Source organism: Barbus barbus, assembly GCF_936440315.1.
Source record: "Barbus barbus genome assembly, chromosome: 37".
Classification (NCBI taxonomy): Eukaryota; Metazoa; Chordata; class Actinopteri; order Cypriniformes; family Cyprinidae; genus Barbus; species Barbus barbus.
Window position 1 is genome coordinate 2,563,045 of NC_136715.1, and position 72,089 is coordinate 2,635,133.

At 37.6% G+C, this 72,089-nt stretch overlaps 2 protein-coding genes across 3 annotated transcripts; one reads left to right on the forward strand and one right to left on the reverse strand.

The window, feature by feature from the left end:
- Positions 1 to 15,396: 15,396 nt before the first annotated feature.
- Positions 15,397 to 36,002, reverse strand: tdrd3 (tudor domain containing 3). 2 transcript variants are annotated; one of them, XM_079396715.1, is made up of 13 exons: positions 35,818 to 35,992; positions 34,175 to 34,265; positions 33,943 to 34,008; positions 33,402 to 33,562; positions 27,910 to 28,051; positions 26,846 to 26,917; positions 26,606 to 26,752; positions 25,313 to 25,462; positions 23,740 to 23,911; positions 23,361 to 23,483; positions 20,372 to 21,222; positions 19,348 to 19,473; positions 15,397 to 15,635 (listed from the first exon to the last, which is right to left on the reverse strand). In XM_079396715.1, exons 1-13 carry the CDS (start codon positions 35,853 to 35,855, stop codon positions 15,519 to 15,521), a joined length of 2,256 nt encoding a protein of 751 aa, XP_079252841.1. In that variant the 5' UTR covers positions 35,856 to 35,992; the 3' UTR covers positions 15,397 to 15,518. The 2 variants fall into 2 exon arrangements, with proteins under 2 accessions (XP_079252841.1, XP_079252842.1); XM_079396716.1 differs by lacking the exon at positions 15,397 to 15,635 and adding an exon at positions 17,423 to 18,884 and having other exon boundaries at positions 35,818 to 36,002.
- Positions 36,003 to 39,727: 3,725 nt separating this feature from the next.
- Positions 39,728 to 43,321, forward strand: LOC306856724 (uncharacterized protein). The gene is made up of 3 exons (XM_079396141.1): positions 39,728 to 39,830; positions 39,916 to 39,972; positions 41,470 to 43,321. The coding sequence occupies exons 1-3, from the start codon at positions 39,785 to 39,787 to the stop codon at positions 42,087 to 42,089; spliced, it is 723 nt and encodes a 240-aa protein (XP_079252267.1). The 5' UTR covers positions 39,728 to 39,784; the 3' UTR covers positions 42,090 to 43,321.
- Positions 43,322 to 72,089: the final 28,768 nt, after the last annotated feature.

Here is a 72,089-nt window from a genome sequence, read left to right on the forward strand (position 1 = left end):
GACATTTCACTCTGCAACATTTCATTTATATGACATTTCCAAGTTTGGCAGGGAAGCACTGTCTCATGAATAACAGAAAATTCTGTGTTTGGCATGAAAAGTGTTAAATGGAAAGTGTGAAATTTGTCAACATGTACTGTTTGCCCACGTTAGGGAGGGCTGTGTAAATAATCGAATGCGAATCATCTGCGATTATGAACGCAATATTGCGTAGCTTGTCAGTGAACTACGGCCCTGTGTAGTAAATGCCGCTCCATCTGAAAGCAGGTGATGGACATTTACTACTAATCACAGAACTGGCTTTATTGATGAGATGTGCATGATAATCACATAGAGCCCTAACGTTAGGGTGACAACACATGTACACTGGTATGCACATATCAGGTGTTATAACTTCATGAGGGATGATGCATCGGTATATTGTGTGTAATGTCATTATTTGTCATTTCTTTTTTTAGTTGTTTAGTTCAACTTTCTATCTCAGGCAGAAAAGTCTTATTTTTACATTAATTAATTTCCTCTAGAACCATAGATATGTGAGCTAAAGTAATGCCTTGGTGAACTAAAGAAAGGATTAAAATGTGGGTAAATGTAGGGGGGAAATCTACTTTATTTTTACATTACAACAGATTACACATTTGAACACGTCCAGAAAGTGCGCACTTAGGTAAACATGTTCAAATTCATCGTCTTAACATGGTAAAACTGCGTCTTTACACATACTAAAGAAACACGGTGAAAACTGATGCCTTAACTGTGCTTGTCTACACATATAAAAGTAGCGTGTTCAAAATCGCTATGTTAACGCAAACGAACAGACATGGTCAAAATTCACAAATTCTGTTTAAAGACTTTTGGCCCCATCTGCCTTCCATACACTACAAACATGCTTATCTTAGGTGAACAAGCCTCATGTAACCTCATCCCGGACGGCTTCATTTACACATCACAGGCCGTCCTCATCCTTCATCTGTACCTGACCCTGGAACAGTCACGCCACTCGTTTCTCTCCATACAAAAGCAGTTAATGAGCGACTGCATTTCAGGGACAGAAAACATTATTTTACAGTGACCTCGGAGGCCGCACAAGGACTTTCCTCTAATAAAAATGAAAAAAGTACTGAGGAATTGGTTAAAGGTGAAGTGTGTGATGTGTTTGATGTTAAAACACTTTAATCTTTACTTCTTGTTTGATGAGAAAGTCTGACCAGCCTGACAAAGCAACTCTGGCTCAAGCAACGCTGTGGTTTATCTGAAAAATTATTCTGTTTGGTGATGTTAGTTGCACATACATTACACACTTCACCTTTAACGCATGAGAACGGTGCAACAATATTACAAAATTAAATAAAACTAGCCAGTTTTTACATTTAATCAAATTTAGTAGAAAAAGATTTTTAGTTGAAAACCTGGGTCATCTTTTGTGTTTTATTTTGTGTTCTAATTGGTTTCCATGCAATATGCCAAAAAATGACAATACTAAAAAAAATAAAAGAGAGAGAGAGAGAGAGAGAGAGAGAGAGAGAGAGAGAGACCTCTATGGTAGCTTGTCAGAAAAAAAGAAAGAATAAACTAAAGTAACAAATAAAATATGTATTAGCACAAAAAAATGTTTTTGTTATTTAAAATAAACTTTAAATTTAGTTGAACTAAAACTTACACATATATATATATGTATCTACAGTATATATAAAAATACTACTAAAAATGATGAAATTTGTAAAACTCAAAATGAAAATGGAAAATAAAAAAATAAAAACTTATTTTATTATATTAAATAAAAAATATTTTACTGATTTTATTTTATTACAATTATAAAAACTAATAGTATCTCAATAATACTAAATTAACGACTATTTGCAAACTGAAGTAAAAATAAACACAGTAGCCCTAAGTATAAATATTATCTCACATCATTTGTATTTATAGCGTAAAAAGTATTTATTGCTATTTGTATTTAGTGTAAATAGTTTTTATTATGTTAAATTGGTTATTACACTTATTTTCACACTTGTAGCAACTGAGATGCAAAAAAAAAAAAAAAAAAAAAAATATATATATATATATTTTCACAGATTTTTTTTTACTGTGAAACTGTAGATGAAGAAACTGAATTCTCCCTGGACGATTCAGAAGACAGTCTTTCATTTTGAATAAACTTTGAGTCTTAAATTTCATGTTTTCTCGTCTTTAATTATTTAATTTTTGACAAGCTACAATAAAAAAAAAAAAAAAATTCAAAGTGTTGATTTCTCGTGAATTGCATGGAAACCAGTGAGGGTCAATAACATCATCGACGTAATCAAAATCTGTACAGCCTCTCCTAAACACGTGTGTTGAAACTCTGTATGTTTCTCAATGCTGAATCTAGTATAATGAAACCTGTTGCTTGAAATGACTGAACTTCATCAGCAAGCTGTTGACAGACTGAACATCCATTAGAGTCGAGTTTCATGATAAAATGCCGTCAAAGACTGAGTTGAGTGAAGAATGAGACTTTAACAAAGACAAACGATCATCGCATTTTACACTTACATTACATTTCACTGCCGACAAAAGTGAAGTAATGAGTGGAAGCGTAAAAAAGTGTTTATCCTGAAAGTGTAAATGGCATTCAAAACACGTTATTTCCATCAACATGCAATAGAGTGAATGTACAAGCATTCAGTTTGAATAACACACAAATATATTTTAGTAATGAAGCACATCATTAATTCAGAAGCTTGGCAGCTCGTGTGGTTTCAACACACCTCGGATTCTGCAAATGCCATTTTTAATCCAATGTCATTGTTGTGGGTCGATGTGCAAAACTGGTTTTCCCGGCTCTCGCCAACATTCCTCGTCCACCGGCCAACATGTAAATCCTGCGTTAGCAGAGAAACAACAACATGAGCGTTTGGTTGTTCTGCTTTTAAAGGCAAAACACTCTGGTAAGGCAAACCACCATCTGCCAAAATACTGCCTTTCCTTCATCTCAAACCAGATCCTTAAATAATTCTCACATACAGACACAGAATCACATTACTAAAGCATAAGCCTGCAAGTCCATACTTTCGATTTTCAGAATAAAATATGGATCACTTTGCAGATCGTTCTGGCCAAAATCTATGTGAAGCGACATACTGCCAAGTATGGTGACCCATACTCGGAATTTGTGCTCTGCATTTAACCCATCCAACGTGCACACACACAGCAGTGAACACACACACACACACACAGCAGTGAACACACACACACACTGTGAACACACACCCGGAGCAGTGGGCAGCCATTTATGCTGCGGCGCCCGGGGAGCAGTTGGGGGTTCGGTGCCTTGCTCAAGGGCACCTCAGTCGTGGTATTGAGGGTGGAGAGAGCGCTGGACATTCACTCCCCCCACCTACAATCCCTGCCGGCCCGAGACTCAAACCCGCAACCTTTGGATTACGAGTCCGACTCTCTAACCATTAGGCCACGACTTCCCCTGTACATCAAGAGAAGGTTTAAGCTTAACTGTCGATAAGTGCCAGCTCAAGTAACCTTGTAAACTCGTACAAGATGTGCAGTGAGTTCAGAAGATCTCGTCAGGTCATCAAGGTCTGACAAAAACAGACGCCAGACATTAACCTTCCTCATATCATTTTTCACAAATTGACCAGGGATAACATGGTATTACTGTGTAAACTCATTTTTAAACAGTTGCCTTTGCCCTAAAATGATGAATCTTACAAGATCATGAAAATAAAATAAACAAAATTAAATTAAAATGAAACAAAAATTTAAAATTTAAAAATATTAACAATTAAAAAATTTAATAATAACAAAATTACATTTAATTAAATTAACAATAATATTTAGCTTTTTTTAAAAAGACCATTAAACTTTAGTTCTTTAAGACATTTTGTACACATGCACACACTTTTATCTCAAATTCTTATTACTGCAATGCGTAAGAAATAAACATTTCACATTTTATCACTATAACACACAGAATTTCATTATTGTTTTACTTTAGTTTGTAATTCCAGTTATGTAATTCTGTCATTTCCAATTATTTTTGATCTGCATAAAGCCAGTACAACAAATACTATCATGTTTAATAAATTAATTAATTTAAAAATTATAGAGAAATAAATATAAAAATAAATAAAATAACACAATATATTTTTGGGACCATTATGTTTTCTTTATGCATTATGACATTATTTTGTGTACATTGTCCCATCAAATTTTTATCAATGCAATGCATAATAATAAAGAACACAATTTTATTTACATTTAAAAAAAAAAAATGTTACAATTTCATTACTACAATGTGCACAGATCTTTTTTGTTCCAATTATTTAAGAATGCAAAATAGGTAAAAATAAACAATAGAACATAAATAAAAATTACATTTAATTACTGGCATACATTCTTTAATAATTTGTTTGATCAACATAAAGCCAGCACAACATATACTATTATATTTAATAAATATAATCAATAATTTTTTCACCTTGTTTATTTGTAAAGAAAAAAAATGTAAAAAGTTTTAATGCTCCCAAAATCAACCTTGATTTTATCTTTATATCTTTTTTCCTTTAAATTTTTTAGATAAATACAACTTTTACAGCATATGCAACATATTCTTCCCAAGTTTTACCTCCAAAGTTTTGTTTGTCAAGATCGTAATTCACACTTAACGACACTAAAACTCGCTGCAGATTAGAAGCTGCTACATTAATTTCATTCTAAGGACCACAGTGAAGCACAAACATTCTGGCACTTTCTTCAGCTCGCTAAATTAACGCATTAGGAGCCACAATGGTGGCGTAAAAGTCTTCGTGGGAGGCCGCTGTTTTAAGATGAATTAGGAAAGCGATATCCCACCATAAACCGCTGGAACAGCCCCTCCTCTGTCTGCATCTATACATCTCCGCTCAACTGGACCAAACTCTCCCAGCGCCTCACAAACTCAACCTGAGACTCACAAATCTATTCTGTCTGTGGCCTTTGCTCTTACGTCTGCCCTGACTGCCTCCTGTCCCACAATGCTCCTCTGTTCTGGGGCCGTCCCGCAAGAACCGCACAGAAAGGACGCTGAAGCCTATATCACAAGGTTCATATAACACTGTGACCGAAGCTCAGGGTCTCCAGAAAGAGCAACGTGGAGAAAGAGGTTTCCTCACTCATTCCTCTTTCTGTTCATGCCGCTTATCGGGTTCCAGACTGGAGCTATGAAAGAGAAAACCACATGAGAACAACGCTGGGGGAGGAAAAAAAGAGAAGGAATTGTTAGGTTAAAAGAGGAGAGGAAAATCACTAGAGAAACAATGTTATTGGCCAGATGTTGCTTGTTAATGGTTCAGGAGAGGTTTAAATGAGGTACCAACCTTGTTTCAGAAGCAGCTTCTTCTTCAACAATCAAATCAAATAGATTAAAATAAAATAAAAACTGGAGCTTATTTTTGGGACAATTTCTTTTTTTTTTAAATAATAATAAATTCATTACTGCAATATTCATGATTGTTTAAATTTTTTTTTTGAAGATTGGACTTTTTTGTAATTACAATTTTTTGCAAAAAGTGAAGAAAATAAAAATAAAATAGCATAAAAAAACAAATTTCATACACATTTAAGTTTTTTTCCTACTGCAATGCAATGCAATAATAAAATGAATAAATTAATGTTTTTAAATGTGTTTTAATGCAAATTGCTTTTAATTAAAATTTTTGGAATTATGGAATTGTTTTGTAATTCTGCCATACAATGTCAATGTTTCAGTATAAAGCTATTAATACTAAATACTAATAATCAAAAGATGTTGCATGTTTAAATAAACCTTTAAAACAAACAGTTTTTTTCCTGAAATGCCCTTGAAAAAAATAACAATAACAGACGTTGATGAGAAATATTTATAGTGAGATCTGGACACAGTGTAATGAGTGTTGATGTTGAGATGTAGAGGAGAATGAGTCGGGAGAAACTGCACGTACCTCATGAGTTATTTCCAGGACAAACGTGGAGTAATTAGATAAGACGTCTCCTGAGAGACTCAATATTATTTTTACAAAGTTTTTACAAAACTTGTTTTTACAGAAAGCTGCAAAGAGATTATCATGATTGAATGTTCAAATGATGACGTGTTTAACACAAAATCCAAAACATACATTGATAATCAGAGGGAAAAGAAGGTCAGGCTGTTCAGATTATTACACTGCGAAAATAATTGTTTTTTTGAAGTTGCATATAAAACAAGGATTACTGGTATTTTTTTACGAGTATATTTTACAAGATAACTACTCCTAAGTCTGTTCATTTCAAAACTTTGTTTAATTTGATTTTATTTGGTGTTTATTTGAATTATTTGTGACGTAGCAATTATTTAGCAAATTATTTTTTACTGCAATGCAAAAAAATAAAAATGAATAAACTTTCATTACTGTAATATACATAAGTGTTTTACTAGACAATTTTGGAATATTAGAATTGTTTGTAACTCCAATTATTCTCAATGAAAAATTTTAGTTTTAATTTTAAGTTTTAGTTTTTCATACAAATGTAACTTAAATTCAACTTGTTTTCTCCTCAAATCCTCTCTATTGCAATGCAATGAAACAAACAAACACACATTTTCATTTCTGTGATATGCATGCACGTTTTGCTGGATTTATTTATACATTTTTTATCCAAATGTAAAGCTTCAGTTAAATGTTATGCATTTTTAATCAAATTTTGTGCACAAAAAGGTCTCAACTTTTGACAGTCTGACCAAAATAATAAGTCAAGAAAGAGATTGTGATTAAAATTCAGTTCATTCAGTCGAGCTGCACTGTGTGACACAGTATTCAACACTATACTCTGTTGCATAATGCACACAACTGTAACGTCATCCAGGAACTTTATGCATCCAGAAAAACCATATACTGTGCACAATATTCATGCCGCAAAAATCAAAACAGTACGGTAGGATGACATCCCAAACATTACGCTTTTCAGTGAGTGTCACCCGAGTTCACCTTTCACTTTAACATCTGTTTCCTCTGACATGGTCTTTTGTGATCAGAATGCAAGACAATATAAAATCATTCACAATCCAACCACTTCATTAGACCTCAGACCTGAGCTTTATAAACACATCTTCATCCATGTCTTATAAAGATTCAAGTTCAGTGAGTTTGAACTGATTTGCTGGTAAATTGGGTCACTGTCACTGCATGAATCGCACTGATTTCACATCCTTCAATACAGTCTGAGGTCCACCACAGCTCTATTTATTATTCATACATGGGTTTGATGAGGACAAAGAGAGCGCGGTCAGTCGATTTAAACTCTGACTGATGGTGCTGTGACTAAACTCTAATCCCATTAACAAACTAATGTTTTAATGCTTTTGAGGAGCTGGGTCTGAGAAAAAGCAAGAACCAGTAGCCTACTTAATGTCTGACAGTCGGCCGAACGGCTCGCTCAGATTTAACCAGCTACACCGCTTATTACACGCAGCCACGTCCGGCTGAATTAGAGCTCCTATACTTTGACTTTTCACATCATTAAAATAGGTTCTGTCTCTTTCTAGTGCTTTAAGTTACTCGAGCGCAGAGTCGCTCATCCCGAGAGCACCAGCGTGCAGAAATTCACAGGATTTGTGTCAGTGGCTTATTAGCTGGAGTAATACTTTCAGTTTAATATCTGCCAGCCTCAGCGGTGACCAGAAACATCACCGTTCAACTGCAAGTCCAAATTAAAAGAAAAAAGTGTTTCTGAAAGTTTACACAGATGCAAATGTTGATTTTACGAAATTTCACAGAGGTTCTTTAGCTTTAATTTCACACTAAATCATATAAAATATCAAATGGCTAGTGCTGACTGGTTTATACACAATTTTTGGGTTTGTTTTTTGAAAGATGTCTCTTCTGCTCACCAAGGCTGCATTTATTTGACTAAAAATATAGTAAAAACAGCAATATTGTGAAACTTTTACAATTGCTGTTTTCTATTTGAATCAATTTCTAAATGTAATTTATTTCTGTGATCAAAGCTGTATTTTAGGCATCATTACTCCAGTCTTCAGTGTCACATGATCCTTCAGAAATCGATTGATTATTCAATGTTTATAAGGGGAGTTATTTATTTTTATTTATTTATTTAGTCATTTAGCAGACGCTTTTATCCAAAGCGACTTACAAATGAGGACATAAGAAGCAATCAAAACCAACAAAAGAGCAACAACGTGCAAGTGCTATTACAAGTCTTGGTTAGCCTAACGCAGTACAGATAATTATTATTATTATTGTTATTTTTTAATAAAAAGACATAGATAAAATACAATTAGAATAGATAGTGCTAGAGTTAGAGGGTCAAGTAAAGATGGAACAGATGAGTTTTTAGCCGTTTCTTGAAGATGGGTAAGGATTCGGCTGTTCGGATCGAGTTGGGCAGGTCATTCCACCAGATGGGAACAGTTAATGAAAAAGTCCTTGAAAGTGTTTTTCTGTGTCTTTGGGATGGTACAATAATTCGTTGTTCACTTGAAGAACGCAAGCTTCTAGAGGGCACATAAGTCTGAAGTAAAGAATTTAGGTAAAGGGGAGCAGAGCCAGTGGTGGTTCTGTAGGCAAACATTAATGCCTTGAATTTAATGCGAGCAGCTATTGGTAGCCAGTGCAAATTGATGAACAGAGGCGTGACGTGACGGGAGTTGACGAACAGGAAATACTCGACATTGTTAACAACTGTAAGAATAAATATTCCACTGATTGTAATGATACTGACGTCGTATTATAGAACATATAGTAAAACCATTTACACACATTTGTAATCAGTCCTTTTTAACAGGAATATTCCCTAGTAATATGAAAACAGCTAAAGTTATTCCTATTTTTTTAAAATGGAGATCGTCACTGTTTTTCCAACTAAAGACCAATTTCTCTTCTTTCCCAGTTCTCAAAAATATTAGAGCAAATATTTGTCCGTAGGCTTGATAATTTTATAAACACAAATTATTGAGTGATCATCAGTATGGTTTTAGAAGAAACAGGTCGACCTCAATGGCTGTGATGAAACTGGTGGAAGAGATTTCTTCTTCAATGCATAATAATGAATATACTGTGGGGGTGTTCCTAGATTTAAAAAAAGCTTTTGACACTATCGATTATGGATTATTAATAATGAAACTGGAGAGATATGGTATAAGAGGGAAAGCTTTTGCTTGGATGAAAAGTTACCTCGATAACAGACATCAATTTGTACAAATTAATAATGTTAAATCAGATTTAATGAAAGTTCCTTGTGGTGTGCAGCAAGGTTCGGTGCTAGGCCTTAAGTTCTTTGTACTGTACATAAATGATATTTATAAAGTATTAAAAATGGTTTTGTTTGCTGATGATACTAATTTATATTGTCCTGGGAAAAGTTTGGAACAGCTTCTGAATACAGTGGAAATAAAATTGAGGGTTTTCAAAAAATGGTTTGATGATAACAGACATTCAATGAATTTAAGTAAAACAAAGTTTATAATATTCAGTCATCGATAAAGTAACAATAAAGTGAAACTAACGATTAATAATGAGGAAATAGAAAGTGTACGAAATTTAATTTTTGGATGTTATAATTGATCATAAATTATGTTGGAAATCACATATTAATCATGTAAAAACAGAAATGTCTAAATCCATTGCAATATTAAACAGAATAAAACATATTTTGAATGAAAAATCTATATATATATTGTATTGTGCGCTCATAGATCCATACATTACTTATTGTATGGCGGTGTGGGTTCACACATATAAAACCAACTTAAATTCAATATATAAGTTTATAAAAGAAAGCTATTAGGATTGTTAAAAGGTTGATTATTACGAACCAACAAATAAATTATTAATTTACATGCATTAAAATTTCTCGATTTAGTTGATCTATATACTTTACAGTTAATGTACAAAGTTTATAATAATTTACTTCCAAATTGTATTCAGAGGCTGCTCAAAATAAGAGAAAGTCAGTATAATTTAAGAGGATTGTATATGTTCAAAAAAGTAAGGGCAAGAACTAATGCAAAAAGTAGGTGTTTATCTGTTAAAGGGGTAAAGCTATGGAATAAATGTGATAAGGAACTAAAAGTATGTCATTCACTTTGCCTATTTAAGAAAATGTATAAAAACAAGGTGAAAAATAATTATATGACTCCGTATAAATAAATTGTGGTTGTATTGTTTAAAAAAAGTGTTTATTTTTATATTTGTTTTGAATTATGTTTGTACATTTTGGGAAATATTTGTGTTATATTTTTTTTTGTATGTTATATAATATTTTGTTATATTGTATATATATTTTGTGTTATTTAACTAAGTGAAAAGTGTCGCCCATTCAGTTAATTATGCATAAAGGGTAGACATAATAAGCAAGGCACAAATTCCGAGTATGGGTCACCATACTTGGCCGTATGTCACTTGACTTCACTTCAAAGAAGTCTTTTAGTAACCAAACTGCAGAGTTTAAACAATGATAAATTACTGTGTTTTACACCCCTGACACTACAAATGTTTGCTAAAGTGGTTTTAACTGACTCATTAATGCAGTTTGTTTGCTAAAAACTTTGTTTATCATTAACTGTGTACAGTTCCCAGTTTATCCATAATGCAACAAAACTAGTTTTATATATACAAACCCGATTCCAAAAAAGTTGGGACACTGTACAAATTGTGAATAAAAACAGAATGCAATGATGTGGAAGTTTCAAATTTCAATATTTTATTCAGAATACAACATAGATGACATATCAAATGTTTAAACTGAGAAAATTTATAATTTTAAGGGAAAAATACGTTTATTTTAAATTTCATGGCATCAACACATCTCAAAAAAGTTGGGACAAGGCCATGTTTACCACTGTGTGGCATCCCCTCTTCTTTTTATAACAGTCTGCAAACGTCTGGGGACTGAGGAGACAAGTTGCTCAAGTTTAGGAATAGGAATGTTGTCCCATTCTTGTCTAATACAGGCTTCTAGTTGCTCAACTGTCTTAGGTCTTCTTTGTCGCATCTTCCTCTTTATGATGCGCCAACTGTTTTCTATGGGTGAAAGATCTGGACTGCAGGCTGGCCATTTCAGTACCGGATCCTCCTCCTACGCAGCCATGATGTTGTAATTGATGCAGTATGTGGTCTGGCATTGTCATGTTGGAAAATGCAAGGTCTTCCCTGAAAGAGACAACGTCTGGATGGGAGCATATGTTGTTCTAGAACTTGGATAGCATTGATGGTGCCTTTCCAGATGTGTAAGCTGCCCATGCCACACGCACTCATGCAACCCCATACCATCAGAGATGCAGGCTTCTGAACTGAGTGCTGATAATAACTTGGGTTGTCCTTGTCCTCTTTAGTCCGGATGACATGGCGTCTCATTTTTCCAAAAAGAACTTCAAATTTGGATTTGTCTGACCACAGAACAGTTTTCCACTTTGCCACAGTCCATTTTAAATAAGCCTTGGCCCAGAGAAAACGCCTGCGCTTCTGGATCATGTTTAGATATGGCTTCGTTTTTGACCTATAGAGTTTTAGCCGGCAACGGCGAATGGCACGGTGGATTGTGTTCACCGACAATGTTTTCTGGAAGTATTCCTGAGCCCATGTTGTGATTTCCATTACAGTAGCATTCCTGTATGTGATGCAGTGCCGTCTAAGGGCCCGAAGATCACGGGCATCCAGTATGGTTTTCCGGCCTTGACCCTTACGCACAGAGATTGTTCCAGATTCTCTGAATCTTTGGATGATATTATGCACTGTAGATGATGATAACTTCAAACTCTTTGCCATTTTTCTCTGAGAAACTCCTTTCTGATATTGCTCCACTATTTTTCGCCGCAGCATTGGGGGAATTGGGGATCCTCTTGCCATCTTGATTTCTAAGAGACACTGCCACTCTGAGAGGCTCTTTTTATACCCAATCATGTTGCCAATTGACCTAATAAGTTGCAAATTGGTCCTCCAGCTGTTCCTTATATATACATTTAACTTTTCCGGCCTCTTATTGCTACCTGTCCCAACTTTTTTGGAATGTGTAGCTCTCATGAAATCCAAAATGAGCCAATATTTGGCATGACATTTCAAAATGTCTCACTTTCAACATTTGATATGTTATCTATATTCTATTGTGAATAAAATATAAGTTAATGAGATTTGTAAATTATTGCATTCCTTTTTTATTCGCAATTTGTACAGTGTCCCAACTTTTTTGGAATCGGATTTGTATATTCTATAAGATTGCACTGAATTAATAAGATAGCACTGAATTTGTTTAAGAAAAGAAATAAGATGTCTAACAGCAACTTTTAGAGGATTTCACGTCTGCAGGGTGTGTCAGTAACTTGGCATCTGATGCCATAATGCTAACCTGTCATCTTTTCGTCATATTACAAAGCAGATCAATCCATTAACAGCTTTAACATTTCCATTCTGACCATTTAACTTATAATTACATATGCGATGCATTTTGTGCTAGTTCTTTAGTTTGTGTTTTCTAGGCCAGTTTTCATCACACGTCTAACCTAATTTGTCTGCACTAATCAGTAAAAGAGTAGAAGAACAAGCGTTCTGTGAGGCCGAGACTTCCAGCACTCAACTTTCAGCTATTCAGAGATGGTCTCCATATCACACACTATGAATTATTTATATATGCAAATGCCAAGCTTCAACATGCATACACTAAAGCCCTCCCAACCTCACCGCCGTTTACAATAACAAACAAACATCAGTTTTCTTATGCACTGACATTTCCGACTCTCTTTTTCATGATAAGATCCAAATGTTTTGACGTTGGTTCTGAGTCTTTGGCTTCGGATGAAATGTTGGTCATTGTGCGTTTTGTAATGTGAAAAATGATAGCGCCCCACCGCCGAGATCTCCGTTTCAGGCGGATGCTATTGACTTACTGTGTGTGTTTGCTTCACTGGCTACAACAAATGAAGCTGGAGGGATGCAGAGCAGTCTGATGTTTCCTGATAAGGGAAGACACGAGACTCTGGCTCGGGGTTCATTCAATATCTCTGACTTCTGTTTTCAACTCTGAGCTACTCCTGTCCTGTCTGCTAATAAATACAAAAAAACACTTCAAAATATGCGAGTGACAGATGGCAGACGGCACTTTTAAACCCTGCTAAATATTAACTAGTAGCTGTTGTTCTGTGTCCGACTTTGACTTTGTATGCAAACAGCAGCATGTCAGACCTAATGTTTGATTAAGTATCAGGTGTTTGCAGTTTGAAATGCTTAAAGGAATAGTTTGCCAAAAACGGATCCTCTGCAGTGAATGGGTGCCGTCAGAATGAGAGTCCAAACAGCTGATAAAAACATCACAAGTAATCCACACCACTCCAGTCCATCAATTAATGTCTTGTGAAGTGAAAAGCTGCATGTTGGTAAGAAACAAATCCATCAAGACATTTTTAACCATTGCTTCCGGCCAAAACACTTCCTCCAGTGAAAAAGTGCACCTCCACCTACATATTTGTTCAGAGCTGTTTTGTCTTGTAATCTGTGCAGATTTCTTTCCTGATTCACACAAGAATCATGACTTTTTCACTCGAGAAAGCAATATAATGAATAGAGGACTCGCATTTTAGCCAAAAGCAACTGTTTGTAGTTAAAAACATCTTGATGGATTTGTTTCTTAACTGATGGGACTGGAGTGGTGTGGATTACTTGTGGATTATTGTGATGTTTTTATCAGCTGTTTGAACTCTCATTCTGACGGCACCCATTCACTGCAGAGGATCCATTGCTGAGCAAGTGATGCAGTGCTACATTTCTCCAAATCTGATGAAGCAGCAAACTCATCTACATCTTGGATGACCTGAGAGTGACTAAATTGTCAGCAAATGTTTTCTTTTTCGGTGAAATATTTCTTTAAAGTATAGATAGATTTGTGGCAAAGTGGCAATTTCTGTACAAAATCTTTTAGGAACGATTCACACAACAGACATTTGTTCTATTTGTGTTTCAACACTAAAGGCACGTTCACACCAAGGACAACAATTATAAAGTTTTAAAACTGAAGAGCAATAAAAACTTTGACAACCAATCAGAATCTACTCTATTCCAAAGAGCTCGAGGCAACAAAACTGCATGCTTATAATAAAGTGATATTGTGCGTTGGTGTGAACGCTAATAACTGATATATTTGTCGTTCTTGGTGTGAACAGGATTTAAAGGGACAGTTCATCCCAAAATTTTAATTCTGTAATCATTTACTCACCTTCAAGTTGTTCCAAACCTGTATAAGTTTCTTTCTTCTGTTGAACTCAAAAGAAAATATTTTGAAGAATGCTGGTAACCAAACAGCTGATAGTAGTTATTGACTTCCATAGTATGGAAAAAGAAAAAAAATGGCTACCGTCAAATATTTGGTGAAATAATTTTCATTTTTGGATGAACTGTCCCTTTAAGAAACATTATTTTGCAGGATTTTGCTTTAAATACTGCCAACAAATTCAAAGAAACAAGAGAGCAAAAACAAATGACGCATTGAGTTTTGAACAAAAGAGCGTAGTGCTTTTATAATTATTAATATCAAGTCCTTTACAAATAGTCACCGTGTACAGCAGCTGTTTGCATGGCAAGTTTCACAGAGTCCAGAAACATCAATGCAACGTGCTGCAAGCCCTTACGGATCCGTCTGCCATGCCGAGACAGGGATCAGATATGTTCTTTCATCTCCTCAGCTAGAGATCAAATCATCAGTCTTTGAATTGAAAAAAACATCTTTGAGATCAAAAAAATGCATCAGATACGGTATTGTTGCTGCTGTTTTAACTCTCATGAAACGGTGCATATGGAGCGCAGCGAGAAAAAAAAATTGCATAAAGATTTTTTTTGGCATTGTGACATTTTCATTTGCATATTTTTTCCACAAATTCTCATTAACAAAATGCTTCCAGACGCTTTACTTTTGAGCTCTGTGTAACTGAATCTATTGCAATATTGTTTTTTACTGTATTCCATTAGAAAAATACAGTAATACATTATTTTATTTAAATAAAAAAAATACTGTTATGTTATTTTACTTTTTTATAACAGTAATAAGAATTATTAATAATTTATAAATTATTAATAATTCCCCTTCCTAATTATTAATGAAGCCCTAATAAAAAATAAACATGTCACAATGCAAAATATTATTTCCTATTCGTTTATTTTGGAGTGAAATATTCTGATATTCACTCTATTAGCATGTTCTATATATTTAGCTGCTAATGATGCTTCTGAAAAGGTACAACAAACTGCATGTAATGTTCTCCAATTAGTCGTTTACTTGTGGATAACGAGATGATAATTACCTGTATGGGCAGAGAACATCATGTTGCATTTATACTGTTCTACAGAAACTACACAATGCTTGAAGAGTAACAGCCGTAAACCTGATCTAGTCCTGACCTAAGCGTGTAGGTTTACCAAAAGAGCACTAATTGTTATTTCCAGGAGTAATGAGCAAATCAAATGAGTTTCCTTGCTAGTGAAAGGTTGTGAGCATGGATTTGTGACTGTGTGTGTGTGAGTGTGTCAGTCTCTTGCACGGGGCGGTTGGTAATATTGTTGTGTCGGTCGAGCGCGGCGAGGTTGTCCATCTCCTCCTCTTCGAAATTCAAGTGAATTCTCATAGTAAAGGTCTTCGTCATCCTGTGAAAAAGTTACCGGGAATGAGTGACCAATGTTACTGATAAATGCAAGTCTATTGCATCAGTCATGGGAAACAGAAGACAAGCTGGTCTTTAAATAAATATAACATTCTTACCCACAGACTCAGACAGTAACAAAGTACATTTACTTGATTACTGTACTTAAGTACACTGAGTATCAAACTCAAACTTTACTTGAGTATTATATTTTTGGGAAACTTATGACTTTAACTTCACTACAGTTGAAAGTCAAATATCATATAGTGGTCGACCGATATTGTTTTTTTGACAGCCGACATCTAAGAGAGCAGGTTGGCCGATGGAGGTGATATCATTTTTTATTTACTCTAATATTTAAGAAATTTGAAATTGTTTATTTTGCACATTTATCATTTTCAAACTCACTTATACTTTAGATGACAACTACTTGATTCTGTAATCCTATTACACTATTTTTCACAAATAAAGAAATATTAAAAAAATATATATCAATAAAAAGGAAGCTAACACTGTAACCAACAGGGCTCTCAGTAATCTGGGACGTTTGTGTGCATTGGAAATAATATATATATATTTTTTCAAATGTCAAGGTAACACTCATTTTACGTACTGCACACAGTGAAAATGACATGAACATGGCAGTGGGCAAATTAATAAATCGCTGCGTAGTTTGAAATCATGAGTTTAAAGTTTCTCAATCACGTGTCTGAAGTGAAGCTGAACTCTCCTCCTGTCAGCATTCAATTCGCACGGACCGACCGTCACGCTTACAACACGCGATCATACAGGATACTAGGGCCCTCGACTAAAGATTTTTCTGGTCGACTAGTCGTCGTTCATTTGATGGATTAGTTGACTAATCACACGTTTATTACTAAACCGTTTAAATTATAGATATGAGGCTTTAACTGCCTACGTAGCCTAATAAGCGCTCAAGCGCACATAAAGCTTGCCACAGCACACCAGCAGAAGTAATGATTATGAATGTGTCAGGGAAAAACAGTAAGGAGGCTGCATTATCATTAATAATGTCTTGATAAACTAGTGCTTTCTTTGATTTCGGCTTAAGACATGAAGTCGGGACAAACTCGTGATCTCCACAGTAGTGATGCTCCTGTATGCATGTTTCATATGGATTACATAATCTGAGAATATTGTTTTTAATTTGAAAGTAGACATTTCACACTCTATAGATATATTTTAACGGCCAAATGACTAAATTGTAATGTTTATAAGTGCATAACTAATAAAATTTTGGTCAACCAAGCCTCTTCTGGTTGACTAATAGTTAGTCGACTATTAGGGGCAGCCCTACAGGATACAAACACACACTTTATAAGATCTCACAGCTGGATCTGGATCTGGATCTGGATCTAAGTCTGCAAGGTTTGTGACTTTTTTCTATACCTTTTAATTCCTTTAACACTGATTATTAGACAGACTTCTATCCCTTAGAAAGAACTGTTAAACTATGACAGCAAACAATGAAGAGGGAGAATGTGAGCACTGTGCTCAGGTGCTGCCGTTCTCAGCGCTGTCAAAATAAAAGTCCCACCTCAAACACATCGGCCAAAGAGAAAACTTATCAGCCGATACCGATAATTGAAAAATGTCAAATATCAGCCGATATATCGGCCTCGGCAATATATCGGTCGACCACTAATATTGTACTTTTCACTCCACTATATTTATATCAAGGTCCTCGAAGTAGAAAGTTGTTACTATGTAGCAGCTTTGGAAAGTCAGTGGGTGAATTTTTATTTTGTAAAAAGTTTTTTTTTTTTTTTTAGACAGCCTATCAGTAATCAGTCTTGTAGGGCTACGTGAAATCATTTCCCAGCATTTTTTGGACACTGACCAGTTGCAAATGTGATATTTACTTACAACAATAATAATGTTAATATTGTGGTATATATTCAACACAATATTGGTTGATTTTGACAAAATTTTGCAAACGAAAATATTACCTATAAAGCCACAGAAGAACTGTTGTGTGTCTCCTAACAAAACACAATAAGTGTTTGACTTGAAACAGCACTGCAGGCCGTTCTGTGTATGATATCAAAGTACTGCGAGAGCAATTAGAAAGCATTTTTGTTTTTACGTTTACTAAATCTTGCGGTTGCTGTTGTCAAGTTAAACAGTTGTGTTGCTGGGTTTTCACTGTGCACTCGGTTCAAATGTGGATGAATGGCTTCATGTAGATGTGTGCACTGTGTGAGATCACTACCATGCTGCTTTTGTGGGGTTGGGTACCGTTTAAATTTGATCAATTCCGATTCCGCTTATCGATTCCGATTCCCAGTTTCGATTCCAATGTGATTAAAAAAATGAAGTCAAACATTTAGATATCAAACATATTTATTCTGTCTCCTTTTGCAAAACAAATTGTTGCAGCTTTATACAATGAACAAAAGTCAGCAGGCTACATAAAAACTGGACTCGTTTAAGAGCGGTTTGTATGAAAAATAAAGCTGCATGAATCTGGATAAAGAGGTTTTTTGTTCGTTTTTTTTTAATGAAGATTGCTGCTCTCTCACGATTCTGAAGAGAAAACATTAGACAACTAAACAAAAAAATCACATGTAATTTATGAATGAATGATTCAAGGACTCACTCAAGATTTACTTGTTTTTATTACTGGATGAATCAGTGTTTTTGAACGAATCTCTTGTATGATTCAAAGACAAATACATTTTAACAGCCCCCTTTCGCCACCTACTGGCACAACAATGTAATCATCTTTATTTGAAGTGTCCAATTACTTTCAAAAGGTGATTTACTCTATTTTGATAGCTACTGTACACATCAGTGTTTATATCTGAACTATAGTTTTATCCCAGTACTTCTGATTATGTGAATGTTTCTAACACAGAAATGATGATACTGTGTGGCTGAAAATACTGTGAAGTTGTTTTATTCATATACATGACAGCTGCTCTTTTTAGGTCAGCGGCAGACAAACCAAGAGAGATGACAACGTTGTGTTCGCACACGTCAAAGTTTGAGGAATGAAACAGATGAATCATTGTAATTTAAAAAAACGTTGTTGTTTGAATCGTCTTCGGGATCGTTAACGATCTGTTGAATTAAAGTGTTTTATCATGTTGGTGGTGACCCCTCTCTTGCAACATGTTTAGCTTTTCACAAATATTATACTTAACTTTTTCAGCTTCTGATCGCAAGTGTAGCCAAACTTTGGAGCACTTATGTTAGCAAGGAAGGTCCTAGCAGATCACCAGGTTGGATCCTCACAGATGGAGAAAAAAAAAGCGCACACAGGAATCGATAGGCGGAATCAATTTTTATTTTACAAGTATCTGATTCCTAGCCTTAAGTATCCAAATCTGCTATTGGAATAGATTTTCGACTCCTAACCCTAGCTAGGGGTGTTAAAATAAAATAGTTGTTTTGCTTTTGTTTCTATAGGTTTATAACATTCTAAAAGTTCTTTATTTCAAAGCTAGTCAGTTTATTCAAGTTGCTTCAGAGGCATAAGGTAATGCAAGTATTACAACAATAAAACAGTGCATTGAAATAAAAGATATTTACTTTTGGTACTTAAGTACTTTTAAAAGCAAGAACCTCTGTACTTTTACTTAATTACAAGTGAAAGTTGTAAAGACAGATTTTTACTTGAGTAATATTTGACTAGCAGTATCTGTACTTTCACTCAACTAATGGAATTGTGTACTTTGTCCACCTCTGCTTACCCACACATCCATGTGCAGAGGTTTGATATTGTGAAGCAGAACTTCTTCACAGTTGCCGTAATCGCTGAACACAACCACAGCCGTGGAGCCCGACGGGTGGATGGCGTCGATTCTCGCCCGATAAAACTGTCACAGATATGCAAACATGTTTTACAAGAACACAAAAGGGGAAAATGCAACAAAAGTGTACACAGTCAGGTTCTGGAAGTAAAAGCTCCATTCATTTTCCCCACAGGGAAATTGATTTTCAATAATAAACACTTAAAGACTACTTCAGCTACAGTGCAGCACTGCAACTTTTGATTCAATGGGAGTAGATCTAAATATAACACTTTTCACCAATAGTTTGAAACACTTTTTACTAGAACATCTTGTTGGATGTTATAGTAAAAAGATTTCTACATGTAATGCTCATTTCATATGCAAAGATGCTAGCCAATCACTGCAGTGTGCATTTGCATTACAACAGACACGCCCCTTCCAACAGAGAGTTCAAATCAGAGGCTAAATTCAGAGTAGAAAATGACCATTTATAACTGCATTTTCACATTTTTGATGAACAAACTAAACCAAGATTATATGTATACCTCAGGATGATTTAAAAATGCATGTCATGATCCCTTTAAAATAATAATTTTTAAAAGCTTAGGCTAATTCCTGATGAAAAACTACATTATCCATGATGCTACACAGAAAATTCAGTCACCAAACTACTTAAATATTTGGATATATATGCATATTTTGCAATAAACTCAATATACTGTTTCTATAGATAGATCACCAATTTTAAAAGAGTAGTTTCATATGTTTCCATCGTTTTTAATTTGACTGTCACTCACAAAGAATTATGGGATTGTAGTTCTTTTCTTCAATAAAGCCGTTAAATACACACTCTTGTACCGTTGTTAAATTTTTTAATGTTTTTTTTTGTAACGCTTTAACAAAGACTTTCCCTATGGAAAAAACGAATGGAAAAAAACACTTCCGGAACGGACACCACTTAAAAATAATGCAAATGACTCACCTTATTGTCTTCCCAGTAGAGCGCTAGACACTGGTCACCAGCTCTCCAGTTGATGTGATTATTTGTGTCCGTCTGCTCTCTCGGACCTTTGATTGGTCCAGATCGTTTCTTGGGGGCGGAGTTATGCGTGTTGGTTTGTTTTTGAGGCGGGGCTGAAGAATGCAGCTTGACTGGACCGGTCCGTCTGTGTTCTAAATCACCGTTAGGGAACTGCGTATTTGAAACCCCACCCACTTTGATCACCTGACCCGATCCGGTGTCCTGCAAAAAGTCTTTTTTCGTTGCATCTTGGGAGCGCTCAAAGTAGCCTGAATTGGGTCTTTCTGGCTTGCCTTTCCTTCTGTTGTTGGGCTCGTTTCTAGATTTAGGATCTGAGCCTGACGCAGCAGGATTTGAGGATTTGGGAGCCGCGGCTCCGTTTGATTGGTTTTTCCTAAACAAAGCAGGTCCTGTCCCATCCTGCTCTGTCAATCCGCCGTTATGTGGTTCCTGCGGGAAGCTTTTAGACCCACTATGCTCTTTTCCAGCGGGACCCTGCTGCTCCCTGGACTTCCCCGTCGAACTGTACATATTTCTAGCATCTTGAGTGTCGTTCTTCCATCGCTCAGATCCTCCTCTTCCCGTTCGCTCTCCGTCCCTCCATTTCTGAGGCTGGGAGACGCTGGAGGAGGCTGCGCTGGGTTTAGGAAAGTCTCCGTCCTTCAGGAAGCGTGGAGGCCTGTCGTTTCTCTGTGAGCGTCCCTCGTTTCGGGGAGGGTGTTTGAACTGGGCGGCATCTCTGGACATTTGATCGGTGTTGGGGAAAGTCATCTTAAACTGGTGGTCTTGTAGTGAAGGCTGGTTCTTTGACTCTAGAGTGTGAATTATGAGAAAAACTGATTAAAAATGGTAAATGTTGTAAGGGCCTATGATGAAAAACGTCTGTGAATGAGTGGTGCAGTTTCATTTATAATCCAAGTGACAGTAAGAACACTTAAAACTAAAATTAAAACTATTTTTAAAGAATCTCACAATATTTTGTTTACGTTTTTAACAGTAAACCTTTTTTGTGAAGCATTTTGTTGCCAAAAACCAAAAAGATTTATACATTTTCACTTGACTACATTTTAAAAGATTAATTATATTGATTATTTTTTGCCTTCACTTGATTACCACCATTTTTGATAGTAAATCTGCATTAAATAATAACAATAAATAATAAATCTAACAGACACTTTTGTAAAAATGTTAATAAACGATTCAGGTTTTAAGAGTTCAATTGATTAGAAATGCTTTTTGATCATTAAAATTTAATTACACCATTAAAATAGAATCCAGAAAAAAAAAAAAATGAATTTGGGAAAAATAAATGGATTTCATAAAAATAATTTACGTTTCATGATTTATTAATTAATAAATCAATTGATCAGATTTGCTGTTTGATTACGAAACTTTTAAATGTAACTATTAAAAAGAGATTCCAGAAAAATCTAATTCTAAATTCTAATGGATTTTTTTTTTTTTTTTAAATCAGTTGCGCTGAACTTTTAATAAATTGTTGTTAAATTTAAAGTTGAACTATTCTAATTAGTCAGACTTTAATGTAATCGTCAAAAAAGGAGCCTAGACGAATGAAAACTGGGGAGAAAAAAACTGAATTTAAAACGAGAGAAAAAAGTAATAAAGTTATTACCTGCTATGCCAATCAATTAAATGACACATTTCTGTATTTGTGAAGAAAAGCTCAGAAAGGACAATTCAAACTCACTAAAAAGCCTGTTACTTGTTGTTTTGCACATTTTTAGTGTCTTGCACCATGAGCGTCACGGCATGCATTTAAATGACCTTTTATGATGTCGAGAAATGCGTCAAAAGAACAAGTGGTAATAAAGTTCAATCATGAAAGCTGACAGGCTCGTCACAGAAATAACAACTTAAATACAGGACACAGTGAGGATGCAGGGCACTTCAAAAGCGCAATTACAGTGTGTTTCAGGTCATTCAAACTCAAAGCAAGAGCTTGAATGTTAAAACAACAGCACTGAAAGAAACCGTTTCTCCACATATTAGCCCTGTCTGTTTTCTCCTAAAGCCATATGTTAGGCAGAGCTTACCAGCCGCATAGACTTATCTAAAGCTGACTAATAGAGCACCTTCATTTGGGACTGGCCATCTGTTTGACGCCACAGAGTTCTGCAGCCCTCTGGGACTTTAACATAAGAGGAGATTAAAAACCCTGATACAATGTTCTCATTATTAAGATTGGTTCCTCTGCAAATGCATTAGGAATGAAGCAAACGATACAATAGTTTTAAAGCGATCATTTATGGTTTATTAATTCTGCAAAATAAACTCTGATCACAACCTCAAAATGAAAAAGGGACTTCTATCATGCCGAAGGGTTTATTCTGGAAGCTAACTGTACATTATCCCACTTTTAATACAGATGTTTGCTAAATAAATCAATCTACATGAGTTGGAAAATCTGTGAAATTATAAAAATATTATAATGTGTAGTAGGAATCATGCAGATATACAAGTGTTTAATACTTTAAGTTGGTACAGAAAAAAATGTTATTAAAAATTATTTTCTTTCATCGAGCTGAAATAAAATAAAATAGTAGAAGAAAACCTTAAACTTAAAAAAAACTTAGAAATGTTGTCCTGGCAACTAAAATAAGCTGAAGATGAAGTACTAAAATTACTTAAGATACAACCAAGACAAAAATAAATGAAAGCTAAACAATAATAAGAAGAAAATTACTAAAATTTAAAAACAAAATATAAATTAATAAAATGTAAAACTTAATACAAAAAAATTAACTAATTTAAAATACAGATAAATACTAAAATAGTAAATAAATAATACTAAAATATCACAGTTACTATCTGAAAGGACAAAATAGCCCTGATATTAGTCCAAAATTGATATCAAATTAAAAAGAAGCACTAATATTGTCAGCATTTTTCAATGCTCCATAAAAACAAAGGCAAAACAAATTCGGTGTACCGTCAATGGAAAACGTCCCAATTTTTGACTCCAGGAAGTCAAACAGTGTGCTGGGCCCAGATGGCCTTCCTCCTGCTTCCTCATCCTCATCTTGTCTGGAGCGTCCCCTTCCACGACCCTTTCCTGTCAGAACAAATGAACCGTCAAATTAAAACAAGCAAGCAAGCAAAGTTGCAATGAAAATACTAAATCAATTTGAGATGCTAGATTCTCATCAATGGGTTTTATTGTACGAAATAAACCTAAATAAATGAGAAAACAAAAATCCAACTTTATGTTAAAACTTGTGTATAAATGAACATCTACAGTCTGCTTTCCTGAGCAGTTGCATATCTGGCAACGATCTGAAGGTTTCTGCTTCCTTTCTCTTCCTTTTTACCTCGAGGTGGTGGGCGGCTCTGCTCCGTCTGGGCCACTTTGGGCTGGTTTGTTCCGGTGAGCAGGAAGTTGAGGGCCACCTCCAGGTTATTGTTGTTATCCAGCAGGGCCTGTCTGGCCGCCTCTCTGTTAAAGCCCATCTCCATGATGTCCCTCAAAGCGTGCTCATCAACCTTGAGACGACAGCAGCAGCAACATGAAACAGCAGAAAGGAATTTGATGAACTTGAGGGTCATCAGAAAATGCATTAAAATCAGTGACAAAAGAACAGATGTAGCAAACAGAGCACAAAAACATTCTGACTTGCAATCAAAAACAAAACAGATAAAGAGGGGTCACATCAGTGCTTACGTCAGACATCGATTCATCTTTTACCAGAGAAGGCATGAACTCTTACAGAGAAATAATGGAATTTAATTATAACAAAGTCCATCATACAATTTTGGGGCACTTGCCGCACTTTCACGGATAGTTATTTAAGAAACACGAAAGTGAAAACCGCATAATTTGAAGCCATTAGCACAAAAAACCCTTATACAGAAATGTTCACCCCCTATTTTCAAAGTCTAAATGAAGCACTTTCCATGATGACTTTCTCCTTGTTTATGGTTCAAAAGTTTGAGGTCAGCATGATTTTGTACTTTTTGAGAATTAGGAAATTAATTTAAAAAATAGTTAATTAATACATCTAACAGCAAAGGCGCATTCAAATGTATTAAAATGACAGTAATGTTACAAAAAATGTAAATAAATGCTGTTCTTTTGAACTTTCTATTCAGAGTATCCTGAAAAAATAATGCGTCACAGTTTCCACAAAAATATGAAGCAGCACAACTGTTTTCAACATAATAATATTAATCAGAAATGTTTTTTGAGCAGCAAATCAGTATATTAGAATGATTTCTGAAGGATCATGTGACACTAAAGACTGGAGTAATGATGCTGAAAATACAGCTTTGAACACAAATAAATTACATTTTACAATATATTCACATAGAAAACACTAGTTTTAAAATGTAATGATATTGCACAATATTACTGTTTCTAATCAAATAAATACTGCCTTGGTGAGTATAAAAGTCTTGTCAAAAATAATTAAAAATTTGAGATGAATAAAATCTCTCCCAGACGGTTAGTTCTTGTCTGTGCGACACAACCCCATTTTGACATTTCATGAAGAAAATACAGTATGAGTGATACGTGTGTGTGTAGAGCTCACCGTTATGATGCATTAAAGTGTTTTGGCCTGTTTTATCATCCACTAAAGTGTTTGCTTAGTAGAGTAACAACACTAAATCTAGTAATGATGCATTTTTAACAGACCCATTGGTTTCGGAAAGTCAGTAGATAACTAACAGGTGATCAAACAACAGCTGTTTTGTTCTCAGCGAGGACTGCAGAAAAACAGCTGCATATTTCACTAAACTAGATGTTGGACCTGAAGTTATGATAATTACGTTCAGCCTATTTGTATATTCTCCCCTGTTTTACAGGATTAATTCAGTTCATTTCATGAGGAAGAACTTAAAACAGCTGACAAAGCACTAATCTTTATGATGATCTTTGGATCTCACCAAATCTCTGTAAACTCCTTCTGACTTGTTCTCCGTCCACGGCTTTTCTCTCTCTTCTCGTCTTCTTTGATAGGTGTCTCGGTTCTTGTAGGTGGATCCTGGATTGGCGAGGTTTCCACCTGCATTGCCTCCACCGCCGAACGTACGTGTCTAACACAAACCAAAGGAGAAGACCACAGATGCACAATGAAAAACACCAGACATTGATGCATCCCCAGCAATATAAGAGCTGATTTTACAAGGGCACAACAAACAATGTTTCTGGACATCATAAATGTGTTTTGAAGAGTTCAAATCGAACTGAGTTTTGAAACACAGCCCAGGTGCTGCTGAGATAAAGTGTTTAATCATTTACGTGGTGTTCACTTATCGCGTTACATTTGGAATTACACACTCAAAATCAAACATTTCTTAATTAAATATCGGAGAATATTAAGTTCACCCATGGCCTAAGGACGCAGTCATGAGAACGAACAAATTCAATTACACATTGCTTTAATATATCAATATTTCATTATCAAAAGGTGCTACTTTGTTGCAGGGGATGAAAATCATATTTATTCTGAATTGAAATGCCAATATCTTTCCACAATGCAAAACACTGAAATCTGGGGGTTATATATGTTCATTACGGGTAAAATATTTGGAATAATTAGGATTTTAACATGTTTTTGAAAGAAGTCTTTTCTGCTCACCAAGGCTGCATTTATTTGATCAAAAATACAGTTAAACAGCAATAATGTGAATTATTATTGCAATTTTAAAGTTGCACATTTGAATATATTTTAAAATATATAAATGTATAAAATTCTTTGATGAACTGAAAGATTAATGGATTTAATGGGCCCTTGCTGAATAAAAGTATTCATTTTAATAGCTTTTTGTTTTAATTACTTAACCTAAACCTTTAAATAATAATGTATCATGGTTGCTACAAAAATATTAAGCAACACAAATGTTTTCAACATTGATAATAATCAGAAATGCAGCAAATCAGCATATTAGAATGATTTCTGAAGGATCACATGGCAATGAAGATGCTGAAAATTCAGCTTTGCAATACAGGAAGAAATTACATTTTAAACATAGAAAACAACTTTTAAATTGTATTTTAAATTAAATTTTATAATTTTTTAATCAAATAAATGCAGCAAAGAAGAGACTTCTTTAAAAATCAAACAGTAGAGTACATTAATTTCACAAGTACTGCATCTTTAAACATATAGTCATAGGGTGGGCTAACTGTTCATGTTATTAAATGTCTCATGATAATCATTAAGGACGACAGCATACCTCTTTACTCTTGGCGACCTCTGCGATAGCAGCGGTTCTTTGTTTCTCAAACTCGTCGTTGTCGTCAGCAGATTTGACAGCGCTAGTGCTCTGCAGGGTCTTCCTCTGATCCAGAGCTGTGCTGTCCACCTGCTCATGAGCACATTTCTACAGAGAGATGACACACCATCCAGCCATTCAGAGTCAAGTCAACCTCATAAATAACCAGAAGGTCAAAGGTCACAATGAAGGAGTTCTGACCTGTCCAAAGGGAACGAATGGAGGAGGTCCGCCTTCTGCACCAATGTTTCTTCGGCTGTGTTTGGCCAGGCTCTTTTGAGGGAAAAAGTTGAACATTAGATGTAATGTAACATTCAAGTGAATCCAGACTAGGGTTACTTTAGCATTGAGATACTATTATCGTTTTTATCCGTCTTAACATCTTTTAAACTGTTTTTCCATTTTCATTGTAGTTAAAGTTTTATATATGTATTAGGTTTATTTCATTAAATTTAAAATAAAATGAGAAATGATGCCTTGGCAATTAGCTGAAATAAAATAAGTATTTTTCTTCCCAGTTAATGTTAATTTTATTTCAAATAATGCATTTTTTTATGGTTTTCAGTTTTAGTTCATTATAATAACCCTGATCCATCAGAGAGAATAATCTTTGGACTGAAGTTATTTACTGAATAAAGCAATGCGTCTTCATGCTATCTGGCTTTGATTGATAATTAAAATCAATCATCTGTTGCCAATATGTCATCCATCACGGAGCTAAAACATGATGAATATTAACAGATGGTTACAGACACTGGAACTGTGGCTCCTGTTTCTTAAGTTTTAATGAATAGAACCTTTAAAGGTGTCACATTTTACACTTTTGCATCTCTTAATTTTTTCCTTAGATCCCACTTATAATGTCAGTGAAGGTTTCCTGCGGTAAAAACAGTCATAAATTAGAGTAGTTTCATGTTTTACACCAACTCCCTGAAAATTCAACAGCTTGTGCCACACGGCATATTTAAGAAGTCTGTATGCAAATGGCCTCTGTTGTGATTGGCTAAGTTCATGTGACGCTGGTCAAATTGGTTCATTCTAAAGTGTTTATTTATAAATGTGGGTGGTTGTATGTTAACTCAAATTTATTCTTTTTGGACTAGTTAAGGAGATATTAAATATGAAGATACATGGTAGATTGAATCTCTGTTTCATAAAAGCAATAAAAACAAATCCAGCTTGCTACTATATGTCAAATACAACTACATCATATATATTAGCTGAAAATATTCATAACGAAGCTTGAGAGAAAACATGCACCTCACCCTCTGAAACTCCCACTTCTCGATCATGTGATCCACTTCGCCTCCGAGAACCGTGATCTTGGAATCGTCCAATAGCAGGAGGCCGTTTTTAACCTGAACGGCCCCCAGGAGCTTCACTTTGGTTCCAGGAGGAGTGTTCAGACTGAAAGTGGAGAAATCAAATTAAAGTGTTAAAATTAATTGCTTTCTTTTAAATAAACTGAGTGAAACACTGAAAAGTTTGGATTCAGAAAGGTTTTTTTTTTTTTTTTTACATTATTCTCTTCTGCTCACCAAGGCAAAATCTCAAAAATAGAGTAAAATCAGTAATATTCTGAAATATTATTACGATATGGTTTTCTACTTGAATATATTTTAAAATGGAATTTATTCCTGTGATGTAAAGCTGAATTTTCAGCATCATTACTCCAGTCTTCAGGGTCACATGATCCTTCAGAAATCATTCTAATATGCTGATTTTGTTTGTTCAACAAATTTGGAGTTTAATAGTAATAATGTCAAAGTCTTAATATTCTTAAAATAGGCATAATTTCCTTTATGAAATCATAATTTCAGAATTTGTGGTATAACGTGACCCAGGGATTTCTTGAGAGAGTTTTCCAGAGATTCGCCCCCAAAATAGGTCAGTTTTTCTTATTTGGTGTCTACAAAAAAAAAAAAAGGGAGGAGAGATAATTTAAAATTCATAATTGCACTTCTCTGCTTTACTTGCTTCTATTTCCTGGTTGTCAATCAGGTTTTTTCTCCGATGTGTTTCAGCTTTAGTTAGTGTGGGGCATTTGCTGTAAGTTGGGATTAAAACTGGCAGTTTGACTTTAATTAAAGATTAAAGGGGGGGAGAAGGGATGGATTGAGAGAGAGGAAGAGGAAGAAACTCTATTTTCCCCTCACAAACACTCTAATACCCCGAGGAGAGAAGTGGAGCAGTGAATTTTCCAAAACGCAGGCTTATTTCCTCAAATGTGTCCCCTCGCCTGCACCCTGATCAAATGTTAATGCACCGCTCTGCACTGCAGAAGAAGCTCCTGCTAAAAATACATCACACGCACACCTACACGCCAAATAAACTCGCCCTCAAGAATACAAGTCCAACTTTCCCTGGTCCTCTCATTAGAAGAGCCCGGGGAGTTTGACAGGACTTTCCTGACCGGTTCATCGGCATGAAGCTCAAAGGGATGTAGGATCCGATACCAACTCTCTGGAGATGTCAGAAAATACACTGTTTGTTCCAGTACAATGCTTCTGTTCTTTCAAACAATCTCACTATCGTTTGAAGGTGAAATAATTATTTGAAATGAGTGACACTAAACTGAATTGTAAAAATAGTCTTTTTACTCATGTAAATAATTAAAGTCAAACTGCTGTTTATATACATGTTGAAATAATGCATGTCCTTTCTGTTCTTGTAATTCTCCGAATGAATGAAGAAAGCTTTGGTTTCATTTGCATGCGCTTCTTTTTAAATAAACTGAATGAAACACTGAAAAGTTTAGGGTCGATAAAGTTTTAAAATGTTTTTGAGTCTCTTAAGCTCACCAGAGCTGTATTTATTTGATCAAAAAATTTTTAATATTACAGCAATTTAAAATAACTGTTTTCTATTTAATATATATAATTAATTCCTGTGATGCAAAGCTGAATTTTCAGCATCATTACTCCAGTCTTAAGTGTCACATGATCTTCAGAAATCATTACAATATGCTGATTTGCTGCTCAAGAAACTATGGCTTTGCTTAGTATTTTTGTGGAAACTGTGATGCATTTTGTTTTTCAGGATTATTTGATGAACAGAAAGTTCAAAAGAACAGCATTTATTTGAAATTGGAATCTTGTTTTGTGAAATAATTACAGGCGAAAATTTTAAAAGGAGACCAAACCGAATTGTAAAAAAATAACCAAAGACAAACTACAATTTATACGTGTGCAAAGCCTTCATACGCACTTTAAAATAATGCATGTCCGTTCAGTGGTTGAATAAAGGAAGCTTTGGGTTGAAACGAACAGTGGATAGTTTCATTCTGCATGTTAGCGACAGGGATGGATGTAGGGAGAGAGTGAGCCGAGGAACAGATGAATAAAGAGAGCTCTGTTCTTCAAACTGCTCGGCAACACAGTCTCCACCTGTAGCTGCTGGCTGATGGCCACCACAACGGCTGATGCCCAGCCAGAGCGGTAATGGAGACATGGGATTGGTGAGGTTTGAGCCAATCAGAAGGTCCGAAACTGGGGTTAAAGGAAGGGGAGTACATGAAAAGGGCAGAAAAGGTTGTCTGAGTTTGAAGCGACTTTACAAGATTACACAGTGTCAGATTTCCTGGAGTGAAAGTGTTTTGGGTATAAACAAGACTGTAAAGTATTACTGGAGTATGTTTTACAAGAAAATACTATTTCAGTTTTTTCTAAATGTCAGGTTTAACTCAATGTGTTACTTGCAGTTTCTTTGCAACTGTTTCAAAGTAAAGCTTACACCATAGGAATAGTTCACCTAAAAGTAAAAATTTGCTGAAAATGTGCTCACCCTCTATCCATCCAAGATGTAGATGAGTTTATTTCTTCATCAGGTTTGGAGAAATACAGCATTGCATCACGTGCTCAGCAATGGATGCTCTGCAGTGAATGGGTGCCGTCAGAATGAGAGTCCAAACAGCTGATAAAAACATCACAATAATCCACACCACTCCAGTCCTTCAGTTAACATCTTGAGAAGACAAAAGCTGAAACAAAGCCATCATTAAGATGTTTTTAATTCAAACCATTGCTTCCAGCTAAAATACTGGAAATCCATAGTAACGCTTTAACTGGAGGAAGCTTTATTATGGACTCTATATATGGATATTTTAGCTGGAAGCAATAGTTTGAAGTTAAAATGTCTTAACAATGGCTTCATTTTTTTATTGTTTGTTTGTTTTAACAAACAATAGCGTGAAGCTTTTGTCTTCTCCAGATGTTAACTGATGGACTGGAGTAGTGTGTATTATTGTGATGTTTTTATCAGACTCTCATTCTGACGGCACCCATTCACTGCAGAGCATCCATTGCTGAGACACTGATGCAATGCTACATTTCTCCAAATCTGATGAACAACCAACTCATCTACATCTAGGATTGTTCTAGGGTGAATAAATATTTAGCAAATATCCATTGTGTGAACTATTCCTTTAAGCATCATGGTAATTATTGCTCATATTAGGGTTAATGATCTGAACAAACCCTTCAAATTATGTATAAAAATTAAGGGTGTAACTCATTATGCATTTGTACCTTTACAATTCAAAGCTTTGTATACACTATTAAAACATAAAATGACAAGCTGTTTTAAGCAGTTGACACATCCAAAAACACTATAGTGACACATAAATCAGTGCAACAAGAGAGACACATTCTTGGCATGCAACCTGAATCTGACTTCCAAGACACGCATTTCAAAATGACACTGATGAGCCTGAAGTAAACTCAAAAGCAGTGCATACCACGACCCTGAATGACTCTGTAGTGCTGTGAACATCACATTCGTGGTGAAAAACCATTTTAGGCAGCTCCCCACTACATCAAAACGTCTTTAGTCTGGCTCAAGGCAATTACAGCACCTCTTTATCATATTAAGAGCTGCGTTTAATCAAATGCCGGGTTTTTGGCCTCATTATAGGCCACTTCACAGAGTCTGACGGGCCGAGACGTTATTTCATTAAATCATACGGCGCAATTAGACGTGCTTCAATTAAACGTTTGAGGTACTAGATTTTACAGCCACTCGTTCACAAAAAGTGAGTGAGGGAAGTCTAAAATTGCAGTCACTTGCCAAATCTTTGCGTTAATGCTTTATTGTAATGTTTGACAGCAATAAACCTGAACAAATTCACCAAAATATCTAATAAACAAACAGGTAAGGTGGAGGGAACTTTCTACAGAACTCCACAGGCACAGATTCCACATCACTCATACTGTTTCTGAAGTATGTAGCGTGCATAGTAAACAAACTTCTTCAATACATGGAAAAACCCACATGCATTTGCCAAAATGTGTACTATAACCACATGAAATACCGTATCCCACAATGCAATGCTCTTGAGCTTGAGACGAATGAAACTTAAGGAACATCATTTTGAACGGCTTTCTCCACTGCCAAGAGACACTTTTACACATCATTAGATTAAAAATGCTAAATTACTGTATATGCGAGATAACTGGATGCCACTTGTTAAATTAAACATGCAACATAATAAGGTCATGCAATACTGCTGTTTGATTCTTTAACGTTGCATGCACACTATTTCACATACATTTATGCATTTAGCAGACGCTTTTATCCAAAGCGACTTACACTGCATTCAAGTTACAGTTTTTACATTTCATCAGCTCTAAATAATAACAGGCGCTAAGTTTGGAGTCAATCATTTTAAAGAAATTAATACTTTTAATCAGCAAAGGTGCATAAAATAAAGCAAAAACCCCAGTAAAGACATTTATAATTTTACAAAAGGTTTCTATTTCAAATAAATGCTGGGTTTTTTAACTCTATTTATAAAAGAATCGTGAAAAAAAACTAAATGTATCACTGTTTCCACAAACATATGAAGCAGCACAAATGTTTTCACAACTGATAATAATAATAAATGTTTCTTGAGCAGCAAATTATTATATTAGAATGATATCTGAAGGATCGTGTGGCACTGAAGACTGGAGTAATTATGCTGAAAATACAGCTGCGCATCACAGAAATAAATGATATTTTACAATATATTCACACAAAAAAACTGCCATTTCACAATTTCTACTGTATTTTTGATTGAGTAAAAGAGATGATTTTCAACAACAATTAAAAACTTTTGAATTGAAGTGTACATTTAGTATGAAGCATTTCAATATTGCCAATGAAATGTCATTCCCACCCTTGTTAATTCAACTACAACCCTGACTACATTACATTACATTTACTCATTTAGCTGACGCTTTTATCCAAAGCGACTTACAATTGCTATATATGTCAGAGGTTGCACGCCTCTGGAGCAACTAGGGGTTAAGTGTCTTGCTCAGGGACACATTGGTGTCTCACAGTGGATTCGAACCCGGGTCTATCACACCAAAGGCATGTGTCTTATCCACTGCGCCATCACCACCCGTGTGACTACTCATCCACTAGTTAGTGAACTAATTAGACATTTAACACATTTTTAACACAGCTTTAATATTTTTAATGCAAGAGAATAAATGAATGTTAAATGGAAGAGAACTTCTCAGACTTTGGCACACCAGACATCAGCATGATTCACTCCCTTTATTAAAGCAGCACCATCTTGCTGCATTTAGCATCCCACACCAAGAACGTGAACTGTGTGAACCTGGACCTGACCTTCAATTAGTCCAACTATACAAGGCTTCCTTAGGACACAAGTTCCCACTCACCAGTCGATGCAGATTCACAAATCCCTACTTGCAGGTAGTGCATGTGTAATGAAAAGGTGGAAAGATGCCAATATCTACACGAGCTGTACCTGATTTTGGACAGATGTTTGAACTCGAGGCCGGTGCACGATGTGTGTCCGTCCGTCATCTGCAGACGCAGCATCCTGGGTGCCGCCTGCGACTCCTCGTGATCTTTAGAAGCGGCGACATTACGAATCTTCTGCACCTGAAGGACACAAGGGCCCTCCAACTGCAGGAGAACGAGAGTGATGTTGCATCAAACAGATAAAACACTAAGCTAAAAACCCATGTAATGCATCACGCTCATAAACGTGGGTTTAAATTAGTTACAGAGGAAAGCAGCTCTCACTATTCTGCAGTAATGTCACATCCTTTTGACCAAACAAATGTTCTTTTACCTCTTCACCTCTGCTCTGACTCAATCTTCATTTATGCTCTGCTAATGTTCTCTTTAATAACGCCATCTTGTGGACAGCATTAGCAAGTGCATGAAGTCTATTTATATTGTAATTGTGCATTATGTTAGATTTCAGCTTAAACTGGCAAACTCCCATCCAGTTTCTAATGATCAACACAAGTCAAGCTAGTCATTTTAATAAACAAATGTACCTTTTCTATTCGTCCACTGTTGATGTCAGTCGGCAGGAAGCTCTTTCCGATGGGTCTCAGATCACTCTGTGAATTAGATAATAGTATTATTTCTGTTCGCTTTCTCATGGTGGCTTCTATAGAGAGCCGAAACCCAAATATACATGATCACAAATGGACAAAGATATATTACATGAGCAAAAAGGAAAGGGTAAATATAAATGGAAACGAGGTCATTTCTTAAAGCACTTACGTTTAGAGCTACTTGGATGATATCCGTTGATGATGTTTTCTCCTTCTCCGATGAACTTTTACACTCCTCTATTCCTTCATCTGTAAGGTACCTGTGAAGATGAGTGTGAATTTAGAGGAGATGTGTGTGTGATTTCAGCCAGGGTTCTTTCAAATATGAGCGGGATTTACAAAAACATCTATATAGTTTCTTTGGAGTGAAAAATTCAAAATATGTCCACGTATTCTTTGGAAAATATTTTGTTTCTATAAGTTACATTATTAGTTTTTTCCCTATTCATTACAGTATTATACTATTAGATGTATTGTTTGTTTACTTATTTCAATCTAATTTTATTTACTTAATTTTACAATTTTCTGATTTCATTTTATTTACTTAAACTTTTCCATGGCTCTGAATTTATCACTATTTTACAAAGCATCTATCTTTAATACCTGAACATACTTCTAGTTCTCCTACTCTCACTTTTACTATAATAAGCACATCATCATATTAACCTAGTACATAAAAAGTCACTAACAATAAATACCACAACAATACCATATATTTTAAGGCAAAAACATTTTTTGTTGCTTTTTTCCATGCACCTGTCCATTTCGAGAAAATGTGGGCTATTTTTTTTTTTTTTTTGGACCCGTGGCAAGAAAACAGAAAAAAATGCCCATTCAAATGCTTTATTAAATTGTATCTGTAGATTTAAATAACAATACATATCTTTAAAGTCAGTGATTTTTTTCTCCTACATTTCAGCAGTTCTCTATATTCTTAGTGAAGGGTTTGTTGATGCATCACTCACCTTATCTATATAACATTTTATTTCTAAAAACGTACAGATTTTTATTATTATTATTATTTTTTCTGATTTATGGAGTGACAAAAAGAGATCCAAAATCTCCTTTGTGGAAAAAACCCTGATATGTCAACAAAATCAAACAAGAAATTTGAACCTGGCTTTAATGCAATGTTTAGATTTATGTTCTTAAAAAGCATGCAAATTAGTGCATATTTGATTAAATGACACCACAGCTGCATATTTAAAGACTTGTACCATACAACAATTGCCTTAGTGCACTGAGATTAATCAACTACGGAAATATGGTGACATATATGCTTTGAAGCACTTTGGAGTACCATTGCATCAAAGTACCATGGTATTAGCACTGGATACCTCGACTGTAACATGGTACTTCAATATAACAACACATGTCCAGCTCTGAACACATACTCTTACTGTGTAGAAAGATGCTGATGATTGTTGTTAAGAACTTGTCAAACTTGTCATGACAGTCCAGACTGATTAAAGCGAATCAATGAGAAACTTCAGAAGCCGATTATTAAACTATCATATATGACACACACACACATATATATAATAATATTTATGAATAATTTAGTATTACCGATAAAAGACTAACGTTAGCAGGTAATACATGTTGATTATCGTGCTAATGATTTAGCCGCTAACAGCACTAACTTAAACACCCCAACAGACCTAGAAATAAACTAATAAAGTGATATAAACCGTACGTTGTTAGAGAAACTTATACGCAATTATAAATAAAAGAGAAAAGTAAAAGTCGCTTTCAAATAAACGAGTGTAAACATGAGTTAGCATTAGCCGTTAGCACTCAGTAGTGACTCACCAGCCCTCTTTAATGAGCGCTGAGCTCAGATCGCACATCTTCACATAAACTGATGACTCTGGACGGAATCACTGTCTGAAATATCACGGAAATCCCATAGTTTTGCTATTCGGGATTCATTTCTACAGCGTTAGCGCGTGCAGCAGCTGGACAAAGACGGATGACGTCACAGGTCAAAGTGCAGCGCCGCTGATGACGTAGACCGAGAATACAAGTCACGTGGCAGAAAAGTCATTTTGAACAAAACCTTTAAATAAAAAAAAAAATTGAAAAGCCTGTATGCAGTCAAAAGTTTAAGATTTTTTAATGATATTGAATGTCTTCTCTGCTCACCAATACTGCATTTATTTGATCAAAAATACAGAAAGGCGTTGAAATATTAGTATAATTTAAAATACTAATTTTAAAAAAAGAGCATTTATTTTTGTGATCTGCAGCTGAATTTTCAGCATCATAACTCCAGTTTTCAGTGTCACATGATCTTCAGAAATCATTCTAATATACTGATTTGCTGCTCGAGAAACATTTATTATTGTTATCCATGTTAAAAAATAGTGCTGCTTCACATTTTTGTGAAAACTGCAATTTAAATAGTTGAAGTAAGATTTAGGCTAAAAAAATAATAATTATTCAAGGATGCATTAAATAATTTTTTTAAAGGGACAGTAGAGACATATATATAGCCTAATGTTAAAAAAATATTTCTATTTCAAATAAATGTCGTTCTTTTGAACTTTCTATTCTTGAAATATTAAACGTACACCGTTTCCACAAAAATATGAAGCCGTTTTCAATGGCTGAACTGGATAATAATATTTTATATAGTAGTCCATTTTATATATATTAATGACAGTGTCGGTTCATCACTGGAAGTAATTAGTCAATATTCATTTATCAGCAAGTGTAGTAAAGTATATGAAGTGTAATTTTTCCTGACGATCACTGGGGGAAGTCATGGCCTAATGGATAGAGTGTTGGACTCGTGATCCAAAGGTTGCGGGTTCGAGTCCCCGGCCGGCAGGGATTGTAGGTGGGGGGAATTAGTCCAGCGCTCTCTCCACCCTCAATACCACGACTGAGGTGCCCTTGAGCAAACCCCCAACTGCTCCCCGGGTGCCGCAGCATAAATGGCTGCCCACTGCTCCGGGTGTGTGTTCACGGTGTGTGTGTGTGTGTGTGTGTGTGTGTGTGTGTGTGTGTGCACTGCTGTGTGTGTGTTCACTGCTGTGTGTGTGTTCACTGCTGTGTGTGCGCACGTTGGATGGGTTAAATGCAGAGCACGAATTCCGAGTATGGGTCACCATACTTGGCAGTATGTCACTTCACTTCACCTCAGGGTGTTGCAGAAAGTCCCTATACATTTCTTAAGTCTAAATGTCATAGAATGCCCACTGACATTTAGAAATGCAAATACAAGCAGAAAATGACTTCCTCTTTTTTGTTTCTTTTTCTTTTAACCAAGTTTTTTCTTTGCCTTTTTTTGGCATCTGACATGGAAAATTACCCTAAAATCGACAAACAGACTTTAAAACATGAAAAGTGTTTCATGCTCCCCCATTATACAGCTCTGGGAAAAAATAAAATAAGAATTAAGAGACAATTCCAATTTTTTCTTAAATCAGCTTCTCTATGTGCAGCAGCCATCACATTGTCTGTTGAATTCCAACACAACAAAGACGTGGGTTTGATTTTGGCATTGGGGACGTAACAGCAGACAGACATTCAATTCTTTGATCAAAATTATTTTAGGGACAATTTAGTAGTGGCTGATATTGGTGGGATCATGTTATAGCATCTCTACTAAATTCTACGCCCATGAAAATCATAACAAGCGATGATCGATATATATATATATAGGATATATACACACACATACAGTGCACAGCATAAATGAGTACACCTCCTCTGATTAACTAGAAAATATGTGTTTTCTTAATGATCACTAATATAATTCATAGAAAGATGACAAAATTTAAATGTATTCAACATATTCTTAATAAAACCAGAGAATGCCATTAATATCTGTAAAATGATAACTTAGTCAATTTTGTTTAAATGAAGGATTGCGTACACCCTATACCTAATTCAACAAAGTGTAATATTCTAGTACTTAATTCGGCTCTGACCCTTCTGTGGTGTACAAGTTCATGACAAACTGTCACGTCTGTCCTGTTTAACTCCTGGAGGACGAGCTCCTTAAATTCCCTGGTCTTTAACGGGGAGTGTTGCTCAGCTCGTCTCCACAGAATCCCCCACAGCTGCTCAAGAGCGTTAAGATTGAGTGAAATACATGTCCACCGAAGGATTTTCACCTTGGGAGAATGAATATCTGCATTGTCATGCTGAAATAAATGGTCAATATTGCAGGGAATGAGGAGAGGGTAGCATCTTCTGTTTCAGGATTTTGTATTCCATCACACAGTGGTGTGTGTACTGATGACAGCGTTGATAAAGCACAACTCCCTGCCACCTTCAGCTCTCATTTATCCCTATAGAAGAGCTTTAATACCACTGATCGCCACTGTGAGAACCAAGCACTTATCACTGTAGGTGATGTTCTTTCATCCATGCCGAGATGTCCGCCAGGCAGCCTGAGATCCGTGCAGCTACCGTTGGGTCATCTGGTTGAAAAGAGAGATAGAGCTGTGTGTCATCGGCGTAGCAGTGATAGGAGAAGCCATGTGCATGTATGATGGGACCCAGTGATGTAGTGTATGTGGAGAAGAGGAGGGGTCCAAGAACCGATCCCTGAGGAACTCCAGTGACCAGTTGATGTGGTTTGGATACCTCCCCTCCCCAGGCCCCCATTAAACTAATTTTTAAATCATTCAAAGCAAACATTTAAGAAACACACTAATAAAAGTCCTCTGTAGTACACTTTGAATGCACTAAAATCAATTTAAATACCAGTGGTATTCAGTACACTTTTGCAATTGAACTGAAGTACTACTGAAGTAGAAGTGTATTTTAATTAGTGTATTTATAGTGTATAACTTTTAAGCAGCACAAAAAACTAAGAATGTACTACAAATGTACTTGCTTGTATTTCAATATTTTTTAGTGCATTCAACACACAACACTGTTTTCAACTAAAAAACTTACATTTGCATGACAACAGTGTTTTGGGGGTCTGGAAACATAAACTTTTGAAAACTGGTTTCAATACCGCTATCATCTGTTTAAACTACAAAAACGTGAACGGAGATGCCATGCGCATCATATGTATTACATGTTCAGTCTATAGGCATGAGCGAGTTCCTGACAACCAAAACATCAAACTGCTAATTTATTGGTAATTACAACTTCTCATCCCAGAAAATTGCAAGGACTGATTAAAACTGTAGTTTACTGGTAATATTCCAGAAATCCCCTAGTGACGCAGAGAGACACCCACACCTTGAGTCTGGGAAGCAAAGCAAACGCTAGTTTCGAGATGAACTGACCTTTTCAAGATTTTGCAGGAGATCCTCTTTCAAGTAAAGAAGAGCGTGTGACTTCTGCAAACACTTTTTAAGATTGCATGGAAAGGTTTTATGGATGTTGGAATACTTTTTTTCATGGAACCATTGATGCAAATAAAGAATCTTAATTTTTAAGAGTGTGTGTTGGATTTATTGTCAGGGTCTGAAGGGATGAACACATTAGACTAGTATTTTTCAGACAGGATATGATGTGATCCTCTAGGGCTTCAGTTTTAATAAATAACAGGAACAAATAATACTAGTCATAGTTTAGCTGTTCATCATACAACACTTTTGTTTGTACATTTCTTTTAAGTGACAATGGGCTCCATATGGGATGGAAAGTGATCAAGAACTTGGGCTTCAATTAAACCTACTGCAGGACTTCTCGTTTTTTACTTTCACTTTCGGTCGATGGTATATATATAGAGAGCAGCGGTACACACCGAGACACAACGACACTCCACCAAAGACTTACTGAGACTGAAAACTTGTGAGACACTGAAATGTCCAAAGAACTAAAGTCAAGCCACCATTGGGATGGTGAAAGTGGTAAGTGCATTTTAATGCAGAGCTTGTTTTTCTTCTCATTTATGTCTATTTGCACTGCATTAAAGCTCATTCGCTTTATTTGCAGATGAAGACTCTGATGGACCAGATACCAGACATTTTAACCATGAACAAGAAGAAACTAGTAAGTGTATTGTAATATTGACTAACACTGACTTTTTTATAGAGTCTACATTTCAGTGTTATTTGTTAATTTTTGTATTTTATTTATGCATTTATTTCCTTAATTTACTCAATTTAGTTTGTTATGTGTTTCTCAATATTCCCAAACACTGAATGATATAGGTCAAAGAAATCGGTCATTGCTGTCATATTCGAAAAAATCTTAAATATGTGTCTTTATTAAATTAAAAAATTATATATTATGTAAAAATATATAATTAATACTAACACACTATGAAGATGTAGGCAAATCAAATCTCAGATTGAATCACACCAAATACATAAATATTAGGTTGAGTAATACCAACTCGTCACATTTACTGTCTTCTAATGTTCAGTGCAAAACCATGTGCATTTCTATAAAGCTTGTTTTTCTAAACATCTGTGTCTGTTTGCACTGCATTAAAGCTCATCTGTTTATTTTACAGATGAATATATTTTATAATTTTTATATATATTTTTTTAACTAGTGGGTGCAGGACACAATAGTTCATTTATGTAAGTGAGGAGAGCAAAATAAAGTAAACTGTGACATTCCCAAAATTTCTTCATACAGTGGACTACCAGTTAATTTGGGACCAAAAGTATTCAGACACTTTGACCTGACCACGTTTTACTTAAGTGTTTATTCTTTAATTGCTAATGTGACCTTTTTACTCCACAGACTGAACAAAATTAAGCATTGCTTGGTAACTGGTCAACAAAGTATTGATAGTTATGTAAATATTTCCATACTAACAGTTGTCTGAATTTTTGGTTGATTGTACATAATACATACCTTTCTATCAAAGTTATCTGACAATATCAAGATGAATCTGTTCTGACAAAGTTACTGTCATATTTTATTACCATTTTCTACACTATAGCGAATAAACTGTTATAATGTGAGAAATGTTGAAGGTGTCTGAATACATTTTGGTTTGACTGTATGTGTCTTTAATCAAAAATATATAATATGTAAAAATATATTACTACCACATTATAAAGACGTGAAAAGAGGCAAACCAACCTCAACCTGAGACAGACCAAATAAAGAAATTGTAGCATGCAAGGAGGAGTAAAAGCAGCTCGTCACATTTACAGTGTTCTAATGTTCTGAATACAGAGACATGAAGTCTATTGACTTTCTGCTTCCTGTAGTGCACTGAAAAAAATGATACATTGAATTTACTCATTTTTTTTAAGGTAAGTGGTTGCAATCAATTTATTTTAGCTACATTTAAATAATCAAATTTAGTTGACTAACGTTCAGTAAAATTAGTTTATTTAAATGTGGCTAAAATAAATTAATTGCACCCACTTACCTTAAAAAAAATTAGTAAATTCAATGTATAATTTTTTTTAATTGTATTCAGTGTAAAATGGCAGCTATGACGACGTAAATTCATACAAACTTGCTAAATTTCTAAATGTCTGCCTATATTTGCACTGCATTAAAACAAATGTGTTTTATTTTCAGATGAAGGATGTGACACACTTTATACCAAATGTCTGCGACAAGAAAACCCCAGAGTCGATTTCACTGTTTCAAGTGATATTAATAAGAAATTACTCAAAAAGAAAACATGGAAATGTAAAAGGATTACTTCAAAAAAGCCAAGTGTGCAACTTGTATCAGCTACTGCTTCTGAAAGCGGTCTCATAGGCATGATTGACACGTTTGACCGACCTGCAGATGCTAATGCAGAAAGCACCTATGCTCAAGCTGGAACATATGCGGAAGCTTTTGAAAACAAAACAGGAAAGAGGATTCCGAAGGCTGGAGTCTATGCGGAAGCAGGAGTTGGACGAGCTAGTGCTGAATGCAGCGTATTTAAGGTAGAAGCCAAAGGCCCAAACGCCTCAGCTGGAGCTGAAGCCACTGTGGCTATACTCGGGGCCGGAGCAATGGCTCAGGCTGAAATTGCCAGTGCGTCAGCTAGTGCCGGTCCATTTGATGTGAAAGTGGGACTTGGAGTCGACACGGGTGCATATATTGGTTTGGGTGGGGTGGAGGTCAAAATACTGGGATTTGGATTCTCAATTGGTCGAAAAAACGGTATATCTTTACTGGGTTCAGAAGTGTCATTTTCATTCTAGTCACACAGGTATCAATTACCTTTGAATATTTACGTGTAACATTTTACTATAAATTTATCCTAAAAATCTCTTTCTCAGTTTTGACTGCTCCCATTAGGGGTCGCCACAGCGGATCGTCTGGACATCTATTTGGCGCAGGTTTTCCTGACACAACCTTGCACCGACATCCTGAAAAACTAATATTTAACCCACTTATATCATTCAAATTGTTCTCTATATTTAAAAATGATTGTTTTTCTTTCATATAACATTTTATAATTCATTTATATCTCTAATGTATAAAATGATCACATTGTAAGCCTATTTTTCTATATTCCTGTCCCCATTTAGGAACATGTATCTTGTTATCTGTTAAATTGTCAACTATTAAACTCACACTTGTGTGTCTAATTTGGCCATATATCTTATTACATTTGTTTCTCTAAGTACTGATATTCTTTAATTCGAGCTGATTTGTCAACCTCTTTATTATTACAATATGCTTATTGCTGTGTGTGTGTTATTATTATTTTTTTTTTAAGAGTGGCCTGGTTGGTGTACAATAGTAAGGTCAGGAACTTGTAATATTTCCTGAATTTTCTTAGTGAAATCAGCATGTTTAGTTTAATTGTTTTCATTTTAAAATCAATCAAAACCTGTTAGTGTCTGTTATTGGGATGTCCTGTGAAACGTCCAGTTCCTTTTTCCCCGAGTGCTCTTGAAACTCCCATGAGCTCTGTGTACTGGGCTGTGCCTGGAAATGACTTCTTATCTGTGACCTGCTTGTTTCAAGACGAGTCTCTGGTTTCAGCAACCCATGTGTGTGTGTTCAGGAGAGCAAACATACATTCGTGTTGTGTTTTATTTTCTTTTATATTCGTTTATTCTTCATTTAATTATTTTTTCATTTAATCATTTATAATCATTATCCATTTATGTAAGTTATCATTTGATTATTCATATCATTTGTATAACCATCTATAATCATTTTAATACTAATCATTTGATTATTTGTCATTTATATTATGTTTTTAACTATTTTATTATTATTACCATTTTTCTTCCTTATCGTTCTAATCTTATGATTGGAGATATTTGTTTTCATGAGTAATAGACAAGAGAATGTCTCTTTTTCAAGGTTTTAACATCACAGGAAGATGTTGTGAAGCAGTAAATCTGTGCTGGTCAGATGAAGACTGAGCATTGAAACATACACAACTAAGATTATTCAATAAACTCTGCTCATTTTTATCATTATTACTTTATGTCCTGTTTCTGTTCTTCTTTGGCTTTATTCAGTCAACTTCTTGGCTGATAGAAGACTGTTAATACAGTGTTGGGAACCAGACAAGACTTGCTGTTAACAAGTTGTTTGAAAACCAGACAAAACTGATATTTTCTGACAGGATCTGGCATCCGGCTGGATCTGATTTACAGATCTGATCTAACAAAACCCTATCCAAAAATAAAAAAATCACAATACATTACACTCTAAAAAAAAAAAGGTTCTTCAGCGGTTCTTTTGAGGAGATTGAGGTACTATATAGCACCGCTACCATATAAAGAACCTGTTAAGCCCCTGTATGGTTCTTCAGTGGTTCTTCAGCGGTTCTTTGAGGTGGTTAAGGTGCTATATAGCACCACTGCCATACATAAAGAAGTCTTAAAGCCAATTAAGTTTTTTAACTGTGTTTGCAGATGGATGGGATTAATGCAGAACACAAATTCCAAGCATGGGTTACCATACTTGCCCACACCTCACGTCACTACTGGGGGCCTAAAGTCATGGCCTAATGGATAGAGAGTCAGATTTGTAACCTGAAGAGCCCGGGTTCGAGTCCGGCAGGAATTGTAGTTGGGGGGAGCACGGCTCCCCTTAATAAGACATGGGCTCCCCTGAAAACGTGATTTGTGAAATTTTAGGGGGGTCTCAAAAAATATTGACATTGTGTTATTTTGACGTGCAATTTCAGTTTTGTGTAATGTGATCATCGTGGATTATTGAGTGTAAAATTGCAAAAATATCATTAATTCATGCACGATTTAAACCTAATCCACTTCAATAAAGATAACTATACATGCTATTCTTGTGACGAATTCTTGTCTCGGTGCAAACTCATTCCACTCATGTTTAGTGCATGTTAACTCAAAGATTCGTAGGAAAAATATAAACGTTGGATTCAACATTGGCCGTAGATCTGCGCGCGCAGTTCTTGAAATCCATTCTGCCGTTGCAGCCACCATGGCAAAAAGAACACAAGGCAGTTTAATGGCACGACCGATTCACCTGCTGCAAGCCCTGTTAGCACACCTCCCGCCGGGATGACAACGCAAGAAGTAAGTCATTGTAGAGCCCTGCATTTCGGCCCGGGCCCGACGGGCCCCGACTTTTTTACGCCTCTCTAGGGCCGGGCTTCGGGCCAATTTCCACGTCATAGTTCAGACGCGGGCCGGGCATCGGGCCTGTTTTGGGTTTCTCCTTATTTTTGTATTGTAGACATCCATCGATTAGTGATGAAAAGAATTGCCGCGCTGGTGGAAACAACAGGAGACCGTGCTGCAGCGACTGAGAGCAGCTCGATGGTGTTTAGTGTCCCTCAGCAGCAGAGGAATAGTTCTGCGTTCAAATGCACGCAATAGGCTAAAGCTTGCTGAAAACCCCCAGCAAACATAACCATGAATGTGTCTGCGGGAAACAGTAAGGAAATATTTGAATTATTTACTAATAAACTAATGTTTTCTGAGTCTGTGTCGCAAGGATGAAGTTACTGATTAGACTCCTCATTAGACGCGCCTTTAGAGAGAAATGCATCTTTATTGATTATGATTAAGATTATAATAAAAGAGTTTTTGTTTTCGATTGTTTTATTTCGTTAAGTAATAATTTAAAGCTTTCTATAGATATATTTATCATGTCTGTGAGGCATATATTCGCTCCGCTTCGGTTCATTTTTATGAAGCCTCGATCCTGTTCAAGACGCAGAAAGCGCATCATGTTTGTTTTCTTTGTTTTATAAAAGAACCTTTTGTTGGTATTGTGAGTGCACACAAATACAAGTAGACCCTTTACAGGTCCGAATTATGTATTACTCTACCTTTATCAAAAAATAAAAAAATGACGATGTAGGCTATTTTTATTTGTTTCCAATGAAAACAATCCAAGTGTTTGCTGGTGCCTCCATGTCCTGCAGAGCGGGCTTTAGCTTCCACTCTCCGCACAAACTTAGATTTAGCGCACATTATTATTATAGCGCAGGTTTAACGGTTAAACGTTGTTATATACTTGAACTGTTTTAGTATATCTATAGATTTTATTTTAGGCAAGTGGTGATGATAGCTATATGAGAAGGCTAAATTGATCAAACATATAGGCTATGATCATGCAGCTGGCCGCTTGGTCGTTACTTTAAAAACACAAAAAGGCTATTTAACGAACAAAAATGCTCCAAACGTTTTTCTAAATTAACTTAATAAAAAAACGAAACGAAATATAATAATTTTGCCATTACACACAAAACTGAACTATTTTAATAGCCGAAACAGCAGTATAAACTCGGGCTGGTAATTCTGATAAGCTGTCTCGGGCCAAGGCCGGGCTAAATTTTGCCTAAACTCTAAGTCATTGTAAGTCCAAAGTCCAATGATCGCAAGCGCATGAATCCATAGACCCTCTCTAACTGAGGTGAGACCTTTGAGCAAGGCACTGGACCCCCAACTGCTCCCCGGGCGACGCAGCATAAATCGCTGCCCACTGCTCCGGGTGTGTGTTCATGGTGTGTGTGTGTTCACTGCTGTGTGTGTACACTTCGATGGTTTAAATGCATCGCTGCTTAGCTGCCCCGTGGAGTTGACATCGCTCATAGGCTGGGACCTCGTTCTGCTGCGGAAAGATCCTCTCGTCACATAATTATCTTATTTTCGTCGTGGTCCCAGCGGGACAAAGTTTGGAGAGATGCCAAAACGTCCGTCCTTCTCAGGGAAAACAAGATCAAGATCTTCGAAGATCTTTCGCAGAGAGACAAGGATGCAAGATCTCTCCTGTGGCCGACGGTAGAGAAGGCGAGATGGGAAGGAAAGAGAACGGTCCATTTGCTGTGATTGAGCGTAAAAGAGTGACCACTAAAGACGTAGCCAGCACTTAACATGTTGGCAATGCTTATTCAACAAGCAACTGTTTCTTCTAAATGATTAGCTTGATAAGTATAATAATTTTTATTTATTGTTTTAAATTTTTTTTTTAATTAACGAGTTGTTTTTTATCTATTTATTTATTTTTTTATATAATTTATATATTTTTTACTTTATTTGTATGCTTATATATTTATATATTTTGTTTTATTATTATTTATTTATTTATTTTTATTGCTAATTATTTACTTTACTTTGGGCTCTTAAATCTTTACTGGAAAGCTGAAGTTTAAGCGTATCGTTGTTATTCTCTGAACTTAAATCTGAACACCTTATTCCCGGTTGAGCTGCTGTTGTGGTTGTTGCACGTTTTGGAGGATAGTGATTGAACGAGTGTACTCTTTTGGTTCACTCAAACTTTTCTTTTCCATATTGTTCATGGTTCATGTCATTGTCTTTAATATCCTTTAATGCCAGGGGCCTCAGGGATCGTGTCAAACGAAAAGCTCTTTTTTTGTTTGCTAAAAAACACAAATCAGATTTCTGTTTTCTTCAGGAATGTCATTCGACTATTGATGATTACAAATGTTGTAAATCTCAGTGGGGTAACGATATTTGGAGTTCATATGGCACCGAACACACAGCTGGTGTAAGCATCTTGAGAAACAAATTTGGTGGGGATATATTAGGGTCAGAATCGGATAGCTTAGGTCATTTTCATTTATTAATAATTTCACTTAATCAACAAACTGTAATTCTCGGAAATATATATGGGTACAATAATTCTTTGCATAATGATTTTTTTTTAAACAAATTAGATGTGAAGCTTACATATTGGTCTAATAAATTTCCTAATGCATTTTTCATTCTAGGAGGAGACTTTAATATGTCATTTAATAATTCTTTGGACAGATGTCCTCCAAAAAGGACCGCTTGTTCTAGTCCTGCACTATTAGACCTAATAGACAAGTTTGAATTGGTGGACATTTGGAGAGAGATTCCCTAACAATTTAGAGTTTACTTGGGCCAATAAAAGTGGTTCAAGACAATCTCATATTGATTATTGGCTCATATCAAAATGTATGTCAAAGTTTGATCTGAATGTCGGCATTCAATGTACCCCGTTGACTGACCACAAGACTATCTTTATTAATACCCCTTTAATGGCAGATTATGTAACAGGCCAATGCAGAGCTTCTTTGTGGAAACTTAACAGTTCACTGTTAGAATTACCAGATGCAAAGGATAAAATTAAATAATGAATTGCTAGCTACTGGAAAACAGCCACAATTCGAAATTCTTTTGGTACCAATTGGGAGCTTTTTAAGTTTGAGACAGGTGTTAATTTAAGAAACGTTGGAACACTTTTAGCCAAAAAAAGAAGGGTTCTTGAAGACAACCTAATCATGAAATTATCTCGGTCTAATAATTTTGATTGCATGTCTCTAGAGGAAAAATCTGAAATTGCAGACTTGCAAATGAAATTGGATGAATTGTACTTATCAAAGTCTAGGGGTGCTTATATAAGATCCAGGAAAAAATGGCTTGAAGAGGGAGAAATCAATTCCGCATATTGTTTTTTAAGCATCATTTTAAAAAGCATAATTTTACCCTCTCAACAATTGAACAACTTTGTGTTGATGGCAAGATTGTTAAAGATCCAAAGGAAATAGCAAACTACACTGTAAAATTTTTACAAGAATCTTTATAGTTCAAGGTATTCAGAGCAAACAACGTCCTCATTTCTAGACTCGGTTCATTATGTTAAGGTTATATCTGAAAGTGATAGATTTTTCTGTGATAGCATTGTTACTCCTGAGGAAGTACAAAGAGCAATTAAGAGTTTGTCCCCAGGGTGTGATGGACTTACAGCTGAGCTGTACAAATTATCTGCTGATGAACTTACTCCCTTTTTAACTCAGGTTTTTAGACAAAGTATTGAAAAAGAGGCTTTACCTCTAATCTGTTGATGCAAGGTATCATAACTTTAATTCCTAAACCTAAGAAAGATCTTACCAATTTAGACAACTGGTGACCCATCACACTCCTTAACAATGACTATAAAATGTTCGCCATGATATTTGCTAAAAGACTTAAAGATTGTTTGGATACTGTTATAGATGAGACTCAGTCTGGATTTATGAGGGACCGACATATAATGAATAATATTAGATTCGTTTTAGATTTATTGGATTATAGTGCTTAGATGGAACATAATAAGTTTATTATTTTCCTGGATTTTTATAAAGCTTTTGATTCAGTTGAACATTTGAAAATTTGGTTTTGGTGAATATTTTTGTAAGGCAGTAAGAACTCCCAGGGAAAGCAAGAGCTGATAAAATGTAAAAACTGTAACTTGAATGCAATGTAAGTCGCTTTGGATAAAAGCGTCTGCTAAATGCATAAATGTAAATGTAAATGTAACTCTATATTACAACTGTAGTAGCACAATTAAATTAAAATATGGTACTTCTCCTAGATTTTACTTGACACGTGGTATTAGGCAAGGGTGTCCATTATCCCCTTATTTATTTTTACTAGTTTCCCAGATATTCGTTTCTTATATTTCTAATAGTGGTCTTCATGGTATCTCTATTGCTGACAAACAGATACTCATCAGTAGGGATGGGTACCGAAACTCGGTATTTAATCGGTCTCGGGGCTAAATTATGAAAGACCGGAGTATCGATAAGCTCTGACGTTATCGGTACTTCTGTCGGTATTGGAGAAGTTAAGAAAACACACATACATTTATTGTTGCTCTCTCTCTCTCTCTCTCTCTCTCTCTCTATATATATATATATATATATATATATATATAATGTAGCCAGCTGTTTTTATGTGCAATAATATTCAAACATTTGTCTATGATGCATTTTTGCTATGCGCAATTCAGAAGCCAGATCGCGCTCACGCGGAGGAGCTTCAACACACGCAACATGAAAGTCCTGTTTAATTATGATAGAAGAGAGAACCAACTATTCAAACATCTGCTCACACTTTCCTATGGCTGTTATATTAAGCTAAGTATTTTTATTTATTTTTTCGATTTTGGCCGCATTTTATAGCCGCATTTCTTCACAACTCCCTTCCCTTCATCGGCGCGGATTCGTTCCTCCGAACCAAAACTTAACATCTGAATCAGCTCAATCAAGGATTGTTATAAAATGCCGTCTTTACTGTTGCTACATTGCAGGACATATTTGATAGTAAAACGTTGAAAGTACAATCTGCTGTTCCCCAGGCTGAAATGTGTGTGCGCGCGTGTGCCTGCGCGGCGGCGTGCTCCAAAACGGACAAGCAAAGTACACTTTGAGCTTCGGGCGCGTTGAAATAACACACAAAAATATGCCAAAAAATACACACACAATGTGTCAAAATGGCCGGTTATGAGAGTCTTCACTTTTATGTTTTAAGTGGACGAGAACAGCTGGGAGAAAATCCGATGCGTGTCAGTATATCGCTTAAAGTGTCAGACTGGAGCTTGAGCCATCAATGTTAATCAAAGAACAAAATACAAAGAGAAAATCACCCACAGCTCTTAATCTGAACAACGTTATAGCTTTAATAAACATAAATCTATCAGTACATACAGTGAAAACTATGCAGTGCTCATTTACATTTGATTACTTTTGTAGCTATAACTTACCTGAACATTAATATTAGTAGACCTTCATGGAAAAATTAAAGCACTGTTTATTTCATTTCGTTTGTGTGTTTGTTTTATTGTATTTGTCAGTTTGTTTTACTTTGTTTCTTTGTTCATGCTGTTACTGTATCTTATCTTATGTATATAAAACATTAAAAATACCTGCACACTGCTGCATTTACAAATTGATGAAGTGCAGGCATGTTTAGTGTTTTATATACATAAGATAAGATACTGTAAGAATATGAACAAAGAAACAAAGTAAAACAAAAAGTACCGATAAGAATACCGTTAAAGTACCGGATCGATAAGCAGTATCGATAAGAGTAGTAATACCGTTAAAACCTTAACGATACCCATCCCTACTCATCAGTCAGCTGCTGATGAAACCACTCTTTTTTTGCAAGATGCTTATCAAGTTCCTTTAGCATTAAAGTATATCCAGCAGTTCTCCAAAGCATCAGGCCTGTTCTTGAACCTCTCAAAGTGTGAACTGATGTCCATCAAAGAATGTCATTTGTCACAGAAATGTGTAATATTCAAATCAAAGATCAAGTATCTTATTTAAGTGTTATTATAACAAAAAATGAATTAGGAAGAAGCTCCTTATATGCTGCTCTCTCTTTGAATGTTGACTGCCATTCTTAAAAAAAACTGATACAATGCTTCTCAACTTTGTTTGGAAGAATAAAACTCATTTTATTAGAAAATCTGTATTTATGAACGCCATTGAGATCTTGATTCCACCACTTTAAACAAAACCTTTAAAATAAATTGGATAATTAATATTAATAATATATTAATAATTGGATAAATATTAATCTGTAACTATAACATCATGAAAATCCCTGTCAAATTATCTCATAGACAAATGTTGTTGGCTTGGTCCCTCATTTTTAAACACAATTTTATACCTCACTCGTATCTAATCTGGAATAACAAGAACAAATGGTATTAAAAATTGTATTATTTTTGTGTCTCAGCTTTTCAATCAAAATGGTTCAATCTGTAATTACTCTGAGTTTTTAGCTAAGCATGGAATTCCTGTTAGTCCGAAAGAGTTTGCAATTGTTGCTGATGCAGTGCTACATGAGATCTCATGCTTTTAGAGGTCTTTGTTTTCCAATCTCATGTCACTCAGTGGATCTTTGTAAAACATTAGTTGGAAAACAGTGCCTTTCGTCATCCAAGTCAAAAAACAATAAGAAAATTTGAGTTTTGCTTCAGATGGAGTCTATTTCTGTGCCTTATGTAATCTCTTATTGGAATGGTTTAGTAAGTGATATTCCATGATATTACCTCACAAATATTTAATTACTAACAAAATGAGAGAAATTGCATTTAAGTTGATTCATAGAATTTACGCACATAGAATAAGTGCTCTCTTAAAAGACTTAAGAATGATATTAATACCAACTGTTCTTTCTGTTTAGAAAACAATGAAACATCTTTACATTTATTCTGGAATTGCTCTCACACAACATCATTTTGGTGTGACATTCTTGACTTTATCAAATGTTATGTGAATCCTAATTTTGAGTTTACTTATAGAAATGTCATTTTTGGCTTTCATGAATGTGAAAAAAAGGTGATACTTATTTCATGAACCGTATTTTCCTGTTAGCTAAATATCATATTCATAAATGTAAATTTTCTAAGTGCAAACCTCTTTTTGTAAAATTCAAATTTGAAATGAAAATGTATTTTAAATCTATTGAATTCTCTATGAACTTGAAAGGGATTAGAGCAGTGGCTTTGTGGAAGGACTTTGCACTTCCTCTGGACTGAAAAACTGAATGACCCTGGACTGTTGTTGTGATTTGACAATGACTATTGTTACTTAATTATTTTTTTTCATGCATTCAATAAAAAAAAAAAAAAAACTATTAAAAAAAAAAAAACTTTTCTCACAGTCGCTACTTTCTTTGACCCGTGAATTGCGATGCAGAGCAAACGAGGAAAATACAGAGATGAAGTGTTTTATGTTATTCACACAGTATTAATTTTATAACATCACATTGTTTTAGAACGATATTTATGTGCGGCTTGCGGTGTGGAGCTGACGAGGAGGTTGCTTTTTAACAGGAAAACTCTGAAAGTAAGTGTTTTATCTCATTTACAATATGTATTTTATAACATATTGATTTATAGTGATATTTCAACCCGTTCTCATCAATCTGCGTATAAATAACATGGCTTTACACTTTCCAATTGCGTATAATGCACATGCCAAAAGCCAATTTTGCGTGCATATGATACGCCAATCCTTCCCATTATCTTCTGTGGAGAGCAGATGCGTCCAAACACCACGCTCATCTTCAGCGGAAGTGACGTCACCAGCGAGGCCCGGTTCACCTGATGCGCGCACACCTTCAAACAGGTAAGAGTATCAATCTTTTCCTGTTTAAAGAGATCATTATTTTAATTATTTCAGTGGGTAGGAACCGGCACACGACGCTGGACTGTGACTGGAGCACTGATGGCAGGAAATGACGGTAGCGATCCGGAAATGGAGGATGAATCATGTAGCGGGAGTGTTGGAGGGAATGAATGGAGTAGAATAGCAAAGCGGAAAAGAAAGAAAAACAATAGCCAAGGATCATTTACGGATAGTGGAAAGGAGGATCACGTGAGTAGGATTGAGGTGGAAGAATTTAAAGTAATGATGAAGTTCGGAGAACCCGGAGTGACATTAAACCCAATTAAATTGACCAAAGCTCTGAAAAGAGTGTTAAGAGATATAAATAATGCAAAGACCCTGAGAGATGGAAATGTGATTATTATGTGTAAAGACGAAAAACAACAAAAGAAGGCACTGGGTATTAATTCAATGCTTGGATATACGGTATCAAGCACAGTGATGACTAGGAAACCATGGTTAAGAGGTGTCATCTATGGAATTCCAACTGATGTACCTGTTGATAAAATTAAAAGCGCCATTGAAGGGAGCAAGGTCGTTGGAGCAAAAAGGCTCCAATATGCTGAAGCCGCAAAGAAAGCAAAACGACATGAGCAGAGACAGGGAGAGGTGGTTAGTAGGAAGGCAATGAAATTGCCTTGGTTCAGAAGAAGACAAATGAGGATAAATTGGTGATCGGAAAAATGGAATTCGTGTTATTTATGGCCGAAGTGATAAATTGTTCGGCTCAAACGGGAAGTAGAACAGAAAGAATTAAAATCATAATAAGGGCAGCAGAGAGATACTTGAATGTAGCCGGAGTAACTTTGGAAAAAATAAATGACATGCTAATGACTAAATCAAGTGTTCAAACTTCATGTGGAAGTATATAATAATTATGGTTTTAACAGTTTTGCAATGGAATGCCAGAAGTATTATTGCAAATGGACCAGAATTTAAGAGGTATATAGATCAACAAGATAAGAAACCTAATATAATTTGCATTCAAGAAACGTGGTTAAAACCTCACCTAAATTTTGTACTGCAAGGATATAATATAGTAAGGAGAGATAGAGGGGCAGGAAATGGAGGTGGGGTGGCCACTTTTATTAAGAATGATATAGATTACAGAGTCATTAATGAGATTGAAGCATATGAGCTGGTGGTGATAGAAGTATTTGCAGAGAATCAAACTATTCGAATAATAAATTATTATAATCCTTGTAGTAAACTAAGTAAAGAATTAGAGAAGGTTATTGGGTAAGGAAATACTAAAGTAATTTGGTGTGGAGATTTTAATGCACATAGCACTTTATGGAGAAGTAGTAGTGATGATTATAATGGGGGGGTAGTAGAAGAAATTTTAGACCGTAATGGGTTAGTATGTTTAAATGACGGCAGAAACACAAGAATAGATTTGGTTCGTGGAGTTGGGTCAGCAATTGATTTAACATTGGTTTCTGAAGAGATAGCAAATAAATGTATATGGGATGTGTGGGAAGAAAATATTATGGGTAGTGATCACTATATAATTTTATGTAAGGTAGGGATGAGTGTATTGGAGCATAATGTGTTTTTAGCACCAAGATGGAGATTTAAAAAAGCAAATTGGGAAGTGTATGAGTATTTAAGCGAGGTAGAAATAACATCAGTAGATTTAAATGCGATGGAGGATATAGAGGAGTATAATGAGAAAATATGTAAAGTATTGTGTGAGGTAACAGATACAGATATAGGTAAAAAGGGATCATGTAAAAAAGGAAAGCAGTTCCGTGGTGGACAGAAGAATGTAGTACCGCTGTTAAAAATAGGAACAAAGCATTTAGGAAAATTAAACAAACTAATTTATTTGAAGATTTTATCTATTATAAGAGAGCACTAGCTGAGGTGAGAAGAAGTGTAAGAACAGCTAAAAAGAAGTACTGGAGAGATTGGTGTAATTCAATAGGAGGAGATGTTGACATAAGTGAAATGTGGGGATCAATTAGAAAAATGGGAGGAATATATAGAAATCAAGTTATACCAGTTTTAAAAAAATGATGTAGGAAAAATGGCTGTGGCAGATAAAGAAAAGGCTGAAATGCTGGCTAAAGTATTTGTTAAAATCCATAGTGATGATAATGTAACAGAGGATATTAAAAAGAATAGAAATAAGAATAAGAGTCAGCATCCAGATGTGTTGATGAAAAGGAACCCTACTGGAGATACCTTAGATGCAGATTTTAGTATTTATGAATTAAAGATGGCTTTAGGGGGAGTCAAACATACAACTCCTGGAAGAGACGATATATGTTATGTAATGATTCAACATTTATCTGAATGGAAGAAGTGCATATTTGTTACTAACGCACAATAACACTACTCTTAAATTTTTTTTACCACAGTAACCGTAGTTTTACTGTGGTATTTGTAGTTAAAGCAGTAATTGTACTGAAGATATTAGAAATCAATATTTTGTTCTGTCTTGTAGTTCCGTCAGATCACATTCTCCTGCAGCTCTTTTAAGAAATCATCTCTTGTCAAAGCCATCACTTATTTTTCCCAACTGCAATCCATAATTCATTTACACATAGTTTTGCTCTCTTGCTCTCTTTCTGCGCTTCATGACATTTATAAATCTCATAATCTCATAATTTTGACCGATTCTAACAGAAAGCTGCAGGGAACTTGAACTCGAAGCTCCCAATGCTGATCTTGAAGAAGCTGAACACATCCTTCAAAGATTCAACCCTTCACAGGTTTTGCTAGTTATAATATCCTTATTTTACGTGTTAATAATAACATAAATATTTTGGTAACAGATCATTTTTAACACTGTCTCAACATGCATTTCTCTTTGTTTTAGCTGAAAGGGAAGACCAAAGGAGGGCCTGTCCTGGGATTTGATTTTGGCTGTATTGTGCGTTTACGGAGAAGACCAAAACACTTCCAGTGGTACGTCTGTGTTGGTCTCAGCACCTTGACTGAACTGTACTGCAGATAACATTTTGCACAGCATTTGATGTTTCTTAAACTTTGCTTATCACACTTATTCCACGGCCCCATCAGCAAGAACCCCCAACAAAGTGTCAAATCGAAGTAGTAATAATTGATACAATTTAACAAATCAGCAAATTCATACAATATTGTACAAGCGTACTCATACAAAATTCTACGACTTTTACTCCTACTGCTGTCACTGGCCATTGCCTCAACGCTCATGCATATTGTGCCCATTGTAAGTGTCCTCTGTGCTTTCCTCACACACACCACCTGGTGTAGATGTCCTGAGGTACGAAACATGTATTTAGGGTGTGGTAAATTAATAAAAAAAATACATACATATATCATATTTTCATTTAGAATTGTTGCACTGGACTTATCATTGATTATTGTTAGAGGTATGGGCCAAAAGAATCCCTCCGCCACTATCTTGCAGTTGTTCAGATGTGAAATTTACTTTTATGGGCCGTAACATCTGAGCTGTCTCAGTAGAGCTGTTCATGAATGCAGTCTTCACAGCAGATATCTGATGGGTTCAGACAGCAGTGCAGCACTTGGTGGCCATAGAATTGATATCTTCATCAACTGGCTGTGTCCTCCTTCAAACAAACAGAAAAAAACAATAAGTAAACAATAACTCTAGAGAAATAGTGTGGGTGAACCCATCTGTCAGTACTCACCATATTCAGTCATTTCCTGCACAAATTCCAGAGATGATGCACAGCTGATGTTCATTCCTCATTCATCAGGACTGGTTCGACTGCCTTGCTGTGACTAAACATATATTGACCCCATGTTCAATTATTATTCTTGTTTAATCATAAATTTATATATAAATTATAAATTAATATACAGTTATAATAATAAACTTCAAGCTCAAGTTCCCCGGCAACTCTAGCAAGCTCCTGAGTTCATCTGTATACATCGGATTCAGAGTCTGAGAAAAGGCCATCATGCAAACTCTCAGTTACAACAGAGTATAAAAGAGTGTGTAAGTGAGTGACGAATTTTGGGTGGAAGTTTAACAGAATGAAAGGAAAACAGAATTTAAAAAAAAATCTGTATTCTTCAATAGCAAGCTAATATGAATTCTTTAAAATATTACTACATGCTGACAGTATTACAAGCAGTTTAAAGGCCTCTTCACACCAAGGATGAGTCCACACTGCAGCTATTTAACATTTAATGACACAAGCAAACAATGATTACAGGAGATAATATATTTTTAAAGATAATAATTGTAAATATTGACGTATTGTTCTTAATTTTTTGCCTCTGTTTGTTAAAGAGAATAAAATTAATATATTTTCAGTTGGAGCCTTGAATATTATTTGGCATCTTACAACGATTTCTGTAGAAAAAAAAAAAACTCTTATTTTTGAATATTAGACAATGTTTTATATTTATTATTATTATTTTTAGGGGTTTTCTGTTGCATATTTCTTAGTTACCTCTATGCAAATACATTTTTATAATCAACTGCATTTTTTCTTCTTTTTTTTCCCCATAGTGCCACAAGCTGGAGAAAGAATGCTGTTCTGGACATAATGTTTATATGGGAAAAGTTTAACATATCAATAAACGTTGGAAAATGAAAACAAAATGTTTATTTTTTTATTATTATTCCTAAAGTTCAACTGGCAGGTCTAAGAATGGTAAGTCTGTAGGGTCCATCTCCAGGAAACATAGAAGTGATTAATTTGTTACCTTACAAATTACACTATAATTTGTAAATGTTACAGAAGCAATATTGAAAATACTGCTTGTTTGAATGATCATCAGGGGTTTTGTTTTGTTTTTTTAAACCAACTGAATGTAACAGAAGGATCAGGCTCCTCCCAGAGCCAGTTACCCCGATCCACTTCACCTGAGTTTTAATCACCTCATTATCACCAGCCACATATAAGCTCAGTCACCAAAGTCACCAGTTGTCCGATCTCCGGATTGCTACATGGACTGTCTCTGCTTCCCTATAAGCTGAGTATATCTACCTGCGAATACTTACCTGTCTTTACGTACCTTCTGCCTTGTCTTCTTCCTCGTCTGTCCCCGGTGGCTTTGTGGCTGCCAAACTCCAGGATCTGTCAAGACAGAGAGACTGATTGTGATTGACATTCCTATTACTTTAACCTCACGAATTGACACTCACCAAGTCCGAAGAATCCGCACGATTGCTGTTTGCTGTTCACCCTGTAAATAAACACCTTGTGATTTCACTTACCTTCTGTGTCCGACCCGTTCCATTACAGAAGATCGGACCAAGACGGCTACACCATGAGTGTAAACGACCCATTTCAGGAACTGGTCGACACTTTGAAACGGGTATTAGCCCATCCGGCTTCACCATCACCACCGGCCTCTGTTACCACACCCGTCACTTCCGCCTCCACCACTTCTTCGGCAGTAATGTACGCCAGTCCCATGGCCCGACCAGCGCCCTATTCAGGTGATCCAGAGGAGTGCAATGGCTTCCTTCTCCAATGTACTCTAACTATTGACTTACATCCTCAGATGTTCCTGACCGATCAGGCGAAGATAGCGTTTGTGATCATGTCGCTTACAGGACCCGCATTGAGATGGGCGGAGACTATTTTAAGTCAAGCAGGACCCGCCACGCACTCTTTTGCCCACTTTCTCTTCCCATTTTAAAGAGGTGTTTAGCAGCTCTCCTGGTGATTCTTCAGTTGGGGAACAGTTATATAAGCTTCGACAGGGTAATATGACTATTCATCAATACGCCCTGAAGTTTCGCACCCTCGCGGCCGCGAGTGGATGGAACGAGCCATCACTGATAACTGCTTTCCGGCAAGGCTTAAATACCCGCCTGAAAATTCATCTGGCAGCCTACGATGACACCTTTGGGCTAGAGAAGTTTATTCAACTTGCCATCCGCTGCTCCAACCGGATGCGGGCCTGTTCATCGGAGACCACGACTGTTACCGCCATTGACACTCCTCCGAGCCACCAGCCAGAGGTTAGACCCATATCTGAACCTATGCAGACTGACACTTTCCAGTTATCGCCAACAGAACGACAGAGGCGAATTACCAATGGGTTGTGCCTGTATTGTGGAAGTTCTGACCATAGAATTCAATCCTGCACCCTTCGTCCGCCCAGGCTTTGGGTGAGTGGTATGCAACCTCACATACCCAAGATGAACCCCTTAACTACTTGTGCTAACATTGTCCTTGAAAATCACCTAATGCCAGTCACAGTCCTCTTGGACTCCGGATCAGCGGGGAACTTCATCTCGGGGAAACTCAGCCGGCAACTCCACCTCACACCCATTGCAACCGAAACCACGTACCAGATCCAGGCCATAACAGGTACTCCACTCACCCGTCGCCTTGTGAAATATTGTGTCGGTCCCCTAGTGCTGAGAATGGGGCAGCTCCATCAAGAGAGTATTAATTTACTAATTTTAGAGGAATCCACTGTAGACATTGTTTTGGGTCGACCCTGGCTGGTTAAGCACAATCCAGTTTTATCTTGGACCTCTGGAGATGTTCTGAAGTGGGGTACTAACTGTTTCCCGCAATGTTTCCCACATATGCCAAAACCATCTCCATGTCCAGTTGTTGAATTATCTGTGCAGGCCACGTCCATAGAGAGCCCTGTGGAGAAACAATCTGTGGAGGTTCCACCGGACTACGAGGCTTTCAGGGATGTGTTCTGTCCCAAAAGGGCATCTCGGCTACCACCTCATCGGCCATGGGACTGCGCAATCGACCTCGTTCCGGGTGAACCAGTACCACGGGGAAAAATTTATCCCCTATCACTTCCCGAGCAGAAAGCGATGGAGGAGTATATTGAGGAGGCACTCAAACAGGGTTACATCGTCCCTTCCATCTCCCCTGCTGCTTCGAGTTTCTTCTTCGTGGCCAAGAAGGATGGAGGGCTCCGTCCTTCTATAGACTATCGTAAATTAAATCTCATCACGGTTAAATATCGCTATCCCCTTCCTCTTGTCCCTGCAGCGTTGGAACAACTTCGCGGTGCCACCATATTCACCAAACTGGACCTCCGCAGCGCGTACAACCTCATCCGCATCAGAGAGGGGGACGAGTGGAAGACCGCCTTTGTAACCCCTACCGGGCACTATGAGTACCGGGTCATGCCCTATGGGCTTGTCAACGCCCCATCTGTCTTCCAAAGTTTCATGCATGAGGTGCTCCGGGAGTTCCTCCATCGTTTTGTAATCGTCTACATTGATGACATTTTGATCTACTCCCGGAGCCTGGCCGAACATCGCACCACGTTGCGGAGGTCCTTCAGCAGTTGCGGAAACACCAGCTCTACCTTAAGGCAGAAAAACGTCTATTTCACCAACCATCCGTACACTTCCTTGGATATATCATCAGTCACGGTGGCATCCGCATGGACAAGGGGAAGGTGGAAGCCATCACATCCTGGCCCCGACCCACCACGATCAAGGAATTGCAGCGCTTCCTGGGTTTCTCAAACTTTTACAGAAGATTCGTTGCCAACTATAGTTCGATCACAAGCCCCCTCACTGATCTCCTGCGAGGAGGTAAGAAGTCCCTTGCCTGGGATTTGAATGTCACCAATGCCTTCAACCGTCTCAAAGAAGCCTTCACTACCGCACCACTCCTCGTCCACCCCGATCCAGAACTGCCCTTCATCTTAGAGGTGGACGCATCAACAACTGGAGTAGGTGCGGTATTATCTCAGCAGCAGGGGAAGCCTCCCAAGCTCCATCCATGTGCCTTCTCCAAGAAGCTCAGCCCGGCGGAAAAAAACTACGACATCGGCAACAGGGAGCTTCTGGCCATCAAGCTTGCCCTGGAGGAGTGGAGACACTGGTTGGAGGGGGCAGCTCAACCATTTCTCGTGCTCACAGATCACAAGAACCTCGAATATCTACGAGACGCCAAAAGATTAAATCCACGCCAAGCAAGATGGGCATTGTTTTTCACCCGTTTCAATTTCCAAATCTCCTATCGTCCGGGATCCCATAACGCCAAGGCGGACGCTTTATCTCGTCTTCACACCAAGGAGGATTCTCTCGAGGAGCCCGAAGGTATCTTGCCCTCCAACATCATCGTAAGTCCCATTGCCTGGTGGTCTCCGACACTCCTCCTGCCAATCCGCCGGGCTGCCCACCGAGTCGTCAGTATGTTCCCAGGACACAACGCACTTCCCTCATCCACTCCTCTCACACTTCACTTGGTACTGGTCACCCAGGGGCCAACGCTACTCTCTCGCTGCTGAGCGATCGCTTCTGGTGGCCGAACATGGCCAGGGATGTGAGAAGGTTCGTTCAGGGCTGCCCAGACTGCGCCATATCCAAAAGTTCCCGTCATCTCCCTTCAGGCAAGCTGGTGCCCTTACCCATTCCCAACCGCCCATGGTCACACCTGGGAGTGGATTTCATAACTGATCTTCCACCCTCCGACCATAATACCTGCATCCTCGTCATCATCGACAGATTTTCCAAATTCACCCGTCTCGTTCCTCTGCCCGGACTCCCCACTGCCATGCAAACAGCAGAACTTTTATTCAATCATGTATTCCGTTACTACGGCCTCCCTGAAGATATAGTCTCGGACAGAGGTCCACAATTCATCTCCCGCGTATGGAAGGCCTTTTTCGCTCTCCTAGGTGTGACCATCAGTTTGACTTCAGGTTACTACCCTCAATCTAATGGGCAGACTGAACGCAAAATCCAGGAAATTGGGCGCTTCTTGAGAACCTTCTGCTACATCGGATTGCTACATGGACCGTCTCTGCTTCCCTATAAGCTGAGTATATCTACCTGCGAATACTTACCTTCTGCCTTGTCCTCCTCCTCGTCTGTCCCCGGTGGCTTTGTCGAATCCTCGGATGTCTCTGCCTCTCTGACGCTGCCAAACTCCAGGATCTGTCAAGACAGAGAGACTGATTGTGATTGACATTCCTATTACTTTAACCTCACGAATTGACACTCACCAAGTCCGAAGAATCCGCACGATTGCTGTTTGCTGTTCACCCTGTAAATAAACACCTTGTGATTTCACTTACCTTCTGTGTCCGACCCGTTCCATTACACTGAAATATTTTGACATTATTTATTTTTCACATGGTATATGCAAACTTTTGAGTTTAGATATTGTACATTAATTTACACTAGTGAACAGTGCATTCAATGGGAACCATTACATCCTTGTTTGAAAAAAAATAAAAATAAATCACTGTAATCAACAAATCTATTGCCGCATCAGGTTAACTCCATGATACAATCTGTTGTTACACTTTTATACTGAGTGGAGACAAATAAATCTTCAACAGATTCTGTCCATTCACCACAAGAACCCAGAAGATCCTGTCATAGATGACCATATATGGAAAAGTAAGTGTGACGCTTCTGCTCAGCTATGTTGCCATTGTCTTTGAAGTTCCCTTGGCAATCGCAGACGTCGCTGTGATTGGACTATCTTTTAACCCAAATTAAAAATAGATTAATGTTGCAAAGTATGTTTTTGTTATTATTTTACTTATTTACTTGTTATTTATTACTTGTTATTATTACGTCAGTAATACCTTTAGTTAATAATGCAGTGCTGTTATGTTTTGAGAAATTACCACTTTCCCGAGATCGTAACCCTAACCCTGAGCATAACTTCAGTAAACTACAAACACCAGCACTGCTTGTTGTCGATAGAATGGCAGAGGCTCATGAGTAATGTAGTTTAAAAAGTTTAACAATAAAATGAGGGGAATTGCAATCTTTTTTGATCAAAGGGTTATCTAATCATGTTCATTGTGCAAACATATATTACAAATGTAAGGGGCAGGCTGAAATTTGGTATTTTACTAAGAGCACTTTTTAAAAACACCTTTATACCAACTTTCTATACATGTTTGATAACTCTGCCAAAACATTATTTAATTAACATAGCATAAGTAGTTGTCCTGACTATGAATGTAAATTTTCCTTTAAGAAAACAGGTCCAAAAATTGATTTACATCAACTACAGACCAAAGTAGCAAGGCATTGTTTGGAGAAAATTAGGAAAGATCAGGAAGTGTTTTGTTTTGCTGGTGGAAGAATGGGACACATGGCAAGACAGTGTCATTTTTCACACAAAAGAAGGATGGGCTACCGTGATTTGTTTTCACACGAGTCTTCACAGCAGATATCTGATGGGTTCAGACAACAGTGCAGCACTTGGTGGCCATAGAATTGATATCTTCATCAACTGGCTTCGTCCTCCTTCAAACAAACAGAAAAAAACAATAAGTAAAGAATAACTCTAGAGAAATAGTGTGGGTGAATCAATCTGTCAGTACTCACCATATTCAGTCATTTCCTGCACAAATTCCAGAGATGATGCACAGCTGATGTTCATTCCTCATTCATCAGGACTGGTTCGACTGGCTTGCTGTGACTCATTTTCTTTGAGTTTTTGGTCTTTAGCTGTAAAACAAGAAAACATATATTGACCCCATGTTCAATTATTATTGTTGTTTAATCATAAATTAAGCAGTTATAATAATAAACTTCAAGCTCAAGTTCCCCGGCAACTCTAGCAAGCTCCTGAGTTCATCTGTATACATCGGATTCAGAGTCTGAGAAAAGTCCATCATGCAAACTCTCAGTTACAACAGAGTATAAAAGAGTGTGTAAGTGAGTGATGAATTTTGGGTGGAAGTTTAACAGAATGAAAGGAAAACAGAATAAAAAAAAAAATCTGTATTCTTCAATAGCAAGCTAATATGAATTCTTACTACATGCTGACAGTATTACAAGCAGTTTAAAGGCCTCTTCACAGCAAGGATGAGTCCACACTGCAGCTATTTAACATTTATTTAGTCATTTAGCAGACGCTTTTATCCAAAGCGACTTACAAATGAGGACATAAGAAGCAATCAAAATCAACAAAAGAGCAACAACGTGCAAGTGCTATTACAAGTCTTGGTTAGCCTAACGCAGTACAGATAATTATTATTATTATTATTATTGAAGTGAAGTGAAGAGAAGTGACATACTGCCAAGTATGGTGACCCGTACTCGGAATTTGTGCTCTGCATTTAACCCATCCAACGTGCACACACACAGCAGTGAACACACACACACACACACACACACACACACACCGTGAACACACACCCGGAGCAGTGAGCAGCCATTTATGCTGCGGCGCCCGGGGAGCAGTTGGGGGTTCGGTGCCTTGCTCAAGGGCACCTCAGTCGTGGTATTGAGGGTGGAGAGAGCGCTGGACATTCACTCCCCCCACCTACAATCCCTGCCGGCCGGAGACTCGAACCCGCAACCTTTGGATTACGAGTCCGACTCTCTAACCATTAGGCCACAACTTCCCCTAATATTATTTATTAATAATATTATTAATTAAGATAAAATAAAATTAGAATAGAGAGTGCTAGAGTTAGAGGGTCAAGTAAAGATGGAACAGATGAGTTTTTAGCCGTTTCTTGAAGATGGGTAAGGATTCGGCTACTCGGATTGAATTGGGCAGGTCATTCCACCAGATGGGAACAGTCAATGAAAAAGTCAGTGAAAGTGTTTTTGTGTGTCTCTGGGATGGTACAATAATGCGTCGTTCACTTGAAGAACGCAAGCTTCTAGAGGGCATATAAGTCTGAAACAATGAATTTAGGTAAAGGGGTGCAGAGCCAGTGGTGGTTCTGTAGGCAAACATTAATGCCTTGAATTTAATGCGAGCAGCTATTGGTAGCCAGAGGCAATTGATGAACAGAGGCGTGATGTGCGTTCTTTTCGGTTCATTAAAGATTAATCTTGCAGCGGCATTTTGGATTAATTGTAGAGGTTTAATAGAATTGGCTGGAAGACCTGCCAAGAGAGCATTGCAATAGTCAAGTCTGGACAGAACAAGAGCCTGAACAAGAAGTTGTGTTGCATGTTCCGAGAGAAAGGGCCTGGGCCCGTATTCATAAAGATTCTAAGAATCCTCTCAGAAAACTCTTAATTTAGCTTAAAAACTTTTACGTAGGAGTCTTAGCTTAAGAGCGATTCGGGACCGATCTGAGAGCAACTCTGAGTAAGGAAAAGACAAAAACTTTCATCTTAGTGAGGAGGCGGGGTTGACCCCGTTGCTATGTATGACACAATCTTTTGAAGACTGTGATTGGTTGGTTGTCAAGAAGGAAATAAAAGAGTGCTTTTAAGAGTAGGGTATATTATAAGCCTTCACTTTGAAATTACAGGCGGAATTTTTCCTCTCGCTCTTTCTCACACACACACACACACACACACACACACACACACACACACACACACACACACACACATTATATATGTATATATATTCTTTATTTTTTATTTACCATGCTGTCATACTTACAGAGCCGGCGCCAGGGCACCTCCATCGGGGGACATTTAAATTTCTGGGGGGGGCACAAATCACGTTGTGTGTGTGTGTCGGGGGGGTGGGGGCTGCAATCTGTGATCTCGTGCAGTTGCTGACGCTCACTAAAGCGTGCAATGGCATTATGTGCGCTGTTTTATCGGTACTTTCACTTTCAAAATCGATCGCGTTCAGCAAGGAGGGGAGAGGTTGGAAAGTGGGGGGGCACAGTAACTCGTTTGGGCGCCTTGGCGCCGGCCCTGCATATTTACTGTGTTTTATAGGAAATGAACAGAGACATATAAGCCTAATAAGTGCTGTAACAGACCCAAATCATCACTGCTGTAGTTGCATTTTTCCAGTTGCCAAATATGTTAATGTAGTGATTTCTGGCGCTATGGCAATTCTGCGCGGTGTCTGAGATCTTAGCATGTCTTTAATTAGATCAGTCACAAACATGATCCCTGCACGAACTAATGTGTAGTGTCTTATTAACTCACTGTCATGCATTGTGTGCAACACATTTCTTCTCCCTCTTCATTTTCGTCCATTTTCTCCGCTGTTAAAGAAACTCTTAAGCCCCTTAAAAGTCCTCGTCCGTACTCCTAACAAGTTTGACCTTAAGACCTCTTTTAAGGGTTAAGATGCTTTCTGAATTACTTTTTTCTTTACTAGGATTTTTTCTTTAATTTCAAGAGTAAACGCCCACATTTCTAAGAATTTTCTTAGAATTTTGTCACTAGGAGCTACTTTTTGCATTAAAATTCTTCATGAATACGGGCCCTGATCTTTTTAATATTGTATAATGCAAATCTGCCGGACCGGGCAGTTTTAGCAATGTGGTCTGAGAAATTCATCTTATCATCAATCACAACTCCAAGGTTTCTGGCTGTTTTTGAAGGAGTTATGGTAGATGAGCCTAACTGGAAGGTGAGATTATGATGAAGCGATGGGTTAGCTGAAACTCAAATTCAAATTCATCTGTATTCTTCAATAGCAAGCTAAGATGCCGGGGAATCTGGCATCTTAGCTTGCAAGAGGAAACTACAAGCAGTTCTGTCTTAGCTAGGTTGAGTTGAAGGTGATGGTCCATCATCCAGCAAGTAATGTCTGTTAGACACGCTGAGATGTGAGCAGCTATCGTCGGATCATCAGGATGGAATGAGAGGTAGAGTTGAGTGTCATCAGCATAGCAGTGATATGAAAAGCCATGTTTCTGAATGACAGAACCTAGTGATGCCATGTAGACAGAAAAGAGAATTGGTCCAAGAACTGAGCCCTGAGGCACCCCAGTAGCTAGATGTTGCGACTTGGATACCTCACCTCTCCAAGATACTTTGAAGGACCTATCAGAGAGGTAAGACTCAAACCACTGGAGTGCGGTTCCTGAGATGCCCTTTCTCAATAGGGTTGACAAGAGGATCTGATGGTTGACTGTGTCAAAAGCAGCAGACAGATCCAGCAAGATGAGTAATGAAGATTTGGAAGCCGCTTTTGCAAGTCTTAGGGCTTCAACAACAGAAAGCAAGGCAGTTTCGGTCGAATGTCCACTTCTGAAGCCAGATTGGTTACTGTCCAGGAGGTTGTTCTGTGTGAGAAAGACAGAGATTTGGTTGAACACAACTCGTTCAAGTGTTTTTGCAATGAAAGGAAGAAGGGAAACCGGTCTATAGTTCCCTAAAAGAGTTGGGTTAAGAGTGGGTTTTTTAAGAAGTGGAGTTATACGAGCCTGTTTAAATGCTGAGGGAAAAATTCCAGTGTGAAGGGATGTATTAACGATGTGAGTGAGTGCAGGTACAACTGCAGGAGAAATGGCTTGAAGGAGATGAGATGGAATAGGATCAAGCGGAAAGGTAGTAGGATGACTGGAAAGGATGAGTTTAGAGACCTCTGCCTCGGAGAGTGGAGAGAAGGATGTGAACGAGTGTATGTTTGCTGGTAAGATATGTTTGATAGATTGTGGTGTGGAAAATTGTACAGTGAGGTTTGTAATTTTATTAATGAAGAATGTGGCAAAGTCGTCAGCTGTTAGAGATGATGAAGGAGGAGGAGGAGGAGGACAAAGGAGGGAGGAAAATGTTTTAAAGAGCATGCGAGAGTTAGGCGAAATGTTAATTTTGTCATGATAGTATGTCCTTTTAGCAATGGGAACATTAGAAGAGAAGTCAGAGAGGAGTGATCGATATAAATTAAAGTCAGATGGATTTCGTGATTTGCGCCGTACCCTTTCTGCGGCCCTGAGTTTAGAACGATGTTCGCGGAGAACATCAGATAGCCAAGGGGCAGAAGGGGTGGTATGGGCTGGCTTGGAAGATAAGGGGCAGAAAGTATTTAAACAAGACGTCAGAGTGTAACAGAAAGTATCAGTAGCATTTAATGAATATTAGACAATGTTTTTTTTTTTATTATTATTATTATTTTTAGGGGTTTTCTGTTGCATATTTCTTAGTTACCTCTATGCAAATACATTTTTATAATCAACTGCATTTTTTCTTCTTCTTTTTTTTCCCCATAGTGCCACAAACTGGAGAAAGAATGCTGTTCTGGACATAATGTTTATATGGGAAAAGTTTGACATATCAATAAACGTTGGAAAATGAAACAAAATGTTTATTTTTTTATTATTATTCCTAAAGTTCAACTGGCAGGTCTAAGAATGGTAAGTCTGTAGGGTCCATCTCCAGGAAACATAGAAGTGATTAATTGGTTACCTTACAGTTACACTATAACACTGTAAATGTTACAGAAGCAATATTGAAAATACTGCTTGTTTGAATGATCATCAGGGGTTTTGTTTTGTTTTTTTAAACCAACTGAAATATTTTGACATTATTTATTTTTCACATGGTATATGCAAACTTTTCAGTTTAGATATTGTACATTAATTTACACTAGTGAACAATGCATTCAATGGGAACCATTACATCCTTGTTTGAAAAAAAAAAAAAAAAATCACTGTAATCAACAAATCTATTGCCGCATCAGGTTAACTCCATGATACAATCTGTTGTTACACTTATATACTGAGTGGAGACAAATAAATCTTCAACAGATTCTGTCCATTCACCACAAGAACCCGGAAGATCCTGTCATAGATGACCATATATGGACAAGTAAGTGTGACGCTTCTGCTCAGCTATGTTGCCATTGTCTTTGAAGTTCCCTTGGCACTCGCAGACGTCGCTGTGATTGGACTATCTTTTAACCCAAATTAAAAATAGATTAATGTTGCAAAGTATGTTTTGCTGTTATTATTACGTCAGTAATACCTTTAGTTAATAATGCAGTGCTGTTATGTTTTGAGAAATTACCACTTTCCCGAGATCGTAACCCTAACCCTGAGCGTAACTTCAGTAAACTACAAACACCAGCACTGCTTGTTGTCGATAGAATGGCAGAGGCTCATGGGTAATGTAGTTTAAAAAGTTTAACAATAAAATGAGGGGAATTGCAATCTTTTTTGATCAAAGGGTTATCTAATTCTATCTATTAATTTAATCTATTAATTCTCATTTGCTTCTCATTGAAGGCGGTCGCATTTTTCTTCCCTCCCTGCTCTTATCACCCCTGCTTGCTCTCTCCTGTCTTGTCCTTGTCTGACACTGAAGAGACATTCTCCGCATTATTCTACAAAACCGAAATTATGGATCTGATCAACTGGTCTCTTAATGCAATTGACACGATCTTGGGATCGGGAGAACCCAAGTGTCCTGCTGGGACTTTCGCAGCTGGCTACACGATGGACGCATGGGAGAGGTGGCGGGTCGTGTGTCTGGCGGCTCTTTCCGTGGAGGACATTGAAGACATCTACCTATTCGGAACCATGATAACTGGGTTTCTGCTGTTTGGATTAGGTGTTACCCTGTTATCGGAGAATTCAGGAGACGGGAAAAGCTGTCCAAAACCTCACAAGGCTGCCCGTCATGATTGAAGCAGTTGGCAGCGGTCAACTCTGAGACAGAGACTATTAACCGCAATATAGATTCGATCACGGCTAAGCTCTCGGCTTTGGAAAGGACAATTGATGGACAAGGAGATCAGAATGGACAATAGTCCATAGAATAAGCTGTGAAATTAAAAGGCAGCTTTTCACCCAAAGACCAAACAATCTTATCTCTTTCGGCTTCCCAAAACAACAGAACAGCTTGGCAAGGTTGTTCTGGAATCTAACTCCCCAGATGAATACTGCAGAGAGACGCTCTTTCTTCCCTCCCCCCTCAACAAACACCTTGTGATTGTCGAGCGTTTGGGTTCCGGCCAAGGTCGTTTCCATGGCAATACAATCTGCAGACTGAGACAACTTGTCTGGAGTGCCAGCGCGGCGGATCTCTAGGCCCACGAACTTACACATACACACATACAGATATTCATTCACCTCCCTACCCCCATCCAACGCCTTTGACGCTTCTTCCCGTCAGACTGATAACGGATCTGTGTTGGCGCTGTAATGGCCGCAGACCAGATGGCTGGTCGCCTGAGCTGGATTATCTTGCAAGTGTTCCTGTATTGACTGTGCTCTATGCTGAGGTTTTTTGTCTGTTCTCACACTGTACTCCCATTCAGGAGCATAGTGTGAGGATTATTTTTTTCTCCTTTCCTTCCTCATTTTGTGCTGTATTCTTCTTCTCTATTGCATTTCGTTGCCTTGTTACATGTGCAATGACAATAAATTGAATCCAATCCAATCTAACCATGTTCATTGTGCAAACATATATTACATATGTAAGGGGCAGGCTGAAATTTGGTATTTTACTAAGAACACTTTTTAAAAACACCTTTATACCACCTTTCCATACATGTTTGATAACTCTGCCGAAACATTATTTAATTAACATAGCATAAGTAGTTGTCCTGACTATGAATGTAAATTTTCCTTTAAGAAAACAGGTCCAAAAATTGATTTACATCAACTACAGACCAAAGTAGCAAGGCATTGTTTGGAGAAAATTAGGAAAGATCAGGAAGTGTTTTGTTCCCTTCCAGGAACGTCGAGCTGCGTCAAAACGCATATGGGAACGCCATCAGCGTAACCGACGCTCTGAATATCGTCTACAACAAGTCCAATAGAAGGGCGAGGCGTCACGGGCGGGGTGACGTCACGACCAGGAGGCATATAAGCACGTGAGGCAGAGCCCGCATCAGCTTTTTGTCATTCAGCAAGCGCTCTGTGTGTTGTCAGTCCATATCTGTTTTGTGAGTCTTATTTAGTGTTGTATGTCCTGAGAAAAGAAAGTAGACATCCCTAAAGCTAAGACCAAAACAGGGGGCGATCCTAGATCGCGTTTCAGATTGTGTGCTAGTCCACTGCCTGCGTTATGAGAAAAAAAAGCATTATGAGCGGGGACACACATGATCTGTGCGTGGTCTGCCTGAGTGCAGAGCGCGCGGCAGCGGCTCTCGAAGGAGCTGACTGCCCGCACTGTGAGCGGCTCTCGCTGCGCACACTCCGCACACGGAGGGCTCTCTTCTGTGAGGGAGCCTTTGTGAGTTCCCCGCGCGGTGCTGGCCCCACTTTTGCCGAGGCAGAGCGGCGGCTGCACTCGTGGGACTCACAGGCTGATTTGGCGGACGAGAGTGAGACGGGAATGTCCCTATCTCCTCCCGTATCCGTCAGATCTGGCGCCCCGTCTCGCGGTTCGGAAGCGGTCTCTTCCCCCCCCGAGACGAGGGCTCAACGCTTCGTCTTTCTTCCTCCGAGGAGGTTGACGTGACGAGCGTTGATGAGGTTTCGCCGCCTCTGTCGCCCCAATATATATAGAAGGAAAGCGAGCTCTCCACGCGCTTTTTGCAAAAGAAAGATAGAGCGGTGGCTGAGCTCGCGCGGCTCGCATATGGATCATCAGATCCAGCGCCCGCTCTCTGTGCTCGGAAGCGGTTCTCTTCCCCCAGAGAGAGGGCTCGACGCCCCACTTGTCTTCCTACCGAGGAGGTGGATGAGAAAGACGGTGATGAGCGTTGTAAACTCCAGTGTTGCACAAGCACAAATAAAGCCAGCCCCACTCTGCCGAGGCAGAGCGGCGGCTGCGCTCGTTGGGCTCGTAGAAAAAAGTCTGATCTGGCTGGCGGGCATATAGAAGAGAAGAGAAAAAAAAAAACTATCTTCTCCCGTATCCGCCAGATCTGGCGCCCCGTCTCGCGGTTCGGAAGCGGTCTCTTCCCCCCGAGACGAGGGGCTCAACGCTTAGTCTTTCTTCCTCCGAGGAGGTTGACATGACCAGCGTTGACGAGGTTTCGCCGCCTCTCTCGCCCCAGTGTGAGGAGCCTTTAGTTTCCCCGATCTCCACCGAGGTGTTGAGATCGCGGGTGAAATCTTTGAAGACAGAGGGTATGCGCGCTCTCGAAATTCAGGTGGCTGCTGGGCAGGCGCAGCCTCCTTCCGCATACCAACTCCTCGCGCAACAGGTCCTGACGGGCGAGCCCCAGGACCGCGGAGAGCGACCCCTACTGGGGTGGAGCGCTTGCACCACGGCACACGGTGACCGTCTCCCCTCGGTGCCCTCCGGGGATTTGTCTGTCAACCCTGCAGTTCCAGGGCACAGCAGGTCCCAGCGAGTGCTTTTCTCAGAATTCCCCGCCGGTAGTGACTGCGGGCCTGAGAAACTCGCCTCAGTTGCCAGAGACCGCGTCTCCCTCCGGAGCTCCGCAGCGAGACAGCGGTCTGGCCATTTCTCTGACACCAGAGGTCAGTGTCGAGAGCCTGATTCCCTTAGTAGATCATTGGGCAGTGAGCTGCCGAATGCGTCTCTTTGGGCCCTGCCTGGCAGGGTCTGGTCCGTTCAGAGGTCCTGACGGGCAAGCCCCAGGACTGCGGAGGACGACCCCTACTGGGGTGGAGCGGCTTACACCGCGGCACACGGTGACCGTCTCCCCTCGGTGTCCTCCGGGGATTTGTCTGTCAACCCTGCAGTTCCAGGGCACAGCAGGTCCCAGCGAGTGGCTTTTCTCAGAATTCCCCGCCGGTAGTGACTGCGGGCCTGAGAAACTCGCCTCAGTTGCCAGAGACCGCGTCTCCCTCCGGAGCGCCGCAGCGAGACAGCGGTCTGGCCGCTTCTCTAACACCAGAGGTCAGTCTCGAGTGACTGATTCCCTTAGTAGATCATCTAGCAGCCTGGCAGCAACTGCCAGAGGTGTCTCTTTGGGTCCTGCAGACAGTAGAGCGTGGTTATTCCATCCAGTTCGATGGGCCACCGCCGCTATTCAACGGGGTTTGCGTGACTACGGTCTGCCCCGAGCAGGCTCTGGTTCTGGAACAGGAAGTCGATATTTTGCTGAGGAAGGAAGCCATCGAGTGGTTCCTCCTCATGAGACTCATTCCGGCTGCTATAGCCGGTACTTCATTGTTCCAAGGAAGGATGGGGGGCTGAGGCCCATACTGGTTTTGAGTTTTGGAACCTCTCAGCCAGAAAGCTGAAGTTCAAGATGCTCACAGTTAGGCAGATCGTGTTCCAAATCGGGTCCAAGGACTGATTTGTCACGACAGCCCTCTAAGACGTTTGTCCCATGTACCCATCTTTCCCTCTCACAGGGAGTTCCTGAGG

Excerpts from the sequence above, each read along its gene's own strand:
- LOC306856724 (XM_079396141.1), top strand. The coding sequence starts at position 39,785 with ATGTCCAAAGAACTAAAGTCAAGCCACCATTGGGATGGTGAAAGTG. Across the intron at positions 39,831-39,915 it reads CCATTGGGATGGTGAAAGTG|ATGAAGACTCTGATGGACCA; the intron begins GTAAGTGCATTT and ends CTTTATTTGCAG. Across the intron at positions 39,973-41,469 it reads CCATGAACAAGAAGAAACTA|ATGAAGGATGTGACACACTT; the intron begins GTAAGTGTATTG and ends TTTTATTTTCAG.
- tdrd3 (XM_079396715.1), bottom strand. The coding sequence starts at position 35,855 with ATGTGCGATCTGAGCTCAGCGCTCATTAAAGAGGGCTG. Across the intron at positions 28,052-33,401 it reads AAACATCTGTCCAAAATCAG|TCTGAACACTCCTCCTGGAA; the intron begins GTACAGCTCGTG and ends CTCCACTTTCAG. Across the intron at positions 19,474-20,371 it reads TCTACTGGGAAGACAATAAG|TTTTATCGGGCGAGAATCGA; the intron begins GTGAGTCATTTG and ends TATCTGTGACAG.